Raw genomic sequence first — 60948 nt, 5'->3', positions numbered from 1 at the left:
GACGGACGGGCGGGCGGACGAACGGGCGGACGGGCGGACGGGCGGACGGACGGACGGACAGACAGACGGAAGGACAGACAGACGGGCGGATGGACGGGCGGACGATGGGCGGACGGACGGACAGACAGACAGACAGACAAACAGACAGGCAGACAGACAGACGGATGGACAGACGGACGGACAGGCAGACAGACGGACGGACAGGCAGACAGACGGGCGGACAGAGAGACGGACGGACGGACGGGCGGACGGACAGACGGACGGACCGACGGACGGACGGACAGACAGACAGACGGACGGACGGACGGACAGACAGACAGACAGACAGACAGACAGACAGACAGATGGACGGACGAACGGACGAGCTGAGAGCCCGCGAGGCTTCGCCCCAGTCATCGTCATTCACTCCGTGGGTATGCCGTGAATTTTTTTAAGCCGTACTCGTTTTCAGTGCTGTGAATCTATTCCGGGATGACATCGTTGCTTCTTTATTACAGTTCCGGTCACGGATGGCCCCATTTTTCTCACCCTCTAATGCAGCTTCGCTGTAAGAACTAAAGCATATGGTCTAATATAGCCACCTGTTTGAAGTCAAGCAAGCCCACTGTAGAGTTGTCAGCAGTCAGGACTTTATTCGTTCCGGTTAGCCAAAGTTAGCACGTATTGAGCGGAACTTCTTCGCCAGAAGGTATCCCCCTTTTATTGTAGTAGCAAAACTTTTTCATCTTCTTCTTCCTTTCGCTAGAAAGAGGGTAAAGAAAGAACGAAATAGAAAGCTCAGCGTCCAGCAATGAAATTGTCAAAATATGGTTCATGATAGACTGTGTTAAGATGACTTTACCAGGACGTGGAAACCCATGCTGGGCGGTGAGCTTACAAAAAAAAATTTTTTAGTGCTCGCGAGATCACGCATGCGTACTCTGTCATGGATGATAACCTGAAAGGCCGCAAGCGCGTTTTAGTCAAAGCACGGGCTAGCATTTTCACGGACAAATTTTAGCGTTTTACCGTTAGCGAACGCACGTACACAAACAGCTAGTCCCGAACTTTAACCAGGAAATGCAAAATATGAATAGCGGGGCGTAAAAGGTGCGGGGCAAAAACGGGGCGCCATCCTGCCCTCTGAATAGCAATATTCAGCTAAGCTGAATCAAATGCCATGCATGCTGACAATGGGGGGGAGGGAGGGCTAGAAAAATTTAGGGAACATTAGGCTTCGCCTTGAAGAGTTGCAATATCCAGTCCCTAGTGCGTACTTCAACCACTTGGTGCATACTTCTTTATTTATGATGTTGAACGAGAAACATACATTGTGGATTACTAAAATATAATCGATATAGTTAAAAGTAGCTTGTGTCAGTGAAACCAACGCCTCCTAGAAAAACTATGCCTGGAACGTGGCTCTCTCTTCAATCGAGAGCTTGCTGCCAGCCCAAAATCTTGAAGGCCATGTCTCCTACCATGTGTTGCGACTGTCCGCCGGGTGGGACCGCTTGCCTCCGTAGCGCTTTGTCACGTGACATTACCGTACCGCTCCGTCACGTGACATCACAGCTGCTCGGAGGCAACTGTGAGAGCATCGCTGTGTTCGCAGGAGACGACCACCACAGGCGTTCGCCTCCGTACTGGAGGGGGAGGGTCAACTCCAAGGGTTGGGCGGCACGTTCACGGCTCACGTTCCAGGCATAATTTTACTCGAAAGGAGGGGGGGGGGGGGGTTGTAATACATCAGAGTAATGGCAGTGATAATCACTTCGTGTTCCCAGTGGTAGACGTGATTGGTTCCGCCACCATTTCCCAGCAAGACGAATTTGTTCTTTTCGTGAAACATTGGACTTACGCTGTTCTTCTTGTATCCTTATTTGCCTGGTCGACCCGTGGCGTCTTAAACTGAACTCAACTGGTATCACCTTTTCGCCAGGTTCCGAAACAGTATACCACAGCAGCAGCACGCGTTGCTTCCCAAGAAATTTCCGGTCACTTCAAATATTGCTCTCTGACACCGAATCAGAAAACTCGTTTTCGATGTGTCAAAGTAAAGGAAGCCTCTTTTTCCTCTTTAAGATAAAAGAAAGTTGCCTAATGTAAAGGACTATCTCTTTTATTGCTAAGTGCAGCCTATAGCAGAAAATAGGTTTCGAGTATTTGGCCACTCACAGGGAGAAAGATGTCGAAAGTGGGCGGGCTACTTGTCAAGGCGTTTATTTTCCGCCAATGCTACTAGGTTGTGCCAATAATACTAGGCTTCGTTAGTTCACCGTGACGCTGAGGGAAGGCACTCAACTTGAGTCGTAGTATAATCGGGACGGCTGACTGCTCTCCCATAGTACTCGCAATCGTTACGCACTTTTTCTAAAGGCACAGGCTTCTTTTTTTATTTGAGTATCTTCGACTCTTCTTGGGACGGCTCTATGATCTCCCATATAGTAGAGTACAAAGTTCTCTAAATCATTTAACACTTTTTCTAAACACACGTTTCCTACCCCATCTTTTCGCCTTCGATGCACCCTGCGATATACCCCCCCCCCCCCCACTTTTTTATGCGTTTTCTGAAACAGAGAACTAACCTAGAATATATCATGTGGGGGTGTTCTCGGAATCCAGCATCCAACGCTCTACTTATTAATAGTACGGAGCAGTGGGAGGTTGCTATGTGAAGCTGCGCGCCCGAGGTCCAGAACCCGATCCTCAATTGGGCAGAGAGGGTAGCGGAGACCTACGCCGGGTAGGCTCCTTAGCCGCCTCCACCACCAGCCTTACCTTCTTGATATAAATAAAGTTTGTATCCTCCTAGTTCATTCTGCCTCCGTTTCAACAGTTAATTTTTTTTTACGGGACAGCTCAAAGTTCTCCCATAGAAGAGTAAAGTTACTCGAAATCGTGGATCATTTGTTCTAAACATGCAAAAAAAAACAGCCATATCTTTAAGGCATGTGCAGAACCAAACCGGAATCCGTGTAGGACATGTGTTTGTAAACAGCCAAAAGGCGTGCACCATGAAGCACACGCGGGGAGGAGAAAGAACGCTTTAGGTATAGGAACGTCTAGACTGCACGGGCGATTCTACAAATTACACCTGGCACAATCGGTCTACATGTGCACAAGCATCATTGATGAGACCAAATGTTGAAATGTGGTCTATATCTCAAACCACGTAACACTGGACTTCACTGGCGACTCCTACAAATTACACCTGGCACACTCGGCCCACATGTGCACAAGCATCATTGATGAGATCAAATGTTGAAATGTGGTCTATATCTCAAACCACGTAGGACAGGCTTTTGATGGGCACCGCCGACGCTGTACGTAACGCACGGCTCCAGCATTCCAGACAATCCTATAGGCGAAAGTGTTTATTGTCTCATACTCGCGTTCCATCCGTCCGTGAACTGGAACGGTGCCAGCTGTGACCTTTCTCCCTTTCTCAGCAATAGCGTGTTGGCACACCTACACATAGCAACCGTTGCGCCGCCACAGCTCTGGCCTCTCCTACTTACACTCTCTCATCAATCATGTCATTGCTGAGAGAGTATAAAAATACAAAAAAGGACGGGCACAGTCCATGGAATACCCACAGTGTTTCGTGAAACATCTTTTCAAATTTACAGCGTCTGAAATTTTTTAAAACGTGTGTCATACTCACTGCGTTTTCACGGGTTTGTTCATGGGCAATACCTCGACATATCTGAGCAGCATGTCAGAGCGAAAGAAATAGAAACGACTGCTTGTGAAGCGGAAGGAGGCCTTCTGCAGGTCGCCGATGTAAGTGTTGGTCTTCACGACGAACTCGTTCTTGACGGCGCCGAACAGTCGAAGCGGCCTGCATAACCGTGACGACAGAGCAGGTTAAACATGGTGTCGCCCCACCGCGGTGGTATAGTGGCTAAGGTACTCGGCTGCTGACCCGCAGGTCGCTGGATCGAATCCCAGCTGTGGCGGCTGCATTTCCGATGAAGGCAAAAATGCTGTAGGCCCGTGTGCTCATATTTGTGTGCACGTTAAAAAACCCAATTGGTCGAAATTTCCGGAGTCCTCCACTACGGCGTCTCTCATAATCATATGATGGTTCGTATCTCACGTGGTGTTACATTGGCCCCGGGATCAGTGAACCTTGCTGATGTCATGGCAACACCAGTGATTTTACGAGCCGTGATCACGTTTTCTCTACACAAGCTTCTATAGCTCGGGGAAGGCCCCGTGGGTTCTTGCAATAATTTTACTCGTCTGTAGCATTGCACTGGAGTTAAAACAGCAACCACACGAACAACAACACCAACAACGACAACAATATGCGGTGGTTTACGGGCTGAAACCAGGATTATTGTGAGGCGCGTCATAGCGAAGGCCTCGGAAAATGTTGACCATCTGGTTTTCTTTAACATGCACTGCATGGGAATGCACAATTCAGGGGCCTCTAGCATTACTACTGCACTGAAAATGTGGTCACCGCGGCCGGGATTCAATCTCGCGATTTTCGAATCAGCAGCTAGGTAAGCACTACAGCGCCGCAGAAAACAATACTTTGCTCAAGGAGAAGATGCAGCCAAATAAGGCTGTCGCCTTGTCGATAGTAATGCGAGTACTTCAGTAGCAGTTCATCACGACACAGGACAACAGCAAGACACAGCAGTTTCAGTAAGGCACAGGACATCGCTCTGTCCTCCTGTATCTTCCTTACGTATTCTTGCACTTGCCATGGTGTCTTGCCCATGAAAAATGCGGTGACGCTGCATGTTTTTATTTCACTGTAGTCGAAAGTGGCACAAATAATTGCAGGGGATAAGTGGTCTGTACGTACTCGTCATTAATCTCGATCACGGCTCTTCCTCTGGTGCCGTCCAAGATGAGAACGAAATATCCGGTGGAAAAAATCTGGTTCGTTGTCCTCCACAACACGATGTTGACGTAGAAGGGAAAGGCTGTGTCAAATCAAAAGACAGCATCATGCAAAATTCCTTTCAGTAACCTAGGCACCATGTTTTACAAATAACATTCAAAGTTGAATAACGTACACGTCATACTTGAATGGCTCGAATAACGCCTCTAAATGGGCGACGGCTGACATGTAAGCGCCAACTTTAAACTGGTCTTTATTGCGAAGAGACGAAGATATATGCACGAGGAGCTACAGTCTTCTCTATCTCTCTCTGTGGGTGTGGGTGCGTGTGTGTTTGAAACATGAACGTAAACCAGCCGGCCCAACTCTCTCCTTTGAGCTTCGGTGACACGTGCGCTAAATATTAGGAGGTGTCACGATGGAACGCATCGGAAATAAGAGAAGGGCTAACTCAGCGAAATCAGAAAAAAAAAATTCAAGTTATGTTCCGTTTGCTGCCTCAAAATGATAGTTACAGCGTAAGTTCTTCGACATTGGCGCGTTCGATTAGCTTAATAAAATGTTTTGTTGGGCGCGTTGGTCCAATGTGGAATAGATTTGAGTACAAATGCACAACACACGAGAATAGAGGACGACTGTACGAGCGCTGATGCAGTCGTCCTATCTCCTCGTGTGTTGTCCATCTGCACTAAAATCTATTGCACAATTAGCTTACGACGGCTTACCGCAGAAGGGCACCGAGTTCATGGTGTGCAGGTACATCTGGACTGAAGTGTTGTCCGTGGGTTTCCATCGGTCCGCGTGAATGCCCATTTGGGCGCAGAGGCGCCCGTTGTTGCCGCAGTCCGAGCAGCGGCCCTGGCGGAACGCCTCGAACGAGACGCACGCGAAGGCCAGCGACGTGCACTCGTGCTCCGTGATGCTGTCCAGGAAGTACTCCACGGCACGCTCGTGGTTGCAGACCACCGAACGGGCAGCTGCGCGCATGTCGTCGTTCGCGAGTCATCGATGTGAGGATATGATAACGACAAAGAGGAGGACATTGCGTGTTGTTTGGTGCAGGTAGACGTGCTCCCCTTGCAAGGTCTCGCAGAGTAGACTAGGCAAGGGCATTCAGGAAGGTGCATCGACAAACATGGGGCGCGAGGGGGGGGGAGGGGAGGAGTTGAATATTCACCACAGATCTTTCCATGACGTTACGGTACAACGGGCAAAGCTGGCTGCCAATTCTGAAGACCATTTTACATGGATATGCGAGTAATCAGTGTGCTAATCAAACTGTGTAGCTTATTGCTACTAAATAGAGAAATATCTGAAATTCTAATGGGGGATGCCGCCAACCCCCTTGCACCCCTCCTCCTTCCGGACGCCCATGAGCTCAGCCAGCACTTTGGGGAGGATAACCGCAGGGGTGATGACGTCTATTGGGTCTTATGTGTCTCATCAAACGCGAAAATTGACTTCCAGCATCGATGTCTAGAATAGCGCATGAAAAAATCTTGTCACGTCGTTATTATGTCATATATCACCACAATTTGTGACGTCACATGATGCCACGTGATGACGTCATTATATCTGAAGTTGTGGTCTAAAGTTCCGTTAAATAGAACAGAGCTCAAAACACGTGTGCAGGGAATCGTTTTTAATAGTTACGGCCTCTCATTCTATTGAGCATATCGTATTTACTCGACCGATAGAAGAGCAAGTGTAGGGGATAGTTGCTTGTGCATGGTGTATAATTACGGGGCGCTGCTGGAACACTAAGACACACAAAAGGGCAGCTTTGTACAGGTCGAAGGCGAGTGCTCATGTTGTGTATATACATGCTTTTTTATTGGAAGAATAAAAATACAAAGAATGTTGGGACCGATAGCTTTAAATGGCTAGTGACCGGTCCAATTCAATGTGCATAGAGAATGCACAGAACGGCTTTGGAGGAAAAAAACAGAAACGAAATATATAAATACAGGCAATACAAGTATATATTTTCTATTGCAATTTTTCGAACTTATTAGGTTTCACCTACCTTACTGTACCCATCACTCATTAGAAAAGAAAAGCTCTTTTTGTACGTGTTAGAGAAACGCATTGCAAGTATCTACCGTACTTGACCGAGTAGCATCAGTATAACAGAAGCTTCGAAGAAAATATTTCGACTTATGTTTTACGAGAAAAAAATTAATCATAGACGAGTTCCCAAACTAACCCAACTATACATCTATTTCCAAAGAGCTTTTTGGTGTTTAATGAGAGAAAAACTTAAGTAAGGGAATAGTATTCATCAGTAAATATACGGTAACCAATAATGGTTCTCGTCACTGCACTCAAGTAACTCACTCTTCAGTTGCCCCTAGATCACCTCACGCAAGTAGCTAAGCACTCACTTCGCACTCTTACCATGAACGGCCCCCTTGGTGAGTGTCGTCATGAACGTTGAGGTAGCCGAGCAGCCGGGCATCTTAATGCCACCGTTCGGGTAGAAGTCAAGGTGTCCCGCCGCCTGGTACATGCCCAACCCTTCGGCTTTGTCTGAAAAGAAAAGGCGTCGTGATACTCGCAAAAGAAAGTTGTGTGGTTTTAGGTGCCAGTCCTTTGGCTGATGAGACGTTATAATCCTTTCCCTATATTATATGACCCGCAATATCTATTAGCAGATCCATGGTGGCGGTGAACTGTAGGATACGTTCGACCAACATTATTTATGCCAGGGCACTGGGGCTCACATCGGCTAGCGGGTCACAGTCCCAAAAATTAGTCTCACAATGGGCCGATATAGTGAAGAAGGCCAGAATGTTAACGAAAAGGGGGAGGTCAGTAGGGAACAGATTCTAATGTCTCTATAGAGGCAAAAGACTTGCCTTAGGCACTTATCTTACTGAAATTTTACTTCTATTGACATCTCTTATACGTCTGAATTTGATACTTGATTTGTACTAATAATATAGTTCGTTTCGTTGAAGAAAGCTGCATCAAAGTAAGTAGTACTCTTTTTTTTGTCTTACATATGTCGAACACCGATGCGCCATCAGTGTGTAGCACGTCTACCAGCCGTGCGTCGGTCGGGTCCAGGCGTACCTCCCTTGGCATGTGCTGGAAGTAGGGATCGGCTGGATCGAGACCTGCAATTGTCACGCCTCGTGTCATTACCACATTGAGGTGTACTTTATCGTTGATGATCTTGCGCGTGCTACAGGAGGATAAGTAACGGCTTGGGTAATGGCGCTGTGACGTTCTTGAACGTACTGGACTCACCACAACACAGAACGTGAACGCCTGTTTAAAGTTGTTAGCTCTCACTTCGTGTGGAGGTGTTTTCACTCCGTCTAATTACGTTATGTGTAATTACCTCGTGCTTATTTCTGCTCTTGACAAATAACGACCTGTTTCTTTGATATCGGCAAACTCGCGATCACTGAAAGATAACCTTTCCCCAAGCGTAGTGAATGAGTAACGCTTAAATCCCAAAACAGCGCTTACTAACTTATTATAACACTCCTTGTGTGGTCATCCTGATTGCTTATACCCGTGTCAACGTCACTATAGATTGGAGTATTGAACTGAACTTCATTTTCTACTTTTCTTTTTTATTCGTACGAGGCATATATAAACGGGGCGCAGACAAGAGGCCACCAATTCGCTTGGCTAGGTCGGTGTCCCTTGTTGGCAATTTACAGCAAATGGTCCATGATTACCACGCCTATACATTTTTAGCGAACCTTTTCTGCCTGCTCTGCGTGGGCTTTAGAAGTACGAAAATCATAACCGGGTGAAAGATGCTTGCAAAATATGTTCGGGAATACTGGCCCACTTTAGCAAACGAACTAAACGCACAAAGCGTACAATGAAAACGTGGAATTAGAAGAAGGTTGCTTTGTGAATATGGGCCTAAATAAAAGCTATAGCATACAACACTGCTTTCCAAGAGTTATGCCTCAAGAGAGGGGCAAAAAGAGGAGGAGGGGACAATGACTCATCAACCACTTTTTATGCACTTTCGTGCATCCTTTTGTAAGTGTATATGCATAAATACTGATAAATAAGCAGAACAATTTTAAAGGAAGGGGTCAGTCACCTTCCCAACCCCCTCTTAATTACACCAATGCCTAAAAAATCATTTTGGAAACTACTTAGTATTCAGGGGAAAATCGAGAAATAAAATGTTGGCAGAAGCACAAACTTCGGTGCCTAACAATCATCGTCACACTCAGTCTCTATTCTCACTGCCGCTTCACGGAACATCGTTCACATCAGTATAGGTTTAACAAGACACATTTTTTCTTCAATATACTTTCAGCTATAGGTGGAAATTGTTTTACGCTTATTTTCCTGAATGCCACAAAACTTCTTAACACATTTAGGTAATTCGGCTCGCTGTCACCAAAAACTGCTCCCTCTATTGGTGTATTGTTCTATTGCCTTCCACTTATGTCCCAAGTCTTTCAATCGCTCACTCTCGTACTCAGTGAATTAATCAGTCAGCCAATCAACCAAAATTTGGACGCAATGGGTGACTTGATGGCCGGTGGCTGGCCGAAATTTAACTGCATCAAGAAGTAGATCCTAAAAGTGGAAACAAAAGGAAGCTTAAGATAAATAAATAATAACAAATTCATAATAACATTACCAGTTGGCAATGAGTATTTTGACTGACTGCCAGAAAAGTAAAACTTCATGCGAACGTTGCGATATGTATTCTACCTCTTACTTCAGCACCCTCAAAGCAGTGAGTCTTTTTCTTTTTTTTTTCAGTGGCGTCCTTATTCGAAGGCGTAATTTTTCCCAAGGCGCTATTCGAAGGCTAAGAAAAATACCCTCACCTGTGATTCGTCCAAGTCCTGGAAGCCTCTCGCCAGCATAGCCAGCCACGTGGGCACCGAGGCTGTGACCCAGTATGTGGAATGTGTCCCGCTTCGCACCAAATGCTTTCTGGTGTGTTTTATAACGGGGAGGGGGCGTTAGAGAGAAATAAATGGAGAGTGAAAAAAAAACAGACAAAATACACCACCATTCAACAACATGCATGCTGATAGTTATCATGTAGTACGCTCAGTTAAAGTAGATACAATTAATGAGAATATCTGTAGACAACCCTGAGACATTTAAACATATGGTAGGAGCATATATGGATGTAGGCGTTTTTGTGCCGTTGTGTATTCTTCGGACCATAACTGTGTTTAGCCCCGCATTGCTGTAGCGGATCTCAGAGGACACATAGAAACGAGCTTGAGGTTGAGATCTGCTCCGCCAGGTGCCGCAACCACCCCACCTACTTGCAATCTCTGAATGAACTGAATGAATCTCTAATAATTATCTTGAGTTTATTGGAGCCTATCTTGAGTAAAGTCGTGCTTCGATATCGCATGTACTTGAACCGGAAACATTCATTTCTGTTTTTAGGTGAATATTTATGGCTACTCGAAAAACCTGAAGCAAATACGCGACCGAGAACGCTTGGACAAGAAACAAGAATATCACTTGGTGTTTTCGCCACTCATAATACCTTCTGGGGTTTTAAATGTCAAAACCACGATATCATTGCAAGGCATGCAGTGAGTAGACACCAAATAAATTTCAGCCTCCTAGAGTTCTTTACAATGTATCCAAGTCGAAGCACACCAGTAATATTCTATCTCACCCTCACCTCCTCCCGGATATGCAGCCGCCGTGGCCGGATACTGATCCTTCGACTTCAGCAGCTTAACATTGCAACACATCAGCCTAAGCTAACATCGGGTGCTTACAAATAAAAAATACAGCCCACGGGGATGAAACGTGAGAGTTCATGAAGTTCACGCTTCGGTGTACAAAGCTCGGAAACCACTACCTCAATAGATATGCATCTATAATGACCATTCACAACACCTGTAGAGTTCTTTGCGTATGAACGAAATTGCTGAATAATGCGAGAACCTTAGATGCCTCATCTAACACAAAAATTGATCGGTGTTTCGCGTCAGCGTCCTTCGTCAACGCCTTCAACACGAGTGATGGAAAAAAAAAAGTCACGTGATGACGGCACACATCACCAAAATCTGCGACGCCGTTATGACGTAATCTCGACGTCACAGGAACCTCGTGTCCCGGAGAAAGTGGAAAACCATGTTAGCTGCAGAAAGCTTTCGAAGGGTGGCGAGGGGGGATCAACAGATTGATTGAGAGGAAGCAAATGCTTTTCGCCTTCCAGTTGTTTGAGGTGAGTGCATTTCGTTTTTATTGTTATCCCTGAAGCAAAATTGGTGTTTATAATGCTAAAATTATGAATGCTAGGACGTGAAGGCTGTACATGAACTCAAAAAGCTTAAATACGGCACTTATGATACTTGTGAGAATGCCCTTGAGTTACGAGATTGTCGTATGCATCATATGTGAATTCAAGAAGTCCCAATGTTCTTATGCATTCGCCTAAGACGACACCAAGCCTAATTGAATATTATTCTTTTTTTCCATACTCCACTGTGTGAACCCTCCACCCGAAAGCTTTCGGCAGCTAACATATTTTTGCACTGCTTCCGCGATTGGAGGCATTCGAAGCTTTCGGCCCCTCACGCGGTCTTGCCTCCGGGATCACTCCACCTTTGACCAAGCTACTAAGTCGTATGATGATGTCACACTATGACGTTGACGTCAGAGCGTGACGTCGGCGCGTGGTGACTTTTTTTCTCTTTGTCCCGCACGTGTTGACGCTGCCTGCGATCACTGGCAAGTTCCGACACTGTAATGAGGTGGCTGACATCTACCCACAGTATGGGCCTGCTAGAAAAAAAATATCAGCTCTTTGTCCTGCATTATGGTACACGTCATTCACTAACAAGCATAACTGCGAAGATACCATTAAAGGTCCTGTACTGAACACCTAGTCAGCAGCTGTCCAGAGGGCCCGTGAAAGAGCGGAGAGTCAATGCGTCCCGATTCCGACGTGGGCGACCCAGCGGCGAGCCATGGGCTTCAATGGGTCCTTCCCAGCTACTCCCTCCGGACCTCAATAAAGTCCTCTGTCTGTCTCTTTGTCTGTCTCCGCCCCCCCCCCCCCCTTTCAGACCATACTAGAGAGGACTCTGGGAAGCAGCCCTGTTAGGTTGCTCAGACCTTGAGGCCCAAAAGGGCTTGGTCAAGGGGGCTAGACTTGCGGCTTCGACGAATGTGTTCCTGGACTAGGGACTCAACCAGTACGTAGGACTGGCTTCTGCGTGAGTCCATCTCTCTCGTTTAATAAATGTTTTTCACCCCCAACGGAGATCACTTTCGCTTTCTATTAGGCATCTGATGCTTTAGCCTTGTTCACCTCCAGCTTGTTCACCAGCAGAGCGATCTCGGCGCCGACCACCCTAGTGTTGGCCGTGGCTTGCGTGTAAGGCAGGGAGTTGCCGCCTTGCCAGTCGACGATGATGACGTTACAGTCGCCCACCATGAGAAATGCTGTCGTCATTTTCTGGAAAAAAGAATTGCGCCATTGTGACCAGCCCCTGAACGTGGTACATATATAGGTGTCAAAATGGAAGGTGTAAATCTGCTTTTATACGTTGAAGCAACACAGTGCAAAAAAAAAAAAGGCAGTTCGGACGTTCTGTGGGAATTGGTTTCTTTCGAAGCCATTAGCAAGTAGCCGTCTCCGCTGGGTTTTCGGCCTTGAGCCAAGCGTTAAGACGTGGATCGACGAGTTTTAGTATAAGTGCAATGGTGTGAACATTGCGGGCCTGCCAAGCACGTCGACTTCACTGGCTTTTACGGCTTAGCTCAAGCTCTGTCGTAACGTTTGCCCTCATGCTATTTATTGCATTTGGGTTAGTATTATCACAAAGAAGTTCAGTTTACGGTGCACCTAAAGCAAAGTGTCAACTGTTTCTAAGGCCATCAGCTATAGCTCATCACAGACACCCCGGTGCGTTGCCTGAACTACTCTAATGCCAGCCGCGAAGCGCTATGTGCTGTTGCCAAGATTACACCGCGGTATGCTCGGGCAGTATGTCGGCGTGCATAAACCCAAGGGTACGCGGAGCAAGCGTCTATCACTGTTTCAGGATACACTGCTGAGCATTCGTGTTAAGCTTGCTGATCACTGCACAGTCAAATCTGTACGAAAGGGAACACGCTAGCGCGTGACAGATAGGCTCGCACCGCACGTATAACGTAGCGCAGAGGCGAAAAAAGAAATTAAAAGGATAGAGTTGTAACGTTGCTTCCATGCTGCCTTCACTACAGTCATGAATTCCCTTCGTATTTTACGCCTTATTTATGTATCCACTTACAGCTGTGATGGCACGATCACCCGACCGGTTACGAAAGAAACAATCTTGTGCGGTCGTCTACAGCAACAACATAGAGTGACGAAAAGAAAGATCAAAACTACAACAACATGTGTAGGCCATAAAAGGAATGGTACCAATCAGGCCCCTAGCCAGGAATTTTTTTATCGGGGAGGCGGTGGGGGCATCCGTTGAAGGTTTTTAAAAAACTCTTATTTCTATTACTTTTTTTTTGTAAAACACCCTTCTCCAATCAAATTTCCAAGGGGTGCCTATAGGGCCTCCCCCTCTTCCTGGCTGCGGGCCTGGTACCAATCTCTCCTACTTATCTTTACATTTCGCCACTGTGCCGGGCCGCATTTGTGGTACGAGGCTATCAACAGCGCGCTCGCGTGCTGTCCTTCATCGTAGTGCGTGCGATCCTCGCGCTCACCCTCAACCAAGCTCCGAAGAAGACCGTGTCCACCCAGCCATGCACCAGGACCTTGGTCGGCCTGCTCGCCTTGAAGGTTGCCAACCTGGCGACTTCTTCCTGCGTGGAGGACCATTTGAGGAGCTCGCCTCGCTTGGCGTTCTCCCGGGAGTAGAGAACGAAGCGCGTGTCGATGTGTTCCCGCTCTTCTGGGAAGAAGTTGAAAGGCCGGTAGATCTCGTGGAAGAAGGTTGCGCCCAACCTGAAGCACCCGAGCTCCTTGAAACATTTCTCTTCGGGCATTCCGGGGCCTGAAAACAAAACAGCGAAATGGTTTCCTTAAAGAGCCTCTGATTGATTGATTGATTGATTGATTGATTGATTGATTGATTGATAATTGGGGTTTCACGTCCCAAAACTACCTTATGATTATGAGAGATGCCGTAGTGGAGGGCTCCGGAAATTTCAACGAACTGGGGTTCTTTAACGTGCACCCAAATCTGAGTACACGGGCCTATACAACATTTTCACCTCCATCGGAAATGCAGCCGCCGCAGCCGGGATTTGATCCCGCGACGTGCGGGTCAGCAGCCGAGTACCTTAGCCACTAGACCACCGCGGCGGGGCTTAAAGAGCCCCCAAACAAGCTCCGAAAATACGAGGAACGAGCGTGTTATTCTGTCCCAGCATTTCCCGCCTTATCGGCATCATTAGTGATGCCGGCAGTCTGCTCATGTGACGTCTTGGGGAAATAAGGTCTCGATTGGTTTATGCGCTACGGATTATCACTTGCGCATTGTCTCGTGCCCTGCTTTGCCGGGTGGTCACGCGCCTGTTATGTCTCGTCCAGCACGATTATCAATGCGCGATCAAGTTGAAATCAAGACGGAATTTCATCTTGAATGTTTGCAACTGCGCAAGCGGACACAACAGCGGCCAGCCAAAAAGAACGAAATCATGATACGCCAAACACTTAGTGCTTACGTGTTTTACAAAGTGACAAGTGTCGATGCATCGCACTGATGGTGCTTGTATACAGGCTGCGTGCAGACGTAACTCATGAAGGTGCCTCCAGCGGCAACAAGCGAAGGTTTGGAAGGTTGAACATTCCAAACCTCCCGTCTTTCGCTTCACTGCCATTACTTGGATTAACAGTTGCCTGTCACGTAGGCTCGCACGCGTGCTGGATTGATAGGTCCGCCTATTGCATAGGCATGCGCAGACAAATCCTCATGCCTCCTTTTTATTTTTTTTCCGCCGTTGTGCCCCATTGCAGTTCTTAGTCCGCGTTTGCGGTATTAATTGACTTCCATCTTGTGTCTATGTTTGCACGTTCTGTCCTTTAGAGTAATTGCTTACTGACTGGCTCAGTTCCCTGATATTCTAAGACTTTTAATTATTAATTAATAGTAATTGTGGAGGTTTTAAGAATCTAGAACCACCATTTCTTTGCGTCTGTTCTCGGATTCTGCAAAAGTATTGCTCTTGTATTCGTACTACTTTTTTATTTTCGTTTTTTTTCTGTATTTGGTAAACTGTTCTCTCCCTTTATATAACACCCCTGCGGGGCCCTTAAGGGTCAAATAAATGATATGTTTGGGACGTTAAACCCCACAAATAAATTAATCAATCAAATAAATGGTATGATATGATCATGAGAGACGCCGAGGTGGAGGGCTCCGGAAATTCCGACCACCTGGGTTCCTTTATAACGTCCACCTAAATCTAAAACACGCGGGCCTTAAGCAGTCCCACCTCGAACAAAAATGCAGCCGCCACGGTCGGGATTCCAATTCTGGGACTTTTATAGTCACCGAACGAAAATCACGACTGCCTTCTACAGGAATTTAATATTTGTATCTACACGAAGTTCCAGCGAACTCACGCCTGTTATTCCAAAAATCATACGTACTACGCCTGTCCAGTTGGCCCAATGATAGTATAAACCATGTACAGCGCTTCAAGATATACTTTTTTCGTTCGCCAAGCTGAGAAATTAACACGTATTCTCTAATTAGCTTCTTAATGAGTAACTCCAGCAAAAAATCTTCAATGCACAAGTTGTAGCACTTGTTTTGAAACGTCAGAATAATTTATTTGTTCTAATAGGCTTCAATATTCATCAAAGCTAGGTAGCTACTAATATTGCTTAATAAACATTTTAGTATAAAAAATCTAGCGAAGAATATTCAATTAAAGTTCTAACGCTTTCCAGCAAAGTACGATTATCTCATTTTTGCGAGGATCACTTTCCTGCTTAATTTTTTTTCTACATTTTTTTGGAGTTGCACGAAATCAAGAAGTACGCTTACAAGCTAGCTCAAACACCCTGTAAAGCAGGCAATACTCACTGGACTTGTTGACGGCCGACGCTGTCGCAGTCAAAATCAGCCCCACCATCAAAGCTTCAAAGGTATCCTTCATGGCACGAGCAGGCATCGTGACTCACTATACTCTTAAGACAGCTCGAAGTACGGATAAACTTCCCACATCCGCCAAACCTTGGTTGTATTGTAACGCGATAAACGATTCACGCTGATCTTATCGTAATCATCGTAACGACTAATCGTGAATACTGTCGCGAAATTTTGTTTTGTATTTGTTTACGTTACCTTAGAATGTGTTCCAGGAAAAAAAAACGAGCATATAATAACGAAAGAGAAGGAAATACTGCGTGTAAATCGGGCGTCCAGATGGCGACTTAATTTTAGCAGCATCGATTGTCATGCAGCTTGTCCATCGTTCATAAAGGTGTCCCGCTAAACAAAACAAAAAAAAAACATTAAGTAGGCTGGCTTGGAGCACAGATAGGAGCTAAAAATGGCCAAGCGTCAGCTTTGACAGCGTTTATTGTAGGGTTTCCTTCGTGCGTGTTTATTTCGTCCTGTTCTTTTTCTTTTTTCTTTTGTTCTTTAAGATGAGACTTCACGGTTGTTTAAAATTCATTGCCGTGATGCGGCGTCTATAGTAGATATTTGTCAAAAGAGATTCGGTTTTCGTGTTTCACGATTGACGTATGTTCCATTTAGAATAAATATCGGGATGGCGCCAGCCCCAGGTTATAAAAAAGAAAGTTTAAGAAGAGGTATGGAAAATGTTCAGCTAATCGGGATACCACGAAAGAAACTGTGAGCTCTGAACTAAAGCTTAATTAACCGCTCTCGTGAACCAGGCCATCCCGAATATTGATTTTTTCTATTTATATGTGGGGTTTAGCGTCCCAAAACCACCATATGATTATGAGAGACGCCGTATAGTGGAGGGCTCCGGAAATTTCGACTACCCGAGGTTCTTTAACGTGCACCCGAATCTGAGCACACGGGCCTACATTTCCTCCTCCATCGGAAATGCAGCCGCCGCAGCCGGGCGATTATTGTTTTCTTTCACGCCTCTATTTCGGTGAAAGTTGCTCATCTTCGGTGAAAGATTCTCTACGAGGGCGAAAGTCTTAAAATGCCCCCTCAAACGAGTGGCATCGGGTACTCCACACATGCAAGCTGACGTACCTGCAAGTTCAGCATGGCACGCGGAATAACTTATTGTTTTGATACCAGAATTCGAAGTCAAGGTATGCCAGGTGCACTGAAGCAGTCTCCAATGCTTCTAAGAGAGAGAGAGAGAGAGAGAGAGATAAAGATGCAAGGAAATGCAGGGAGGTTAACCAGACGCGCATCCGGTTTGCTATCCCTCACTGGGGAAGGGATAAAGGGGAGAAAAGAGGTTGCAGAGAGATAAGAAGGTATACACACAATCACGAGCACACTCGGGGGAGCATACACAGTCTACAAGCGGTCGCTCAGGTTTGTTGACTTTAAGTAAAGTATACGAGTGCTTTAGTCACTTTCTGCGCAACTGAGGCAGATGCCCAAGGTCCCAGAATTTTCAAAGATAACTTTCGCCACTCATTGGGGATACTAAGTTGTATAGAAAGCAGGGAGTTGACGACCCCTCCTTCCCCACCTTTCTGGCATAAATCACATCTGCATCTACAGTTACGTCCAGTCTCACGTAAATTTCAATACGTTAACAACTTCATGTGTTCTGGCATACGTTATGAATGAGCGTTACGCCACAAAATGCCGCTAGTCATCAGTGATTACACGTTTTGTTGCACGCGTGTAAATGAGGATCGAGCCGTGCACAAATGGAAAACCTGTGTTTGTTTTAAGTCTAATTATTGAATTCAGTTCGTAGCTTTCAAACGCGCTATATAATGTTGTCACATAGATTTGGGTGCATGTTAAAAAACCCCAAGTGGTCGAAATTTCTGGAGCCCTCCACTATGGCGTCTCTCATAATCAAGTGGTGGTTTCGGGACGTTAAGCCCCACATATCAATCTATCAGTCAATAATGTTGTGACAGCTTTACCTTTATTACTATAACCATACCCAAGGCATCTGCTCCCAATTTGGCGACCTAAGTTTCTGGTTTTGTTAAATCTGTTATGAATTCGCTTCCAATTGGGCAAAGCGTTGTCATAACACGTGTGTGGAGTGCTCCCCTTCCGGTGGGGAGAGAGAGAGAGAGAGAACTTTATTTGCGCGCGCATAACGCGGAGCATTCCAAATGGTCGGGCCCCTATTCCAGGGCTCCGCTGGCCCTAGCCATCATCTCTACCCGTTGGACCAGCCCGCGCTGATCAACAATGGCCGAGCTGGACAGCAGCGCCTCCCATTGTTCCTCTGTGTTGTTCATGTTGTGGTGTTCTTCATTGTGATGCGTACACTCCCACGTGATGTGAAACAGAGTTGGTGTGGCCCCACACCACGGACATATATCTTTGTATGCTGTGGGGTAGAATACATGCAGCCTGTGTAAGTTAGTGTATGTGTTTGTTTGGATTCTGCGTAATGCCACCGATTCCATTGCTGTGAGTTTCTTGTGCGGTGCTGGATACACTTTTCTATTGTCCCTGTAATACTGAAGAATTGCACCATAGTTAGGGTCTAGGGGCGTTGGATCCTCTATTGCAGTGTGCAAGGAAGCTCGGTAATTTGTGAAGCTCCGGTGGGGAGGGGGGGGGGGGAGGTTTGTCGCAGTGCTTCCTCTCCCTATTAAGTGATCGTAAGCGGCAGACTTGGCACCCCCCTCCCCCCTCCTATATGACCGGAGATCTGCGTCCCCTGCCTCCCCCTTCCGTGAGCAGGAGGAGGGGAAATCATCCAGAAATACTTATGTCGACCACAGAGATAGCAGCAAATCTATAGGTACTTTCGCAATTTCGTTAGGTGTGATAAATACGATAAAAATAAAATTTGGAGGTTTTCCGTGCCACGACCGCGACATGATTATCACATACGCCGTAGTGGAGTGCACCGGAAAATTTCGACCAACTGCGGTTGACCATACAGTTAACCGAACTTTGTGAGACAATACACGTGGGGAAAGCGTGAAATAACTATTTATATAATGAATAACGCTCAAGTAATGTCAAACGTTGAGAACAACGGAAACCGAATATCAAAATCATAACGTTCACCAAAATCTCCTTAACGCTGGTTTTTAGCGTTTCCCCACCGTCGCAATACAACAGCTGAGTCTGGGATGGAAACCGTGGCTTTCGGGTTAGTAGCAGAGAAAAAGGTTAAAGTAATATTTATTCAAACCTCCTTGGTAGCAGCGCAGCACAACCATTGTATCACCGCGGCCACTGCCATGCTGCGAAAGAAAGCTGAACCTCGGGAAATTGTTCACAGATTCCACGGTAGATGGCAAGCGCTGTCTGTGTGCGCTCGTAGCGCGGAAAATACGAATTGGAAAATGTTGTTGCACGTTGTCGTCTGCAGTATACGTCGGCAGTAACCTATAAGAGAGGTGAAGATTACACTATCAGACAGTTAGACTGGCGCTAGGTTGCACTATCGAATGATCTAGGCGGCCCCTTTCGTGTAGTGCACACCGTCGAACATATTTTACGTTTGTTGCCGGGCCACTTGTTGATGAAGTTGATGTGTTTAATTTCCCTTGCTGTAATTATTGACGTTTGAGGTTAATTGAGTGTTCTCTGTATTATCAATTGTTATTTCACGCCTTCCATACTTATAAAGTCTCACAAATTGGGGTTAACTATATGTTGAAATGTAAAAGCAAATAAAAATTGGAATTTTCATTTGTTTAGAAAAATATCCAACACTATATTAGAGGAGCCCACACACACACACACTAAAAAGGTTGATGATAAAAAACGCTATATTTTGTCTTTCGTGTCGCTTGTATTTATAATTTGCGTCTTTAAGAAGCACCGTCCCCATGGCTGAAGAAAAACTGAAGTATATTGATTTTATTGGTTTATGACAATACATTATGACTGATTGATTGAACTGAAGTATATTGATCGAACTTGGCTCGCCACCAACTTCAATGCAGCACAAACGCGTTTCGAAGTTTCGAAATCGCTGTCTTTAGGCGGTGCCAAGGCAGCACAAACGCACAGACGCATTTCAAACACGCTGCACTGAAGGCGTTTACAAGTCAAGTTCAAGTCAAGGAGCGTTTATGAATAGGGAGGGGGGGTTATTATTTTTTTCTAGTGCTTGACATTGCATATTCTTGAATAACTAGGGATAACTATCTCGGTATTCTATTTAGATAATATGTATGTTCATGTCATTTGTAACACCTTTTACACTCTTATTCTTTAATTCCTCTAATATGTCTTTTCTTGTGCATAACATTTTCGTTGTCCAGTTTGATTTGCTTGCGTGTTATGTTCGTCGTGTACTGTACTAATACATATGCCACAACCTAATATTACTGACCATTTCTTTTATGTAAATCCTACCTCGGTGGCCCTCCAGAGAAATTTTCGAAACACATGTAAGGTGCATCCCTAAGTTACAGCCGCCAACCGAAGTTCTTCGAAACATGGCGAATAAAAGTTTTATCATAATCACAATCATTATTATCATCATCCAAAGAAAGCGACCATTTGGATGAAAGACTTCATTACCTTGTGTAAATTTAAGGGACTCATAAACATGCATACATTTTGAAGCAGTCTGTAACATTCTTTTAATAAATTTCATTAACAGCAGCCATGAGACGTAAATTAACACTGTACAAAATTTCTTGCAGTATTACTGAAGCAATCGTGCGTCATGCAGTGCGACCGATAAAAGAGATAAAAAAAGAAATTGCGCCTACAAAATGTTCTTTTCCGTCACAAAGACACGTTACCGGGCTAGGTTGCCATGCATTACACATAGTAGCACAACACTGTAGCTACGGATCGAGAACACGCAAACACAGCGATCACTTTCAACTTAAAGCCTCATTAAGGCGACAACCTTCCAAACGGGAAATTAGACCGTCGGCGGCCACCGACCCATGGGGTCGTCGAGTGATGAAGTCACGTATGTCATCGACTCATCAATGCCATCAATAGTCGTCGAGTGATGACGTCACGTATGACGTCAGCACGACGAAACAGATCACTAACCGAAATTGTGATGTCATCGCGAAGTCACCAATTCTGGCGTGATGTCAAGTAACGTGACACCAAACGAAGCTGTCGTAGCGCCCTCCTTTGGGCCGCGAACAAAACCGGGGAGCGAGCGACCTGAAGAAAAAAAAAATCACGCAATCCTTCGCTGAGGGAACCATTTGCAGATGCGACGCAGCGGGGAGATGGTGAGCGGCACCCACAGAACCTCGTCTACGTCGCCTTAGCAGGCTCACCAACATTCAGAACCTCTGCCTGACTAACGCTGCCGGTGACCGCTGCCGTGAACACTGCCGATGACCAACGCTGCTGGTGACCACGACTATAGCACTGCTAAACAGCCCGTCGATAAACGCACACGGCAGGGTCATCTAACGTGATCCCGTGCTAACCAAATCAGGCGCGCTCTGTCTCACGGAAACGTGGAACGCCGCAAGACAGACGATCAGCGCCCAAGAAGTGATCGTGTGTACTGAGGATGCGTCTCATTGCCTTGGCCGCCGACTCGGGAGAGAGAGAGAGAGAGAGAGAAGCGTAGGAAAGGGGAGAGGGGTAGGGTACGCGCATGCGCAGTAGAAGGTGGATGCCGCGGGAATGAGGGAAGGAGGGACACAGCCCCTAGCATAAGATGCATCGCATCTAAAATGAAGACGACGCTTGGCAGTGACGCGTGAAGCCACGGTTCTTAGTTCTTGCTCCCTTATACATCTACGGAGAAGAAAAGGTGGTTTTCGCTTTCACACACAAGGGACATTCTTATATTTTTGTGATCGCAAAAAAAAAAAAAAAAGTTAGAAGTTAGCGTTGTCTATGCGATTTTCTTCTCATTTCCGGTCGTGCTGCGTTGCTCCGTGTATTGAGCCATTTTCTTTGTCTTGCTTCGCCAAACCGTTACGTGTCCAGCTCGGCAATTTCGTCCCTAATGTTGCTCTTGGCACGCTTTTCGTATAATCTCCGGAAGGGCTCCGTTGAGAAGATGTTAGGAATCTGCAGAAAAGACCGAAGAACCTGCGAAATACCGACGTGAAAAAGACCATGCCATGTAAAATCCCGTAGTATACGCCATGCATATCATGTTTATTATTTTGCGACTAGTCTTTCATTTTCGTCGCACACTAATGCCACGCTATGCCAACTTTGGTTATGTCCAGTTATTGAGGTGTTCGTGAGAGGTCCGAGACCATGCATAGTAAATCATGACGTACATAGACATGTATATCAGGAGTGTCGTTTTACGACCTGTCATTTATGTACGTTATACACTTATGTCATGCCATAACCAATGTTAGTATACATCAGGTTGACAAAATAGCCATGAGAGCACGAAATCATTGACGGATAGATAGATAGATAGATAGATAGATAGATAGATAGATAGATAGATAGATAGATAGATAGATAGATAGATAGATAGATAGATAGATAGATAGATAGATAGATAGATAGATAGATAGATAGATAGATAGATAGACAGACAGACAGACAGACAGACAGACAGACAGACAGACAGACAGACGGACAGACAGACAGACAGACAGACAGACAGACAGACAGACAGACAGACAGACAGAGACAGACGGTTGGCATTCAAAAACATTTGGTGCAATTAGTCCAAGCTCAAGGTTACTAAATTTATATTCAGCTTTGTATCCATACTAACGGTGTGCCAAGAACAACATTAAAGAACGAGTTGAATACAATTGGAATCTAGTACCAGCAGCAAATAGAACAGAATACCAAAGAAATTTCGAATAAGGGACAGCCATTTTGAGCATAGCCAGACCAACTTAAAACTAGTGTCCTAACTGTTATGCTAAATTGTAGATTGTAAGTGAACCTGCCACGGTGGTCTAGTGGCTAAGGCACTCGTCTGCTGACCCGCAGGTCGCAAGTTCGAATCCCGGCCACATTATCAATGGAGGCGAAAATGATCGAGGCCCGTGTGCTTATGTTTAGTTGCACTCTAAAGAACCCCAGGTGGTCGAAATCACCGGAGCCCTCTACTGCGGCGTCTCATATTTATATGGCGATTTTGGACGTAATTCCAACAATTATTATTAATAATATTCTTGTTGTTGTTATTATTAGATGCGAAGCAGCTCTTTGACTAGCCTGTGTATCGCTGTCCCTCCGTCCGCGCCGCTCCTCTAGCCGCAGCTGTTGGAGCGGTGCCAAGTAGCTCCCGCCCTACTAGCAGAACGTGGTCTCTCTCCCTCACCTGCCACGCGCTCACCGCGTGTCAGCTCTCTTTCGTTTCACCCTCTCCACCGCTCGCGACACTCGAGCTACAGTGAACTAGAGTACTTCTAGTTCACTATACTCGAGCCCACTCCTCATGAAGACATCATCTCACCAGCGCCAACACAACTCAGCTCCATATCAGTCTTCCCTTGGGACCGATCCGTGAGGCCAAGGAGATCCGCGTCCTTGGCCTCTTCATACACCACCAACGCAAGGCCGACACCACAATAGCCAAACTTCGCACGGTGGGAGACCAGGTGGGCCGTATGGTCCGCCGGGTCTCCAACAAGCGGGGCGGATTACGAAGCAGGGATGCAATGCGGCTTGCCCATGCTTTCGTAACGAGTAGAATACTCTACTCGACTCCCTACTTGCACCTACGCAAACACGAGGATGATCAACTCGAGGTCATCCACCGTAAAGTTATCAAGCGGGCTCTCGACCTCCCTATCACCACGTCCAACCAGAGACTTCTGGCCCTAGGCGTGGTGAATACCTACCGGGAACTTCGAGAAGCCCACCTCGTTAACCAATACACGCGCCTTGCACAGACCCATTCCGGTCGCCGCCTCTTGGACCGAATACACATCAAACACGATTACTATATTGAGGAAAGGGTGAGAGTGCCAGAACCTTGGAGACGCGCCCTCCGGGTCCGACCCCTTCCCCGCAACATGTCCAAAGAAAACCACAGTGGTCGCCGCCAGGCGCGCGCGGAAGCGTTGCAGCGACACTTTGGTCAAGAGGAACACGTGTGCTACGTGGACGTTGCCGGCCCGCACCATGGGGGGTGGTATACTGCCGCAGTCATACACAACGCAAACACCGTAAACGGGCTCACTTTCAAAGCCTACAGCGCAACACACGCGGAGGAGGTTGCCATCGCTCTGGCTCTCACCTATCCCTCTTCTAAACATATCATCACCGACTCACGAGGGGCCTGTCGGAACTATCAGCTAGGGTGGGCTTCACCGCTTGCTCAGCGCATACTGGAACCTAGCTGCCGATACGTTAATCCAACTCCGCGAAATCTGGTTTGGGCACCCGGTCACCAAGGACTCAGGGGTAACGAACAGGCCGATCAGGCCGCCCGCGCACTCTCTTCCCGGGCTATCTCCCTGTCTTTGGAAGCCTACTCGCAATCAGACAATTCGGCCCTTTCATTCAAAGATACTATTAATTACTACAAGGAGGAGCACCGGCGCTATCCAGACCCTTGTAAGGGACTGCATCGCGCTGACGAGCGCCTCCTTTTAAAACTGTTTACCAATACTGTACTGTGCCCGGCGGTGCTAAAACATTTCAATTCATCCTTTGATGGCACGTGCCAGTTCTGTGGTGAGGTGGCTGACACCTTTCACATCGTCTGGGCGTGCCAGTCTAATCCATCTATCCCCCCCAACCCCAATCCCACGAGAGAGGACTGGGAGGCGGCCCTGCTCGGCTGTCAAGCCCTGAAGGCCCAAGAGGCTCTGGTTCAACGTGCGCGGGCGGCGTTGCTTGCCAATGGAGCCCCGGAATAGGGGTTCCACCTAGTGCTGTGAGGGTAGGAGGCCAATAAGGCCCCAACCCAATCACCTCTCTGTAACCATTTAATGGTTATTAAATGTTTTCACCACCACCACCCACCAGCGCCACCTCTCCCCGTCTGTCGGCGCGAAGAAGCCGCGAACCGGCGGGTGCGCGTGCTGCGCCCACTTAGAGAAGTGTGGCAGCTTGGGCTAGTTGGTATGGCATGACGATAGTTATAGCGCGAGAACTCTTTCGTCTTTCGTGTCCTTCTTGTCTCTGTGTCGTCTTTTTGTTCTTGCGCTATAACTATCCCCACCTAGAGAATTTCGCGGTACCGACAATGGGAACAGCGCGCCGCTGCTTACCGCGCGATCGCGCCGACAGGCGGGACGCCGACGCAGCATGCTTCCCGCTAGTGTGCGCGTACCTTTCCCGGCTGTCGCCGGCGTTGCGAAGTTAGCGAAACCGATCGCGTTCGCGAATAGTGACGTCAACATAGTCGAGGCGCGAGCCAGGGAAGCCGAACGCAAGCGTTGGCAGTGGAACACGAGCGACACCGACGAGGTGCGAGTCAACACCGATCGCATTCGAGGATATAGACGGTGCGCGGGTTAACACCTGACGCGATCCGAAGAAGCCGGGCGCAACCGTCAGATTAACGCGTCCCGTGTCTTTGCGTTTCAAACAAACGTTTACTCGAGCAAACGCTACACCGAGTTTCGCTTCAGACCGTTCTTCTACCACCCGCATCAACGCCCGTTTTAACCGGGTCAAGGCCGTGCGAACTGCTGCTACTTCACTTCCCATCAGGATTCCCTTCGGGGAAAGGGTCCCCGAAGGGATCAACCCTTCGTGTTTTAATTTAGATACTTTTTAGGGACAAGGAGTATTCGGCACCTACTTGTGCGCCAACGTGTCTTTACATCACGTCTATAAAGAAAGGGGGGGGGGAGGTAAAGGAGAGGCCCTACTTTGATTATGAAAGCGCAACATCTGGTTGCCTCTTCAACTGAAGTCCCGCTCACGAGGTCGACAATATTCTCCACTGGCAGAGTCAACAACCGTTCGGTACATGACGTTAGTCTAGAGTCCACGCTCATTGTTGCACATATTTTCATTGACGCAGTACCACGGCAATGAAGACGCTAGCCTTGTTCGAAAAACAAGCATTGTCGCCTGTCTAGGTTGCTTATTGTCGAAATTATTGCGTGTCACAAAATATTTCAACTCAATGGGGGAAATATACTGTGCCCTGTAAAATCGAACCATTAGCGACATACGACGTACGCAACATTCAAATTACCTTTGAGCGAAGGCTTTTGTAGATGGCGTCGGGAACAAAACTGTATTCCAGGCGCACTTTTTCCGTGTAGTCTTTGTATTCTGCAAAAAAAAGCAAGAGAGAGATTGAAAAAGAAGTCACTTTTTGCAACATCTAATCATTCTTATCACCTCGAAACGATAGAGTCATTACACATACTGTCGATGTTATTTTGTCCATAAGCATATATATGTTCAACTACGCAGCTACTAGTGGCAGACAGCAGACAGTTCGTACTCCTCTTTACATACTGCACTGTGAGAACAATGTGTCCACTTCCACCTGCCGTTACGGTGGACAGGAATATGAGAAGTGCTCACTGAAATGAACCCTTTAACAGTAGACCGTACTCCACGTATGTACAGACACATTTGCAAACACATACATATACAGGACAACCCACAACCCTCTACGTTGCCCCCCATCCCCCATCGAAAATTCTCGTTTGCCCTCGTACACATGGCCGCAATGAATACGCTCTGTCGGAGCTCTACAAATCTTTTTTTTTACGCTTTGCGTAAATGTCCACTAAAACAAATAGCTATTTATGTCAGAGCGAATGCTCTATGCTTGAGAACATTAAACTCAGCAGCTCGTTAATTTTTTAGGGAGTAAGTGTAGGAACCGGCTTGCGCGATCAGCGGTACATTCTGGAACGTAAGTACGGTGTCGTAATATGGACTCGGTGCAATTACCCAGAAGTACTCAAACCACCCTCTAGAAAACAAAAATTCGAACTTTACCGCCTAATAAGACAGTAAAAAAAAAAAGCAAATTGCGCATTTCATTCTTAGTCATGGTCCGCAAAAGCCCAATGCTCCGTCGCGCCCCGACTGACGAGCACTTAAGGCGGGCGAAAGCGATGTTAGAAGGCCGTTCTTGGAGGCGGGTGGTTTGAATTGCACAAACGATATGCGCACCGCTAAAACGTGTTTATTTTTTTAACCTAAGCATTTCCTTGACAAGAAACGAGTACTACAAGACTTCCAAAACGCTATTGCAACAACTAACGTCGAGTTGACATTTTCTTTCAGGGTCTCTTTGGCAACCTATGCGAAAGTGAGTCTGAGTTGACAAGCCTTCTCAAAGGGGTACTGACACAAAGTTTGGAGGCCGAGATAGCCTGCCGGGTCGGTTCTCGTGAATAATTGTATATCATCTGCAAGATATCAACAGCGAATATTGCTTGGAAGGTATTTTAAATTCGTTTTGAAGTTTGCGTGAGCGACCGACTCCATAGCGCTATAGACACCATCGGAGGGGATCCCGAGGTGACCCCCTACTTCCCTCACGTCACCACCCAACGGTGAACAAAACAAGTTATGATGACGTCAAAGCCGCCATTTTTCCTTTGCCGCGTTAGTTCCCGCAGTCTATATTTCTCGGCGGCTGTTTGCGAGTGCGTGGCCGTGGCGCACGCTTAGAAAGTTTTGCGTTTGGCGACATTCCAGTGCCGTTTTCTATTCGAAAGTAATTCTTTATGCGGACCGTGCGGAAGTGCGTCACAGTTTTGTGTGCTGAAGAGCTGTACACGCTAGGTGGCGACAGTTGCACCCAGTTTTGGAAACTCCCTAAGCCGGAAACTGAAACTGATTGATAATGAGGGGCCTGTAATTAATTATATGTCGCGTGCTGCAGCAAACGATGTGTCGTGTCGTGACTATAACAGGCACCCAGCAACGCATTGCAGCAGGAAAACGCGAGGCCAATGTTTTTGTGCCAGTATCCCTTGAAGAGTATACTCTTCAAGGGGTACTCTTCAAGAGTATACTCTTCAAGGGGTACTCTTCAAGGGGTACGTGATGAAGTGCAAGGAACTTCACTTCATCACGTGCACCTATAGGTGCACGTGATTGAGTGCAAGTTCGTATATCAGTGCACGGAGTCAGACGCAGCAGCGGACTCACCGGTCGGGCTGCTGCCCAGCACGCGCATATCGAAGTCGAGGAAGAAATGCTTGTCCTCCCGGCCGTACATGCCCTCCTGCTTGTGTTCGTCCGTGCTGTGCAGCTTCGTGAGCTGGATCAACTCCGTCACCGAAAGGTACAGCTCGGAGTCCTGCGCACGCGAGCGCAGCAAGGTTTGGAAGTTTGTTCGTGCCTTGTCTGCTACGCAACCATAAACACAAAGCAGAAGGAGGGCGCCATGATGAAAGAGACTTGGAATTGCTTCGTGGATGTTATCAGACCCTTACCATTCTTGATATAATCAACAACGGCCATGGCAATGGTACTTTAACCACAAGGCACTTACCATTCCGGATTCAGCGTGCGACATCGTCAACATGTTCGTGCGGCCAAGGACGACGAGGATGTGCATATTTTTTATTCGACTGTTCCAAGCGCATCACACATAGGCAGAAACTTGAACTCGCAACTCGCTGAAATCTGAACGAACGCTCTCGTTGGCGTAGATGGTAATGTCCCCTGGCCGTCGCGGCTAAATCGTCTAAAGGCGATGTAAGCACTTCAGCGTTTTTTTTTTCTTCTTTCTTGTGTCTTTTTTTTTTGAGACACTAATATTTGCAATGAATAAAGAGCGAACTGCATTAAAAGTGTGTTCTGCAATCGCACATGGCACCTATTCAAATGAAAATGTCTAAACTTTGCAATTTTCTGACTGTGTATACGTATATGTCTATTTTTGTATTTTTATTTTTTAATCTTAATAACGAAGTGAAAAATGATAGCCATCGTCAAGCAATGGAGACAAGAACTCTTTCATTATTTTGTTATTCAATAAAAAAATGGCACACATCCTTTTTTAGTTTGGACAATAATTTGTGTGACCACGACGTCTGTATTATGATTTTTAAAAGCATGCTATAGCCATCGCAGCACGTACATAGCAGATAGAAACCAAAAGCGCACAAAATAAGCGTATCGAGAATAGGCTTGAGATAAACCAATACTGCCTTACAGCAATTCGTTTGTCTCAATCCTCTTCTAGGTCATCACTTTGCACGCTTTCTATCATGTCCTACCACCTTACCGAACACCGGTAAATTCTTCTATCTGTCACAATCGGTGGCAATCAGGTTACAGGTAGCAAGGTTAATGAAGCAACTCACTGTGGGAATCCTAGCTTCTTCCGCGAACCGCCGGAAGGCTTCGATGCATCGTTCCTCGTTGTCCTGGGACTTGGGATCATACTCGAGGCTGTATCAAAGAGGGGGAAGAGGGAGGAGACACGCGATGTTAAAATCGATGACATCCAGGGTAGTTGCTTGTTGGGAGGGTTCATTCCCTTCTCCGTTCGAAAAGAGGCTCCAAAATTGCGGAAATGAGAAAAAGAGGTGTGAGCTAGGCTACTGCTATCGAGCAACTGAATTTTATTATCGCAAACACCCTCCTCCTAGTCCGTACAGCACGGGCCCAAAAATACCCTAACCAAAACTCTGTACTCGTCTTATCTATGCACATCACGGTCGGTCAAAAACACATAAGAAGCGCTTGCGAACTTTTTTCAAGTTTTTAAATGTAATATTCTTCAAATTTCTCTTTCATGCGGCGTCTTAGCTTTCCCGACAACGGATGCATTCTTAGACAAGAAAGTGCTACCACCCTGTTTGCAATGTAGCGACAAGTTACCATCAGTGCAAGATGATAAGATATTCGCACATTCCTGCAACCGGATATTAACGCACCGCACAGTCTGATGTATTCCTTATCACAAGTAAGCTAAATACTGTACACGACACGTGTTTCATATGCTGTACGCCATTGCACATTTGGTATCGCATGATACCTATAGCGCGTCCGTGCTGGGAGACCCTCTTAAACAATCCTGTAATTCTGCAGCCTGCAGAACATACCAATCTTATATCCTTTTTGGCAGCCATCCTTTTCAGTCAGTGTGAAATACCACGCCATAAACAAAACATTCTTTTTTGTTTAGTTCGGAAGACCGCAATTACTTCAGTGTTTCAATGTCAAGCGCTTAAGCAAAGATGCACTCACAGTGGTGACCGCAGGCATAGGGCAGCCTTCCGCTAACAACTTATCTGCTGGCTGGTAATACTGTCTTGCTTTGATAGGTGCAGCTTTCTCGCACGACATTTCACAAAATCATAAATAACTCTTTAATCAAGGTTGGAATGGGAGAATCAGCAGGGTAATATTGTCTTAGTTTTTGCATTGTAGATCTAGCAACTGCGACCATTAGTGTATAAAGTACGGTGCACTATCGCGGTTTCTGCGAAAGACGCATCGGCAGCGTCCAGGGGCACCAGTGGCTAGGACAAAGGGACAACGCAGCGAAGGACGCCGAAGGTTTGTGTGCTAGGCATCTTTTAGTCCACGGAAACGATCCTTCCGAACATAGGCATATGCAGCTTCGCTCCGAGGCAACAGCTATCTCAGAGCGACATGAGACAGCACTTAAGGTGCTGCTGTCTCAAGTACCACGGGTGTATCATGTACCATATGTACCATGTATCATGTACCATAGGTCTGCCAGTACCTATGTTACATGAGGCATGGTACACTTATGGCACATCAGACAGCATTATCGTGTAGCATGTTTCATGTACCATAGCCAGCAACTATGGTGGTTGAATTCACATGTATGGTCTGACGATGATGCACTTCACTCACTACTGGAAAAAGAGCGCCAGTGCGACGGCCCTTGGGTTGCTCAGGTGGTCGGCGTACTCGGCCCACAGTTCGGCCATGTGGTTCAGGTGGTCGAGGTTGTGGTGATGCCGCGAAGGCTCGCCGTAACGCTGCCGTATCAGGCGCCACCAGGAGTCGCGCGTGTTCTCGCTACAGCCACTGCCCCCCTCACCCGCATCGCCAGTCGTCACTCTCACCCACAGTTCGCGAGCACGACACTTATCATCGCTTTCGGTGGCCATCACCGGTAGGTCATTCGGTCATCGCGCAGGGCGGCCGCCAACTTCGCTCTCAGAGATTCTGCAGAAATTGAATGAATGGATGTCAGTCAGGCGCAGCTTTGCTTTCATGCCATACACAACGCACTAATGCTTTTGCTCGGGCAGCAAAGTCCTTCTCTCTTTCTTTTTTTACTAGCCGTAAGTCTACATTCTGCAATCAATTGATTGCAAAACATACCATGGCATTAGGTCACTATGGTCGGCAATATTTGAGCCATTAAATGTTTCCCGATGAACAAATCATTTGTATTCACGTCTTAGTCTTTCTCGAGCCGGTGCACCTACGATAATATAGCTCAACATTTAGGCAGAAATGCCTGCGGGGCCGGATAAATAAATTATAATCTATTATCGCAGTATTAGGCCATTTAAGCATTTCTTCCGATTATCTTAAACCTAATTGAAACCCCTGATAGGTATATAATGTAGGGTAATGAAGATATTTACAACAGAGAACAGCCCCACGACACCACAGAAGATGGACGCATAAACAGCGACAAGGCAGATAAGACACAACGCGTCAACGACCGCAGCAAACACCCTCGAATCGCTGATAATGGGACACACCTGGGGTTTTCTTCCACGAAAACCCGTCATGAACAACCTTACCGTAGAAACGTATACGGAAGCATTATACGCTTTCAAATGAAAGGTGTGAAGTTAATTGATTTGTGGGGTTTAACTTCCCAAAACCACCATATGATTATGAGAGACGCCGTAGTGGAGGGCTCCGGAAATTTCGACCACCTGGGGTTCTTTAACGTGCACCCAAATCTGAGCACACGGGCCTACAACATTTCCGCCTCCATCGGAAATGCAGCCGCCGCAGCCGGGATTTGAGCCCGCGACCTGCGGGTCAGCAGCCGAGTACCTTAGCCACTAGACCACCGCGGCGGGGCAAGGTGTGAAGTTAACCGTTTACTTTGTTCATTTTTATCTCTGGTCAGATTTCAATCCTTAGTCCAATTGTGCTCAAGATGTCGATTACTTTTTTTTTCTCTTTTGAAGAAGCGCCCTATTTTGATTTGAAAATCTGAATCGCGTTTTTACGTTGTCACTCAACTTGCAATAACTAGTTCGATTGTCGTCAATGGATTCAGCTGCCTAAAGAAAACACAAATTACATTAGCCAGACATGGCAATTCACGCAAGCTGCAGCTTGAGCAATTTTACTTTTTTTTCCTAAAACACTGCATTCCCTGAGAACCAAAGCATTACACTTTAATATCTCGTATCGCACTATAGGACACAGCTTGCATTATGACAATGTATTTCTTTAACCAAGGTGAAATTTTACAGATTTCGCCGAACATGCCGCGCTATTTCGCCGGGTCAACAAGGGCGTTCCAGTTACTTCCGTGCTTTAATGCACAAAATGATGGTTCGATAAAAAAACAAATATCAATTGAAAAATGGCGCATTCTTGCCGAATGTATTAAGGCGCGTATCTCCAAACCCGCAACGTCATCGAAGTCTGGCTTGCGTTGCCTACTCTCAGTGCATTTCTTGAAGTGCACGTATCGGAATGCCGCTATCCTTAGCTTCCGAAATGTGCCTGCTTATAGTCATTGTACGTCATTCATCGTGTGTTATCGTTGCCTCCATCGTAGACAATCTGCCTCCTTGGTATGATAGATTACCCGAGATAAAGAGACTCGCAACCAAAACAATCGCGCAAGATGTTTGACTCCATTTCAATCCTGCTCACTGGAAAGCGCAAAGTTAATATTATAGCGAAGGTAACCCGGCTTGCTTTCTAACGATAGTTATAGCGCGAGAACAAAACGACGACACAGAGACAAGAAGGACACGAAAGACACGTCACGGTCGTCGTATTGTTCTCGCGCTATAACTATCGTCATGCCATACCAACTAGCCCAACCTGCCACACTTCTAAGGTGCTTTCTAACCGTTCAAACGGTCCCTAATGCCTCAAGCAGAACCAAATCGTGCTGTCATATGCTTTGCCTTTATCGCTTCTCGATTAAACAAAGCCAACAGCGACTTGTATTGAAGAACTGTGTCTAAGAGTGTGATTGTTCTTCGGCATGCCTTTGTGTAGCTATATGCTTGTTCACGACGGAAACTTTTATGCGAGAGAAGACATTAGCGACAACTTCCCCTCGTACACATTTAGTTTTCATTAAAAATGCGCCATGTATGGTAAGCACACAAAGAGCGAAGACCGAAACATCATACAGGGCAGGGAACACAATGGCAAAGTACTTCGAAATTGTCAGTCAATATTTCCCACGCACAGAAATGTTTCTTTCTTTTCTTCTTTCTTACACGCAATACAACACCAAGGACAAAGAAAAAAAAATCTCCGAATCGAAATATGACTCAAGCGCAAACAAAGTATAGAAGTAAGTATAGTAGAAAAGTAAGTATATATATATATATATATATCTTCAACAACAAGCCCGCCTCGGAACATACCTCCTGCTTCTCACAAAGCTGCGAACGCACCGCTAAGGCCACAGCCATACCGATTCCACAACGAGCCGCATATTGCTCCCGTTCGCTACCGCGTAATGGGTCGCACAACCCATATTCCCGGCATCGTTTTACATACCTCGAACGAAACAAGCGACGCATAGATCGATGAAACTGACACATCGCCACTCGGCGACTTGTTCCATATCTATTCCGATGCGCGCTCAGTGTCGTCTCGACTCGATCGCCCTGTTTGCGCTCGCGTCACCGGATCTCTGGGGCTTTCCCGCTACGCGCCTCCTCGCTCCACAGGCTGTGGAGGTTTGCATAGGCGAGCAAACAAGCCCCGTCCACCACCTGGCCACCTCGTCTGCTCCATCAGTGAAATAAAAAGTAGAGTACGGACAATTCCGTTATCACATTACGATCGATGCGAATACAATGCGGACGCTGTAACAGCGGACTGCGAACCTAGGCCAATATTGTATTACACGAAAAAAAAAAAGCCGTTTATAACAATTTAGCCAGAAGGCACCCTTCTTAGTACGAGTACTACGGTAACCGCAGCTACATCTAGCTGTCACTTTCCCGTAACTGGCAGCCACAGACATGGCACATCGTTTGGCTATGATTAGCCTGTGCTAGGGAGGGTTAGTAATGGGCGATTAAATGCAGTAGTCGAACCAATGTGCCTGCAATGCTCGCGACATCGGCCCATATTTTTCGTGAATATGAGATATCGTCCAATCTCCGCACAGTAAACGAGTGCAAGAGACCTGGGAAGGAATTTTCCCGAGAAAATAACAATAAATCGTGCAGGAATACTCGCGTGAAAGCGTATGATCTGCTTCAACAGGGCGGTAGAGGCTGCAAAGTTACTGCCCGTAATCCAAGCTGTCAACGCGCGCTTTGAGTCACAATGGTTCTTGTATTTTTCTCTTACCTTTCCGCTAGATCCGTTTATCTAATCGGTGCTCGAATACTGCTTACGAGTTCTTCGCGTCCCTGCGAAGGGCGGTCCCAGATAACGGTGCTGTTGGATTCCCACTCACTCGGGGCTGGCTCGCTTGCACAGTGGCGCCGTGTAGTCCTCGTTGGGTACGCTCGATGCTTGCCTTGGGGCTCTATCACTGGCCGACTCGCCGGCAGCGTCGAGTTGTTCGCCATCTCGCGGCCCCAACGGGCAACCGCTGGTCAGGACTTCGATCGGGAATCGAGGAGCGTGGAGGAGGGAGTTGTGAGGAGTAGCTTCACGCAAGTCGCGGTTGCCAGACGCGTTGGCTCCCGTTAGGATATTTCCGCTGGCGGCGTGGCTGTTGCGCGGGTGTTTTGAAAGCGAGCTGTATTTTGTCAACCGTCACAACTTTCTCTGAGAGCTTCAGGAGCGTCATGCTACGCATGGCTCGCATAAATTTATTGCCTTCGACTAACATAGATGGTCCTCCTATCGAAATGTCGGCCACCCTGGTTGACGCACTTCCTCTGTTCATCCTGCTTATCCATCTATGTGATTCCATCTGTCGGCCCCCATCTCGATTTTGTTTTGAAGGAAAGAACGAACCCTTTTGAGCTTCATGACCCAATTTGAAATTGTAAGCCTAAAAGAATAAGGTGGTGAAGCACATCCACTGAACATTTGCTGATTTTTTTGTTTCTTGAGAAAACAGCTTCAAGCCACACGGAGCCAGAAGTACGGAGCCAGAAAACAGCTTCAAACACACACGGAGCCAGAAGTACGGATATCAGACAAATCCGTGTACTACTCATAATTCCCATGCTTATTGAGGCGCCATGCACTGCAGCTCCCTTAGACACTAGCGCCAGAGTTCCCTCTAGTGTATATTTAGAAAACAATAATTTGGCGGTCCGCGGAGCCCCGCACATTCAGCGCGTTTTTGTCATCATTGGCGAGATGGCGCGACGAGCACGCGTCGGGCTTGCTTGTCGTCGCCTCTCGCGTTTCGGAGAGCACCGCCTCCGCGGAGCGTGGTCGCCCCTGCGCGCGCGCTTATCAGACTCGTGTTTCCAGAGAGCGCGAAGGTCACTTCGCTCGCTTCCGCGGTCACATTCACGAAAGAAACACGCTGCTCACACACGAAGAAGCAAGCATTGCGACAGTTGTTCGCGCTCGTCCTGTGTATATATGTGCGTGCATTTCATGCGCCTTTCTTTCTAAGTTCGCTTGCTAAAGAACAGTGTGAGACCGTGCTGAGTAGTCTCGAGCTGACTATTCATTCTTCTCTTTCTTAATCCTCTTCTTTTTCTATCTCTTTCCTTTCTATTATTCCCCATTTCCCCCACCCCAAGTTTAGGGTAGCTAACCGAGCAGAGCTTGGTTAATCTTGCTGCCTTTCTTCTCTATTTATATATCTCTCTTTTTCTGTTTATACAGCGCACTTTAAGTGTCGAACACTTGTTAGTCCGCACTCGACCTGTGTATGCTCATCTCGTGCCGGCTTTCTTCTTGAGGTGCATGCTACAAGTTTGGAGCTGCCACCGCTTGCCGTTCATCACGTGCAATACAATGCTGTAGCATTCATTCCTTCTCCCTCGTGGCGAAACGATGCACAACAAACGCTCAACTACCTCTGTGAAGACATGTCTCACTTTCGCGTTTTGCCAATTCTTAGAAAGAGGCATCAGCCACATTGTTACGTGACTTGCGTGCTGTCGTCTGTGCCACTGACAGCGACTTTCCGCTTTTGATAAGGCATTTAAGGCTTTCGAAATAAGGCATTTTGATTCCCTGTGCTTCATTGAACGTGCACGGAAATAGAAAAGTACACGGGCTTCTAGCATTTTGCGTCCGGTTCATCCAAATGAAACTGCCGTGGCCAGGATCGAAACCACGTCTCTCGGGTCAGCAGCCAAACACCGTAAAGCCACCGATTCACCGCGGCGGCTAGTAGGAAGATTGGATCAAGAAAAAATAAAAAAGACGCTGCAGCTGCAACATTGTGGCTGTCTGTAATGGCCATGACTGAAAAATTCAGTTGTAGAACGGTACATGCTCGGTCAGACGTTTCGCTTCCGCTTTTCTGTTGCTTAAGACGTCAATAAACGTTCTTATTTCCTGTCCGTTGCCGAGTCCCTCGCACCATTACGCAAGCCGGAAGTCCGCGCAGGTCCCCGTAATACGTCGCTGAACCGTCGCGTTTGAAAATCGATTCTCAAAAGAGCACTCGAGAGTTGCTGTTTTTTTTTTCTGGCCTAATTGATTTGCTTTGTCGTCGAAAGGTTCAACGGTGAAAGGTACTCCTGGAGGGATATACTGTTCACAGCAGTCCAGCAGGCCTCCTTCTTTGGAGATGGCCGTGAGGTCATGCGATGCCACTTAGTGGTTTCAAGGGGTCATGCCCTTTAGTGGTATTACGCTAATAGATAGATAGATAGATAGATAGATAGATAGATAGATAGATAGATAGATAGATAGATAGATAGATAGATAGATAGATAGATAGATAGATAGATAGATAGATAGATAGATAGATAGATAGATAGATAGATAGATAGATAGATAGATAGATAGATGAAATCTGTGTGAAAGCTACACAAACGTTCGTAGACGCCATACCTTTCTGTTTTTGTCCTTTGTGTGCGCTTGTTGTTCCGAATTCTCCGACTGATTTTTACTACGGGTGTGATAGACAAGACCAGAGACCGTTGTGGCAACTCGTTTGACCTCTGTTCTCTGCGTTGGGCCGACCGGTGGCAGGTCTTTCTTATCATCGTGAATCGGGCTGCTTTTGAAAAGCGTGACAGGTAAGTGGATTGCCGGCGCGTTCATTCATTCGCGAATCCCCGATCACGTGACGTTCCTGCGAACCCTCGCGTTGACAGCATCACACGGGTTGTTCGACTTCACATACGTCCCTGCTGTGACGTGCTCGTACAGCGTTCCGGGACGCACTATACGATGTCAAGCTCTGGCACCGTTCGAGAAGCTGCACCGATGATGCCGCGAAAAGAGAGTTTTGTTTTCTTTTTGTGCCGGCGTTAATCAAATTCAGACACGGGAGGCGCACGCTCGTCAACTGGCTTTTTTTTTTTTTTCCTGTGCTGACCCTTGTGACCCGGGTGTTCGGTTTTACAGCAGCTATGTGCCGCGGTTGTGGCGGTTAAGCGTTCAACGTTCGCAACTGGACTTAATGTGGAAAATAAAAAAAGAAGAAGAAGAATAGAGTTGTGCACGTCGCATGGATTCAGCTCATTATATATGCAGCGTCTACTTAGGAACCAATAGCAAATGACACCTGCAGCATTTTGAAAACGGCACACATAACGGCAGAGACAAGAGGAGATTGAAGGATACACCACCGTGTTTTCCCGATGCATGCTCAAGGGCTATTCCCAACTGGCCCAACTGACAATTCTTCCACAAATAGCATTACGCTGATGTGCGATAGTGAAGTGACAAGGCAATGACAGAGTCTAAAGTTGGATGCCAAATCAAGAAGTCCGCAAAAGTATCACCCAAGTGACTGAAGTGCGACAGACGATTGCCTTCGCCAGTACAGGAATAGCCACGCCACGCGCGTGGCAATTAATGCTCCCAGATGGCGGTTTTACCGGCTCTCCTGCTCATTACTTCACTTTAGCATGCGGGACCATTGGTGCAAGCTTGCGTGCATCCACCTTTGAGGTGGAAATGACACGTACCTTCGAATTAACTGACCAGAGGCGTGGCTTGCTTTGCTACCATGTGCTATAGGCAAGCGGACAGAGAAATGAGATATAGACAGCGACAGAAAGAGAGAGATAGAGAAAGGAAGGAAAAGAATGGCAAATGGAAGAACAGACATGGTTGATGACAACTCCTGGTTAAGACGCATGTCCCTAGCACAGCTGCTCCGAGCGCTGCTTCACAAACCCAGCTCAAAAACCAGCATATATGGTGGGCGGCGTCAAAGCGGGGGTTATATCTTGCATAAATCTTAAATCCTGGCTAAAGAGGTATTTGTACTAACAAAACTATTTTTTTCGCCTAGGAAATGTTCACCCAGGAACAACTTCAAACCAAAAAATATGACATAAAAAGTAGGCGACCCTAAAGTTTCATCTTTAGGAGTTGAACGCGACAGCAACATCCTGTTCCTAGTGCGCATTTCTAACACTTAGTGCATGAAAACCTTTTCCAATTTGTTATGCGCCCTCTATACGTGGCAAGAGAATAGGCTCAGTAGCGAGTGCGCATTTTGTAGTGGGGTGCCAGTTTTAAACCGCGGAGCCATTATGATGATCACATATTCTGACGCCCGTTGGCAATTGACACTTGTATTACGCATTATTACTGCAATATTTCATGTTGCATTGTGAAGCATATATACAGGGCGCATGTGTTTGTGAAGCATGAAAGCTATTTTTACTGCATTTCCAAGCAGAGGAAGTTCTTTTCACTGTGTTCACGAGCAGAGGCATGGCCGTGTGGTAAAACATCCGCTTGCCACGCAAACGACTCGAGTTCTTTCCCCACTCGGAACCGAAAAACCCTGGTTCGGTAACCACTTTACTCCAGGATTTCTTATCATTTGATCTGCATCGTTCTAGGTTGTTCAGTCACACATAAGATGGGGATTTTTTCGCTTACAACCAACGACGCTGGCACCACCGCCAACACCAGAATTGCTGCGAAACGAGCTCTTTACCACTGTCTCATTATTATGTGTCGCCAATAAGTAAAACAAGATCAATATAACTTGCACCCTGGGTGCCCTTTCGGCAATACACCAATTCAATTTTGATGATTGATATGTGGGGTTTAACGTCCCAAAACCACCATTTTGATTATGAGAGACGCCGTAGTGGAGGGCTCCGGAAATTTCGACCACCTGGGGTTCTTTAACGTGCACCCAAATCTGAGCACACGGGCCTACAACATTTCCGCCTCCATCGGAAATGCAGCCGCCGCAGCCGGGAATCGAACCCGCGACCTGCGGGTCAGCAGCCGAGTACCTTAGCCACTAGACCACCGCGGCGGGGCCCAATTCGATTTTCACACACCTTATGTTTAAACTGAAAAAGAAAACAATAGGGAGTAATAGAATAGCGTTTGCAAGCGCTGCGGGCGTTGCGGGCGCCATATGAGTTTTAGAATAGCGTTTGCCCTGCTGCGATCCGCAACGCACGATCGCAGCGACACCGTAGCCTCGAAACCAGCGCCTGCGGGCCGCCATCACCGCCCGTAGCCTCGACACCAGCGCTTGGGGCCCCATGCATGCGGGCCGCCATCACCGCACGCTATTTCGGATTTTTTGCGTGCGGTCCGCGAACGCCGACTCGCGTTACGACGCACGCGCAGTGGCAGTGACCGCACCGCAAGGGCTCGCGGTGAGCTATTCTTAAACTCCTTATTATCAGTTGAGGTTGCACATCGTGCGTCATGCTGTACACAACGGCAATAGCAGGGACTGGTAGGTCACTGAAATGTAACGTACACTCAACCAGCTGCCAAATGGAAGTGGGATATAGGCACACCACGTTCTACATGATTTCGATCGTTATGATGATTCCGCAAACATTTCTTTTTTTTTCTTTTTGACAGGCACGCCGCATTTTCTCTCGCAACTAACTTCTACTGCGGTGAGTGATCGCAGGGGAACGTAGCCGAAGCAATAAAAAAATAAATTAAAGAAAGATGAATGCACTCACAAAATTAATTGTCGCTAGGTACCACGTGATCGAGCAGTTCACCTCGAAGGCGTAGCTTCAACAGGGTATGCTTATCAAAGCAAGGAGAAAGGCCCCACCCTATGCTCAGCGGCGCACTCGTTATACAGATGTGTGCAGATGCAAAGCTCCCAACGATCACATTTTTTAAGGTGAAGCCATTCACGCGTATGCCCTGCTCACCTGCCCTGGTGACAGTAGCAGTAGCAGGCGCCGCCGCCGCAGCAGCAGCAGCAGCAGTAGTAGTAGTAGTAGTAGTAGTAGTAGTAGTAGTAGTAGTAGTAGTAGTAGTAGTAGTAGTAGTAGTAGTAGTAGAGTTGGTTCTGGTGGTAGCAGGCGTCACACGGGTCACGTGACCATCGCAGGGATTAAATAAGGAAATACACTAAAATCATGAAGACGGTGGCAATGCCAAACGATGATGCACGTGATCTCTTTTGTTTATCAGATGCGATCACGCACTTACAACTTCACGTTTCGACGGTTTTTACGGCGGAGAACTGATCGTATCATTGTGTGGGCGTGTGTGTATGTGGGTGCGTGTGGGGAGATGGAAGGGAGTAGGGACGTTTAATGTGATAGCGCTAAATACGTTGTTTCGCTTATATTCATCTGTCGCCGTCGTTGGTTGTGAACGAAAAATCGGCGTTGTTCGTCAGCGAAAATTAGAGACAGATGAAAATGAAATAAATAATAAAAACTCTGCGGTTCGAGCGATAATCAAGCTCGTGCCTTCCGCGTGGCAAACATGTTCTACCATAGAGCCACGTCACTGCTTGCGTGTTCATGGTTAGAAAAAATAAATTTTGATAGAATATTATGGTCCATCCATCCAAACGGAAGAACCCTGATGGGATACGAAGCATGCATCGGTGCACACTCGACCACGAGAGCAAAACTCAGTGTAGCGTTTACTCGAGTAAACGTTTATTTGAAACGCGGACAGGGAAGGCAGGTTCGGTTTCGTGAAAGTTTCATCGCAGATAAATGAAGTTTTCCACTCGACTTGCGGTCGAGCGTTGTGGGTAGTACCACCGGGGGAGGATGAAACGAGAGAGAATTTTGCTGCGAGTGGGCGGAGTGGCCGGCTGCTGCTACGGGTGAGGAAAAGAGTGACGTCAATGCGCAGCTGCGGCTTGCCCTACTTGGCACCACTCCAACACCTGCGGCGAGGGATTTGATGCGGACGTACGGGACAGCGTTACACAGGATGTTCAAAGAGCTGCTTCGCATCTAAAAGCTACAAGAATGTCATGTATTGCTGTTGGAGGAGTCTCATTAAAACATCCAATATTGCATGGCCGAATCGTTAAGTCACACCAGCCGTCGAAACATGCGAACTGTGCAACAAATAAATGGCATTAAAGCAGCTCACATAGTGAGCAGGGGAGCAGCCGCAAATGACACGGCCGCAATGCGTACGCATTGCGTACGCAATGCGTACGGGTTAGGCAAATAGCAAAGGGAATAATTTCCCTTTAGCAAAATAGCAAAAGGGAAAAGCAAAGGGAAAATAGCAAAGGGAATAATAGCCGCAATGCGTATGGGTTAGGCAAATAGCAAAGGGAATAATTATTGCGTAGTGGGCACTTCGCAGTTGTAGAAAATGTGGTATTCTTGCAAAGTAAACGATACTGCATTTTACCTACTACTTACCACAAATATTTAGTCTCATTATAAATAAATCAGCATTTACTTCCGTAAGGGCAATGTGAAAATTACCTGTAAACTTAGTATACTGTAGTCTTTGCATGGTAGAAGGCATGCGCTTCGGTCCTGTATAGCTCCCACAGTGCTGTCGAGGAATGTTGTCACCGAGTTTGTTGTTTTCTCGTTAATAGGGTACTCGACGTAGCGATAGTAACGTCGTTAGGGTACTCGACGTGGGAGCGGAAATTTGAACTGCACAAGGAGTAAAAATTAAAGATCACAGAAATTGGACGCATCGCCCACTTTGATTGCCCGAGACAGGGTTCGTCATAAACGCTCTCTTGCTGTCAGTGCACTGACAGCAAGAGAGCAGTCGACAGCAAGAGAGCTGTCGACTGCACTGACAAAAAAAAAACCAAAAAAACAAGAGAAGGCGGCACCTGCAGAACGCGAGAGGCTGTGGCCGAGACACGGTATCATTAAGTGACTTTCGGGACGCGGCCTGATGCATCAACCTGCCAGCCGCTCGGCGCGAGTTCGAATGGAGCAAGTGGACGGGGAGCTTTTAGTGAAAGCTTTAAGGAGATAATGATGGCCGGAAGGGTTAAATTGTGAGAGGGAAAATGTGTAAGGGAGTGCGGTTAAGATTGCACGTGATGATCCTAGCGGACTAGGCCGGGACGTTAAGGAGAAGGAGTTGAAGAATCACGAAACACAAACGCTGGAACGATAAAAACAACAACAAAGAAGGTATACAAGTCGAAAAAAAAAAACAGACGTAGCTAATCGGATCGGAAAGAGCGTACTTCCCTCCCGCCAATTCGATCCCCTTTCCTGCGTTCCCACCCGTGGCACGTAAACCGATTGTCTTACGGGACGGCCCCCAATTTCATTTCCGCGTGGCGCGATTTTTTTTTTTTATTACGCGCGGCTCGGCCCATCCTAAAGGTGCTCGCGCTTGGCTGCACAGCTTACGACGTTGACGAGCACGGCGTAAGAAACATCGGTGGTACCCTGCGCGCACGGAGTAGGCGCGTTCTGCCGAATGCGCGGCTCTGCTTGGACCGGGCGACGGAAAGTGGTAGCTTTGGTTGTTGTTGCCTCCATAACCGGTTCGAATAAACCTATTCAATGTTCAATAGTAATACCTGAGGTTTTACGTCTCAAACCACGATATGATTATGAGAGACACCGCAGTGGAGGGCTTCTTTCTATTCACGTTTGTAAAAGGGGCAGGTGCCGTCGTCATACGGTATGTGGGGGGGGGAGAGAGGGGGGGAGAGGGGGGGGAGTGCTTCGAGCGTCGTCGGGACACGTAGGCTCCGTGCCCAGCCTATAGTATGTCAACAGCACCTACCCCTGTTAACAAATATGGAATAGGCCGATCCTCCAGAGAATCGATCGCACCGTCGTTTCGGAAGATTGCCCCTTTAACAAAGAACTTTGAACACTCAGGACACTGGCGTGTTCTGTGGCCGCGTACTATGGCTTTCATGTACAATTTTATTGCTTGCCGATTACACTATAAATAACTTCAATATTACGTACGAAAATGTGCGCACGCTCTCGAATGCTTCTACTTTAAATAGGATTTGCTAAGTGTGTCCGCAGTAATATTGCGCACTTCGTATTATTATTATTTTCAATTTATAGCATGCGTGTTTTCTTCGTTTACATTGTTTTGAAATGCATTTGGGGTTTAGTTGCTGTCTTGTCGCCACAGTGAACTTGGCAATGGGGGTCTTGTCAAGTAGTCTAATGCAGCTATTTTCTTTTCTCCACCACATACTGCGTAAATGCATATAGCAAATTAAGTAAAAAAAATGCAACAGGCCACTGAAATAAAATCAAACTGGGTGAAGATGATGATGATGATGTTTGATGTTTTATGGCGCAAGGGCCATTTCACGGCCAAAGAGCGCCAGTTCATCTTACTAAAAACATGGACAATGATTGTGATAAGCGGCTGTATAGGGGCCATAAAATTCCTCGCGGTAAGGCGGGTAAAAACATACAAGTAATAAAATCATGACCATGTCGTGAAAGGTGTGTGCGGTGTGAATAGATGACAAAAGTTGGTGATAATAAAAGACGATGGTGGATATGTATGGCATTAGCACAAGTGCCTCACTCGTTCATACCCTTGCGTCCAAGGGCCGTGAGGCAAGTGCTTTCTTGTGTAATCGCCGCAGCAAAAACCTCTCTGGAGAGGTCGTGCTACGGGATGCCCGGGTATATGATGTGAAAACTATGAATTTCTTTAAAAAACGCTAACAATGATTTGTGACTAAAAAGCGGTTCCCTACCGACGAACATTGCAGGGTGCAAAGGTATATGTTGTCGGTAGGGTAATGGAAAGTGTTGTTTTCTTACAGTGTCCAATTGTTTGCACTCAATTAAAATGTGAAGGACTGTCAATACTTCACCACATCTGTCACACAATGGTGGATCGCCACCGGACAAAAGGTGTGTGTGTGTCGTGTATGTGTGTCCTATCCTGAGTCTTGTTAGTATTACCTCTGTATGACGCGATTTCGATACAGGCAGCCAATGACCAAGGTGTGGCTTAATAACGTGTAGTTTGTTTTGTGTGTGTGTATCCCACTTGCTCTGCCAGTATACTCTGAGGTTTCGTTTGAGAGACGGCTTAAGATCAACGGCCGGGATTGATATGGATGTAATGGCGGTGCTCTCATGGACGGATGCAGCGAGCTGATCCGCCCTCACGTTGCCTTGAATCTCACGGTGCCCTGGCACCCAGCACACTACAACATGTTGTTTGAGTGTGTATAGTGTGCATAAAATGAAGTAAAGTGAGACAAGGACTGGGTTTTTGTGTTTTTTAAGAGTGTGCAGAGCCGTTACTACACTGAGGGAGTCTGTATAAATTACTGCTTTTTGTATTTGTAATTGCTTGATGTGTTTAGCCGCCACAAGTATCGCGTAGGCTTCCGCTGTGAAGATACTTGTGCCTGGATGTAGAGGGCCAGCATCCGAAAAGGATGGGCCGACAGCAGCGTAGGACACAGAGGAGTTAGACTTGGAGGCATCTGTAAAGAACTCAGGACGTGTGTATTTGTGTTGAAGTTCCAGGAAGTATGTTCGGATATGGGCAATAGGCGCATGTTTTGTAACTTCAAGAAAGGACACATCACAGTCTATAGTCTGCCATTGCCACGGTGGCAGATATGCTACAGGAGCCATTAAACTATGTTCAAGTGAGACTCCAGTTTCCTCAGCTAGCCTTTTCAGGCAAACTGAGAAGGGCTGCCTCATCGAAGGCCTGTTTTGAAACAGAATGGAGCTCGACAAATCAATAATAGTGGAGTATGAGGGGTGCTTCTTATCTGCTTTCACCTTAAGGAAATAAACAAAGGACATGTAAGTTCTCTGCAGATGAAGCGACCACTCATTCGACTCAACATAAAGGCTTTCTACGGGGCTGGTGCGAAAAGCACCTGTAGAAAGGCGGATGCCCAAATGGTGCACGGGGTCAACCATCTTCAAGGCACTTTGAGTGGCAGACTGATAGACAACGGCCCCATAATCTAAGCGGGTACGAATAAGGCTTCTATAGAGGTTCATGAGGCATTGCCTATCACTACCCCACGTAGTACGTGACAACACTTTTATAACATTCATGGCTTTTAAACATTTTCTTTTTAAATACTTGATATGCGGTACGAAGGTCAACTTGTTGTCCAAGATTAAGCCTAAAAATTTATGCTCGGCTTTGACGGACAGACGTTGCCCGTTCAGCCGAATGTCAGGTTCCGAGTGCATGCCTCTCTTTCGAGAGAACAAGACACACGTGCTTTTTTGTGGGTTAAGTCGAAATCCGTTTTCGTCTGCCCATTTGGAGACCTTATTTAAACCCATCTGAACCTGCCGCTCACACATGGCTAAGTTGCATGACTTGAAGCCAAGCTGAACGTCGTCGACATATGTACAATAGAACATCATGCGGGGAATGGACAAGTGCAAAGAATTCATTTTGATGATAAAAAGTGTGCAACTAAGCACACCACCTTGTGGCACGCCTGTTTCCTGGACAAATGTTTGGGAGAGCACACTGCCTAGACGGACACGGAATGTCCGGTTTGACAGGTAACTTTCGATTATATGAAACATTCTTCCGCGCACACCAAGGTGGGACAGGTCTCTTAGAATTCCGAAACGCCATGTTGTATCATACGCCTTTTCGATATCGAGGAACACAGAGAGAAAATATTGTCTATGGACGAAGGCGTCTCTTATCTGTGCCTCGATACGAACAAGGTGGTCTGTGGTGGATCTACTTTCTCGAAACCCGCACTGAAATGGGTCGAGCAAATTGTTTGTTTCAAGAATATGTAGAAGTCGGCAGTTTATCATTTTTTCGAAGACTTTGCACAAGCAGCTTGTAAGTGCTATAGGCCTATAACTCGAGGGTAAAGAAGGGTCCTTGCCCTCTTTCAAAATGGGAATAACAATAGCCTCTTTCCAGGAGGTAGGAATAGTGCCAGAAGACCAAATAGCATTGTACAAACAAAGTAAGGTTTTACGGGTTTCGTTTGGTAGGTTTTTTAACATTTCATACATCACACGGTCAGAACCTGGGGCAGAAGTACTGCAGGAGTTTAGAGACATTTGCAGCTCAGCTAGACTGAAAGCTTGGTTATATGCCTCGGATCTAGTGCATTTGTGTTCGAGTTTCTGCTTTTCTATTCTTGTTCTGTATTTTTGGAAAGTGTCAGTATAGTGGGACGAGCTGGATACCCGTTCAAAGTGTGCCCCGAGGAAGTTTGCCTGATCTTCCAAGGTATCACCTTGAGTGTTTACGAGTGGAAGTGTGTGTACTTGTTTCCCTGCTATCCTACCGACCATGTTCCAGACTTTTGCCTCCTGTGTGTATGAATTAATCCCTGACAAAAACTTCTGCCAGCTTTCTCTTCTGGCCTGCCGACGCGTTCTCCTTCCTTGGGACTTTATTTTCTTGAACGTGTCAAGATTTTCCGCTGTCGGCGAGTTGCGCAGCAATCTCCATGCCCTGTTCTGTTCCTTTCGCGCATTACGACACTCCGTGTTCCACCATGGGACGTGTCGTTTGCCGGGCATTCCAGATGTTTGCGGTATGCACCTGGCTGCTGCGTCAGTTAGAAAAGCTGTGAAGTACTTCACAGCTTCATCTATGTTTAACCTACATATGTCTGTCCAACTCAAACGTGTAGTGTTGTGGAACTGTTCCCAGTCTGCTTTGTTTATCAGCCATTTGGGAACATGTAGAGGACATTCATATGTTGTTTGTGAACTCAACACTACAGGAAAATGGTCACTTCCATATGGATTGTTTATGATTTTCCATTTCAATAGGGGTAGAAGTGAAGGTGATACGATGCTGAGGTCTATAGACGAGTAAGTTTTGTTGGCAACGTTATAGTAGGTTGGCTCTTTCCTATTCAACAAACAGGCGCCGGAAGAGAAGAGAAATTGTTCAATGAGACGACCTCGTGCATCACAGCGAGAATCGCCCCACAGTCCACTATGTGCATTTAGGTCCCCAAGAAGCAAATAAGGTTCCGGTAGTTCGTCTATTAGGGACTGAAATTCACGTTTTTCAAGACGTTGGTGGGGAGGTACATACAAAGAGCAGATGGTGACGAGTTTGTTTAAGAGTACCGCTCGAACAGCCACCGCCTCAAGGGATGTCTGGAGTGGTAAATGTGTACACGCTACTCCTTGGTTAATAATAATGGCTACGCCACCGGAAGACGCCACAGCATCATCTCGGTCCTTTCGGTATATGACGTAAGCACGTAAAAAATTTGTATTGGAGGATTTAAGATGTGTTTCCTGTACACACAGCACTTGAGGTGAGTGTTTGTATAAAAGCTCTTGGACGTCGTCGAGGTTTTTAAGCAGGCCTCTGACGTTCCAATGTATAATTTGTGTTTCCATATTGGAAGTAAAGTAGTGCTGTGTGTACGTTAAGGGAGTGACTTGTTTAAACTGAAAGGTCGAGCTCAAGTAGCAGGGCTATTATCAGGCCCTGTTATGAGCTTTTTAGTTTTCTTGGCGCGCTCCAGAGAGCCGCGCCGCTCTTTTGGCACCAGAGGTGCCGCCGTATCCATTGCCTCCTCGGAGGCACTGGATGCCCGCTCATGCGAGCTGGTTTTTCGAAGCTTGGGCCTCGCCTGGCGAGGTGAGGCCTTGAGACCCGAGGACCCTGGAGTCCCTGGTCTCTGTTCAATAGTAGGCGGAGTAGACTCAACTACTGCCGCCTTGGGGGCAGGCGCCACAGCCAATGGCTCGCTCTGCGCAGGCCGAAGGAGTGGCGAGGGCTGGTGCGACACTGCCCCCTGGCGCGCCGCATCAGCATATGTAGGGCCATAAAATGGCGAGACTCTTTTTCTTGCTTCTTTAAATGTAATGTTTTCTTTTATCTTTAAAGTGATGATTTCTTTTTCTTTTTTCCAGAAAGAACAAGAACGTGAGTACGCGGCATGATTACCGCCACAGTTTACACAGTGTGCAGGTGCTTCGCAGTTGTCGGACGCATGGCCCACGACTCCACACATAGCACAAGTTTTCTGGCCACGACAGCTTTGCGAGCCGTGGCCATATCTCTGACAATGGAAGCAACGGCGGGGGTTGGGAATATATGGCCTCACAGATGTTTTTGTGTACCCAGTCTGAATTGTTTCCGGCAAATCGCTCGAAGCAAAGGTCAGTACTAAGTGTTTTGTTGGTATTTCCTTTTGATCTCTTCTTATCTTAATGCGCTGTACGTTTGTCACGTTCTCGCTCTTCCATCCTTCAAGAAGTTCAGCTTCGGTCAGGTCAAGCAAATCTGCGTCCGAAACGACCCCGCGAGATGAGTTCATAGACCTGTGTGGCGTAATACTGATGGGTGTGTCTCCAAACGTTGTGAGGGTGTTCAGTTTATCAAATTGGTCTTTGTCACGTACTTCGAGGAGTAGATCTCCACTGGCCATTTTGGTAACCTTGTACCCGGCACCGAGAGTTTCGGTTAAGGACCTAGCCACTACGAAGGGGGATACTGTTCTGGCTTGCTTGTTAGTTTTTTCGCAGTGTATAACGTGGAAATGAGGAAAGGTTTGTCTTGGCCGGAGGAAAAAATTGATATCTTCGGTGCGTACCCGCTTTGAGGAGGCACGATCACTTAATAGGGGAAATGCTTTATGCATGCCAGTTTAATTTTCTTCAGAAGCGTTGGCGGCCACCCACCACGGAGCCCAACAAGGGGACGCTACAAGTTTGTGGATGCTAAAACCTGCAGACGCCAGCCGTACAACGCAACTATAACCCAATGCGCCTAGACCAAGGTAGGCTATTTGCACAGGGTTAACCCTCGCCGCCAGGAAGTTTGGAAGTAAACAGAAGAGAGTAGAAGACAGGACAGATAAACAGTAAGAGATAAAGACGAAGATGTAGGGAGAGAGAGATAGGAAAAGGCGACTGCCGATTTCCCCTGGGTGGGTCAGCCCAGGGGTGCCGTCTACGTGAAGCCGGGGCCAAAGGGGTGTGTTGCCTCTGCCGGGGGGCCTTAACGGTCCAATCACCCAGCGTCGGCTCAACCCCCAGGATCCCCTTTTCCCCGGACACGGCAAAGCCACGCACGGCTAGGCGTGGGAGGGAGTAGAAACTCCCCCGTTAGCTCGGGTCCGTGGTGTCGCTACACACCAAACGCCTACTTGCGCAGGCGCCCCTGCGGGGAAACTGGGTGAAGATGTATCAACCTTATCCCATAGGCTCCCGCCGGCGTTGAAAACCATGGACCTTAAGAGTGCTTTCAAATCCGCAACAGCAAAAGAACATAGATCATTGAGGTAAAGTATTCAGAACGTTTTGATACAATTAGGAACACTTCCAATGATTTATCAAATCGCCGCTCACTAAAATACAAAACGAAGGATGCCCGCGCCGCGGTGGTCTAGTGATTATGGCACTCGACTGCTAACCTGAAGGTCGTGGGATCGAATCCCAGCTGCGGCAGCTGTATTTTCAATGAATGCGAAAATGATTGAGACCCACGTGCTTAGATTTAGATGCACGTTAAAGAGCCCCAGGTAGTTGAAGGAATTTGCGGAGGCCTCCAAGGCGTCTCTCATAATCATATCATCGTTTTGGGACCGTTAAACCCCAGACAATATCATTATTAAAACGAAGGGTCGCAAGACGCCGCTTTATTCCGTTGATAACAGAGAGAAACTCTATGGTATCAGCATTTGTAACGCACGCCGTTGGAAATCACGATAAACGTCACCGCCACAATGATAGGCACCATCTATACTGGCCGCAGGATTGGAAACGCTTAGCGAAGAGGATGTTTTGCGAAACACGTTGTGGCTGTGCGTTAGACTCATGCAAACTTTCATAGGACGTGTGTGCATGCTGTGAGCAAGTTCATGGTCCACCGCATTATGGAAGCCCAGGTTGGATGCGACGTTCCTACAGGTGAGCGGCATAGATATGCCGTCGGTAATGCGCAGTATGAAAAGCCAAGATAAACTTGGGCGAAGCTCGTTTATCTTGGCTTTCCTTATTGTGCTTTTCCAACTGTGCTTGCATTACAATGCCTTTTCATACTTGGTTTTTTATATAGCGTAAAGGACTGCATGTTTGTGTGTGTGTGTGTGTTTTGGTATATGCCATATATCATTTTTCACACTCTTTTCTCTACCTCTTTCAATCTCTCCCTTTCTTTTCCCGCGTGTAGCAAACTGGCTTTCCTGGACTAGCTTCTGCCTTTCCCTGATTCTCCACCAATTCTACCCTCTGAAGGCGTTATTTCAATGTCGTGTGTTCATTAATAGACGAGAAAATCAAGGCCATTGTTTTATTCTAAAAATTCGCGTTGAAATCGCCGCATGGGACGTGAATTTCAAACAAATTTTTTTTTAATTTGTCGAGATCGGCCAGTTTTCTGAAAGTAAACTTCGTCTGAGGCCTACGATCTTCACAGAGAACCTTGTGCTTCGTTTTTATCGATTAGGTCCCGCGTGTTACCTATAGGAGACGATGATTAAGAAAGGTAAACGCGAACTAAAAACGATGACACAAAGAAGGCACGCACGCACGCACGCACGCACGCGCACACACACACACACACACAGCGCACCTAGTAGACACCATGAAAACTTTTGACAGGCCTAAGTGACCACCTTTAACTTTTGTGTAGTGCCACCGCTGCATACGCGCCAGCCGATTGACTGACAATCCTCTTTTTTTTCTTTTTTTCTCTCTCTCTTTCTCTTCTCTTTCCTTTCTCTCCCTCATCTTTATGCCCCCTTCCTATTCCCCCAGCGTAGGGTAGCAAACCGGGCATGTGCCTGGTTAACCTCCCTGCCTTCCCTCTTGTTGTTTACCCTCCTCCCCTTTGACGTAGCAAACCGGATGTGCGTCTGGTTAACCTCCCTGCCTTTCCTTGCATCTTTATATCTCTCTCTCTTTGACGTCAGAGCGTTTGAAGCGGAAACTTGAAGTTGCCCCCCCCCCCCCCCCCCGTCATGCGCGTTTCCTTTCCATGCGTTTTTTCACTTATCAAGCGTCTCCTGTCGGTAAGAGCGGCGTTTTCGGAATCGTGAAATTGCAATTTACTACTGCGCGAAAATTCGTTGCTCTCTTTAGTGTACTTTTTCATATAAATGAAGTAACAAAAATCTCAAATATATACGAAAGAGCTTGCCAGTTCTTTCCCAAGACATCACCAAGACACGTACTGGCGGGAGCATTAGCGGACTATTCGACGCCTACAGCACTTTTCCAGTTCGCACGTATACGTCTCTATACCAAGCTGAACTACAGATGTCTCGCCGGCTTGAGCGAACTAGGAGAAGAGGCATCTTTAAGATAGGTTGTCGTTACTTGTGTGGCACCGAAGGCTCTGAGAAAGACAGAAAAGAAAGCAGCTGCGCGTCGCTTGCTCTTGCAAATTGGATAGCACGGCGTGCGGCCATTGTGTCGCTCTTTTTAACGACGACCAAAAAGAGCCGGCGGCTAAGGCGCCCCGCCATTGTCTGGCCGAGCACACTACTGTGACTTGAAACAAGAGAAGGCGATGAGAGCAAGAGTTAACAAAGTGAAGAAAGGAGGGTGCCAGAGAAAGAGAGAGAGAGATAGCAGCAGAGGCAAACGTGGTCTGGTTCCTGCTCATTCGTATTCTTGTTTATGTGTTTGTACATGTCTGCCTCCTTTCTGGCCCTTTCTTTTTTTTTTCTCAACTACCGTTCGCGAAATTGTAGGTCGCCCATCCCTGCCGGTCTGGTCGCCTTCTTCTTCTTCGTCTTGACCATCCGTATCATCTCTTCCGGACGCGGCGCGCCGCGCATGTGTTCCGCAGTGTGGTCCGCCGGGCTGTTCCTCCGCAGTCGTAGCTGTCGGCAAGAGGTGAGGGAAGTACGGAAAAACAAAACGGTTGGACGGCACTGAAGAGAAGGTACGAAGCGAAGAGATAGAAAGAAAGAAATGATGAAAGTCCACATGAATAAAAGAAAGAAAGAAAGAAAGAAAGAAAGAAAGAAAGAAAGAAAGAAAGAAAGAAAGAAAGAAAGAAAGAAAGAAAGAAAGAAAGAAAGAAAGAAAGAAAGAAAGAAAGAAAGAAAGAAAGAAAGAAAGAAAGATGTGTCACTGTAAGCTGACCTCTCTTGATATGAACAAGGCAAGGCTTCTGGAAAATGGAGATTGTGGAGGGTTATGGTTCGTCGGCGGGCGACCAGTCGTTACGGTTGCGACCGAGGGGCCTTATTTTGCATGAAGCGCAGCGACGTTTCGGCACTGCTCTCAATATACTGGACCCGGCCTGTATGCGAGGCATCACTGCCGTAACGAGCCCACAGTGCGTGGCTGTCCTGTCCTACTCTCCGGGGAAAAGCGAATGTGAGGGCCTCTCGGGTTTATGCGACAGCGGAAAGGCGCCAATTGACCTTCTTCACGACTGGAACAGCGCCCTTAGCGGCGAGAGCCAAAAGCAAATTTCGTGGCTTGCCGGTCAACGCGATAGCGTAGTAGCGTCTGCGTTTATTCGCACCCATTGCCTCTGAGATGGCGCGCCGACAGGTTTCGGAGGCCACGAGCCACCAACAATGTTTCAGAGTGGCGCCGTTTAAGCGCTTCCAGTGCGCATGCGCAGATGGGGCCCGTGAAAAAGGTCCATTGGTTTTCTTGTCAACTGCATGGTCTGCGCTTAACGAACCAGCCTACGTGGACCGAAGGCCTTGAGAGAGAATACTGTGGTTGCAGCTGTTGTACTGCTGTAAAGGCTTAAGGTTTAAACAGATGCTGCCGACAGGCTTAAAAGTACACTAAAGGAAAATAATAACTTGGTTTAGATGGATAAATTGTATTCTGAGAGCTGTAATGTCCCAGTTTTCACCATCATTCATTGTTATTATTATTATCATTGTTATGTTCATTGTTATTAGCGGAGGAACATAGTTCTGATTTTCGCGCCGGTACCTCCACGTGTGACGTCAAAACCAGTATACGCGTCCGAAATCTATGACGTCACGTTGTTTGGCGCGGGAATCTCAAGGTGGCGTCTCCACGCTCATTCTCTTTTCGTGCGTTTTAACGCTTACCAATCATCGCCTTGAAGTAAGAGTAAGGGCCAAACCACATAAGCGCGAAAATGCACGCGACAGCGACGAGCGACGCTATGAGCGACGAAACAGGGCGTTCGCGCGACGTGTCGCGTGCTCGTTTTCGCGCGATCGCTCGGTTCTCCAGATTTGGAAACCGTCGCTCATCGCCCGGAAGTGCTGGGCTCAAGCAGCCAATAGAAAAAAACCGGAAAAGGATATACATCAGTGACGTACTGTCGGTTGTTTTCACGTGCTTTTCAGCGCTCTGTCACAACTCGCCAAGGATCCACTGCACGTGACCCTGCCCAAGTCACGTGGGCGCAACAAAAAATAACGCAATGTTTATTACGCATGTGCATATAAAAAAGTGCTGCAAGGCAATAATAAACACTTTCCGTTCCATTACACAACAATATATCTTATTTTTAAATTGGAAACCGCTCGCTACGTGGTTTTTTTGGTGCGAGTAGACGGCCTCATGCCAGCAACAGTGGAATTCGCTCGCCGAAGCCGTCGCGTGAATGAGGTTTGCCTGCGCTAGCGACTGATCGCGCGAAGACGATCTACGTCGCGTCGCTCGTCGCTGTCGCGTGCATTTTCGCGCTCATGTGGTTTGGGCTCAATGTTTTAGGGACTGTGAAATTGTACTTTACTAACACGAGAAAGAAAAAAAAACATTCGTTTCTTTAGTGTCTTCTTAAGCATTGATCAAGACTTCGGCCTACTTCGGCAAGTTTTCGACGACGATGCGTTCCACGGCCCCACAGAAAGGCAACAGCAAGGCTGTGCCATTTCGGACGCAAATGCGGCTGTGTCCTCGGAAGCATTGCAATCTGTCAGATCGTTTAAGGCAGGCGACTCTATAGCAAAGCTATTTGTTTACGACTAGCACTCGTGAGCACTGTATGGCTGATGCTGGATAGTGCTCGCTAATGTCATATTCATAATGACTATTCGCTGGCATAACGTCGGCGTTGTTTTCATTAGATCTCACTTCACTTCACCCAATAATTAAGTTGGACAAAATTGTCACACAAGTCAGCGGTCATATAAAAACTGCGTTGCAAGAGGAGCCGATCACTGCAATTACACTGAAATAATTTGGTGCACATATTTTTCTCTATTACTTCAAACATCTGTGTACTACCCCCCCCTTATCTACTAAGGATTGTTAGGATTGTTTGGTTTAACGAATGTAATTTTGTTTAGCCACTGAGCGAAGAAAAGCATTCCCATAAAGCGCCATGCTTAAGAAGAAAACTAATAAAGGAACAACAAAGACCCTGCTTAGAGACCCCTGACCTAACCAGCTCTTGACGCGTTGGAACAAACAAAAAGGAACAACGTAACCCTCACGAGTGACAAAGTGTATTTCCTTTTTCTTCTTTGTATATTATTTTTTCTGACAGACAGTGTCGCAGCGTATAGTGTGGTACACTGACGTCAACTCGTCGTTACGTTTTACGCCGCGAAAAAGACGGAAACGCGCGGCCACCTCTGGTCGCAAAGCAGGTCACCGTTCATTGCCTTTTGTCCCCGCGTACTTTCTCGCCTCGAGCACCTTGTCTCTCACGTGTCCACCTCTCCGCGGTTCCTTTTTACTTTTGAGTCTATGATTTACTCGGGCCGCGCTTTACTTCGCGGAACGCGATATTTCCCGCGAACAAGCCTAGCTACACACTACAGCACACGTCGTCTTCTTTTTTTCTTGTTGTCCCAGAGCATGGTCTCAGCTCAGCTTGACCGGTGGGCGGCGGTCCCCTTTGTCGGACAGCGGCCACCGGGAGTCCGTAGGAGCTGCCCCCCTTCTGCCGATCTCAAAAACCATACAAGGGCTGTCCATACAATGTATGCCTCGGCGCCTCGTACATCTGGTGTCATATATTTCAAACCCAACGCTTCGGGAGACAAAGAAGCTCTGGCAGGTCCCATGTGTCTTGTGACAATCGGTAGGCCGTGAGCACGGAAGCCTGCCCGGTGGCTGAAGAACAATGCAAAGCGAAAACCAACAAACGAATGTTTTGGGAGATAGGGTGAAGAACTGTGTGTAGTCCATCTGGGCATTTCAACTGGCAAGTACGTTAAAAGTGTGGCAGCTTGGGCTAGTTAGTATGACATATGACGATAGTAATAGCGCGAGAACAGAACGACGACAAGGAGACGCTCGTGTCCTTCTTGTCTCTTTGTCATCGTCTGTTCTCGCGCTATTACTATCGTAATGGCAAGTAAGCACGTGTTTAACGCAGTTATGGTCAAATAACCACCGCCCCTTAAGTGCATTTTTCCATCAGTTATGGTAGCCCCGGAATACTGGTCAGTTGAAATTTGCAGTGCGTTATTAATACAAACACAAAAATACTGTACAGTGTGTTATTGTTTTTTGATTGATTGATATGTGGGATTTAACGTCCCAGAACCACCATATGATTATGAGAGACACCATAGCGGAGGACTTCGGAAATTTCGACCACCTGGGGGTTCTGTAACGTGCACCCAAATCTGAGCACAATGGCATACAGCGTTTTCGCCTACATCAAAACTGCAGCCGCCGCAGCCGGGATTCGATCCCGCGACCTGCGCGTCAGCAGCCGCGTACCCTAACCACTATAGACCACCACGGTGGAGCTATTGTCTTTTGGGTGTGTCCTAACAGCACGCTGCATATTTTAACTACGTCAAACAAATAAGCCCCTATCCCGGGTCTTTTTTTCCAGAATACTCGTCGAATTGTGAAAAAAAAAAAAACGCAAGATGGCTTGCATGTGCTCGCTTTGAAATGTGCTTGCGTATGGGAATACACTTACTTAGCGAGTATTCAGTCGACAGCGTTGATGTTCCATTTTGCGCCCCACCGCGGTGGTCTAGTGGATAAGGTACTCGGCTGCTAACCCGCAGGTCGCGGGTTCTAATCCCGGCCGTGGCGTCTGCATTTCCGACGGAGGCGGAAATGTTGTAGGCCCGTGTGCTCAGATTCGGGCGCACGTTAAAAAACACCAGGAGGTCAAAATTTCCGGAGCCCTCCACCACGGCGTCTCTCATAATCATATGGTGGTTTTGGGACGTTGAACCCCCCACAATATCAATCAATCATACCAATGTTTCATTCTGCGCTTTCGCTGACATGTGGTCAAACATCTCCGATGCACCGCAACGCATTCGTGGGAGCGCCGTAAACGGCGGTGATGCACGTGAATAAACTTGTTTCGCAGTTGTTCAGTCCTCATCGTTCTTGCGTCACTCTCCGCTTTCGCGATCACGCTGTCACGCGAACAGCTAAGCCAACTCATCGAGAAGAGACTATTGCAACTCCCATTCGCCGGCGTGGATGTAGTGACGTCATTTCACGCCCCATTGGCAGCTGAGCTCGCGCGAACCTGTCGATGGATAAATACCTTACGCACGCCAACGTTGAACACCTTCAGACGAACTTTTTTTTCTATATGAATAACAGAGTATAAGCTATTCGGCGAGGCAGTGAAAAACACGCAATCAGTTTGTGGCGTGCCAAACGTGAACAAGTACACTCGAACGTCGTGTCGATGGGCCCATCGCCGCCGTACGTGTATACCATGCTGTCGGAATTTAATGCATGCATTACGAGATAGCTGTTTTTACCAAGTTGAAATAACATGTCGATACTATTATCTAGTACAGGTGTCACACTATATCAATTTTTATCGCAATTTTTAGTACCAGAATAGCTTTGATAAATAACACGTGCTGCTGCACGGTCCCTTTAAATCTCCATAAGTGATCTGCGCATAGAACATGGGCTGCCAAATCGCGATTTGACTGGCGTCCACGCCAAACTCGATCCGAATCAGTTTGGACCACGTAGCAGTGCTGATTGCTGACTTCTATCAAGGAATGCGATGCGGATAGACCCTGATTGCGATCAAAAGTGTCCGCGCACAGGACTTCCCCCCAAGAGAAATCCTGCACACCGATACTTTTGATCAAGGGGGGGGGGGGGGGGTGCGACTCCTGTCAGCGACGTCTGTCTATTAGGTCAATTTTTGCGCAGATTGCGCGTCCCCGCCTTCTTAGGTGACGTTCCCCGCCCCCCCCCCCCCCAAACCCCTGCTCCCTTTCCTGTGAACCCGCTTGTGTACGTAACACCGTTATAACAACACGCTCTACCCGCTGAGAGCAGCTTACAGATAACATTCAATCAATCGACCTACTGCTACCAACATTCAGTCACTCATGAAAAAATCAAGGATTGGCAGCACATAATAAAATCTCACTTGCAGCCCGAAATTAAAGTATACTAACTGCATACTGTATCCAAAGACTCAATGCGTGGAACGACTCGCTGATGCGGAGCGATTGCCGGCCAGGGGTGCCACGCTAACCCCACCTGTGGCAACGTCACGACCACCAAGGACGTAACTTCAGTCAATTTACTGCATTTCTTGTTACTTGAACGATTAGAAACGTCTAGAGAAGGCGGACAGTACGTAACTGCGAAACAAGGACTGGATTACACATACACAGTATGGTGGAGATCCAACAATTTTATTTGCCTAGACGGTCTTCTTAGCCTAGGAAGCCCGGACACAGTATGGTGGAGATCCAACAATTTTATTTGCCTAGACGGTCTTCTTAGCCTAGGATGCCCGGACACAGTATGGTGGAGATCCAACAATTTTATTTGCCTAGACGGTCTTCTTAGCCTAGGAAGCCCAGGACAGTGACCATGTCCTGAGCTCGTTGCACCATTTTCTGTCGTGGGGGTTTTCCCTACCCGGATACTTGTGATTCTTGGTGCGCATAACACAAAGTGAAAAAGTGAGGGTGTTGGGTTGGGCCGTCAGTTTGGCCAATTATAGGTAAGATCTCTTGGTTGAGATCTTGTGAGTCGTGCTTCTTTAGCTTTGTATGCTGCTCAGGTTTTCTTTTTTTTTAAAGACGATAGTCTTTCTTCGGGGACCTTCGACGGAAAAATTTTGGTCTGTCTGTCTGTCTGTCTGTCTGTCTGTCTGTCTGTCTGTCTGTCTGTCTGTCTGTCTGTCTGTCTGTCTGTCTGTCTGTCTGTCTGTCTGTCTGTCTGTACATTTGTCTGTTTGTCCGCCCTAACGATACCTCAAACGGCACTAAACGGCCAACCCCAACCGCAGCACCAACCCATATTGTTCAAGGTTTAGCGTTCATAGTTGTGCGATTGTCAATTAAAAAAGCAAATATTGCGCATATCTGAGGCGCCATAACAACATGTCTATGTTTTGTATGTCTGCCTTTATACTAGAAGAGGCACACACAAGTAACTCTAAGGACTGTAGCGTTTAACGCGCTGCGCTGACAGTGCAACGCGATGCTCAAGAAGGTGTTTCCAACGCTTTGCTACGACGGCACGGTGGGGGCACTGTCCGTCGCTTTGCATTCTACACCTTATCACCTCCGTGACTGGCGCACATCTTTCTCCGCGGTCGCGCACACCTTCGTTTTCGAAGATAACTGCCAGATGGCGCTCATGCCTAACGTGCCTAGATGCGCTTGTTCGCCTCCGCTACACGCTCGAGGCACTCTAACGCAGCGCCTTCAGAATACCATTCACCGATTTTCTTGCGCAGAACATCAAATAAACGTTTTGTTCATTCTCTCCAGACGCAAGACTAACGCCTTTCGACGACATTTACAGTGAAACATGTAGATCCTGGCCAATTTTTTTCCTTATAATATCCTGGATGAATTGCTCTCTTGCTCGATATGACTAGAGGGCGTTCTATGTATGCTCCTAACATTTCGCACCCACCTTCGGCTATGCGTATGGACCCACTCCTAACATGGGCAGATATTCTAGAACATCACAGACTCGAAATACAGAAACTTCCACTCCAGGGGCCATAGCTCAGTAAAGAATCTCAGGTAGCGTGGCGTCGCCTGCAGACCTTGTCTTACCCGAATCCATACATCTAAGATATATCCCAACACATACGCACCACAGTGCAGGTTCTGCGTCACTAAAACAGTCGCCCTGTTCCACATGGTATGGGAATGCCCACACAATCCACCTCTACAACCAAGAGCACAGCACAACACTGTAGCTCGGATCCGAAGACCCGAGAGGCCCTCGTGAGACTAGCGAGGACAGCGGCCCGTACCAATGGGATCCCGGACTAAGGATCCCACTCACCGACATTCCTTGCTCGGTCGCAAATAAATGTTTTATTCTCTCTCTGTCTCACTCTGCGCATTCTCGCTTAGTGGATTTTTCTAAGTATGAGAGTGTGACGCAATAGCGATGTCAGCGCTGCTCTGTGCTCTGAATCTTTTCTTCTGTTGTATTTTAGGCAAAGGAAAAAAATACGGGTTGCTGAAGCGTGCTGTGTGTGATATAGGTTACCATTCACACGGTGCTCTTAGTTTGCAGCTCTTGTATGCCTCTACTTCTTTTGAGAGTAGCTTGTGGTGGTGTAGGTGGTGGTGATTGAGAGATGATCATTCCGGTGTCTCGCGTTGCGAGAATGCTTGATGATGATTGATATGTGGGGTTTATCGTCCCAAAACCAGCATATGATTATGAGAGACGCCGTATAGTGGAGGGCTCCGGAAATTTCGACCACCTGGGGTTCTGTAACGTGCACCCAAATCTGAGCACACGGGCCTATACAGCGTTTCCGCCTCCATTTGCGGGATGGCTGTATATTCCTTAGACACCTCATCATCTGCCCATTTTATCACTATCTCCGGAGCAGCGTGGTATGAATAACTAGATAACGCACACATAGGAATCGAGAGAACCATGGCCTATATGTACAGTACCGTCCACGGCTAAAGGGAACGCTAGAATGGCATTATTTCATACTGATGGGCCCTTGACGTCAAGCGGATGCGGTAACATATTGCTCGTGCACGCCAGAAGTCTGCCGAAAGGTGTCTGAACGGTCAACCACCAGTAGTCTGACGCAAACCTACGCTAAGCTTTCGCAAGAGAGCAAGATCCGGTGTACCCTGCATGAGAGTGTTCCATTAACAGGCCCGTTACGTGCAGCAAGTTATCTCACCATGACAATTTTAGGGGCGAAGCTCCTTATGGCGTGGCTTGTGCGTCCATCGTATTACGTAACCACCAGTGGCACATACCCGAAATAGCGGTCCTTACAATGTCTGCTGGATGGGGGTACTTGTATATGATGAATACATGATGAAAATATGTGAGATGGCTGTGCTTGGAGTTTTCACTAGACATATGGACGGACGAACATACTGACACACGCACGGACGGACAGACAGAGGGATGGCCGCAAAAAGAGATGGACGGACAGACAGACGAATGAACAAACGGACGGATGCACCAAGGATCACACAGATAGGCGGACGCAAGAACAAATGGACAGACAGACTGACGAACGCTGCGCCCCACCAATCATCATTCACTGCGTGGATATGCTGTGATTTTTTTAAATAAATTAGCCACTTGTTTTAGCCTTGTAAACGAGAAGCATCTGATGAGATTCGTGCAGGACATTTAGCTTTAGTGCCCGGCGACTGGGTTAACACTTCCTCCCGGTCTAGCAGGCGCAGCCGATGGCCTTTTCTCTTTGTGACCGGGATTAAAGGTTCCGACGCGCCGTTACCGTGAGACAGGCCACAGCGATGGCCCGACGGCGGCCACATCCATCGTTTCGGGTGCCACTGCTGCACGCCGAGGCGTCATGGAAAGTCAGTCGTGGAAGAAGGGCCACTGCTGCAGGGTTAATGAGAAT

The 60948-nt window shown here is 47.1% G+C and overlaps 1 protein-coding gene across 1 annotated transcript; it reads right to left on the bottom strand.

Annotated features, from left to right (window-relative positions):
* Window positions 1-607: 607 nt before the first annotated feature.
* Window positions 608-27972, bottom strand: LOC119180923 (pancreatic triacylglycerol lipase). Its single transcript, XM_075875070.1, has 11 exons — window positions 27919-27972; window positions 25994-26073; window positions 13517-13806; window positions 12123-12269; window positions 9658-9766; window positions 7843-7959; window positions 7238-7369; window positions 5566-5817; window positions 4802-4922; window positions 3647-3823; window positions 608-741 (listed from the first exon to the last, which is right to left on the bottom strand). Exons 3-11 carry the CDS (start codon window positions 13796-13798, stop codon window positions 654-656), a joined length of 1425 nt encoding a protein of 474 aa, XP_075731185.1. The 5' UTR covers window positions 13799-13806; window positions 25994-26073; window positions 27919-27972; the 3' UTR covers window positions 608-653.
* Between the last annotated feature and the right edge of the window lie 32976 nt (window positions 27973-60948).

This window comes from Rhipicephalus microplus, chromosome 10 (genome assembly GCF_043290135.1).
Source record: "Rhipicephalus microplus isolate Deutch F79 chromosome 10, USDA_Rmic, whole genome shotgun sequence".
Taxonomy (NCBI): domain Eukaryota; kingdom Metazoa; phylum Arthropoda; class Arachnida; order Ixodida; family Ixodidae; genus Rhipicephalus; species Rhipicephalus microplus.
The sequence above is the reverse complement of the archived record's forward strand: the minus strand, read 5'-3'. Positions and strand labels throughout refer to the sequence as shown.

Bases quoted from the DNA above. Each gene is read 5' to 3' on its own strand.
- LOC119180923 (XM_075875070.1), bottom strand. From the start codon at position 13,798: ATGCCCGAAGAGAAATGTTTCAAGGAGCTCGGGTGCTTCAGGTTGGGC. The intron at 9,767-12,122 runs GTGAACAAGGCT...AAAACACACCAG, and splicing joins TGCTGGTGAACAAGCTGGAG to AAAGCATTTGGTGCGAAGCG. The intron at 7,960-9,657 runs GTGAGGGTATTT...TGACAATTGCAG, and splicing joins AGGACTTGGACGAATCACAG to GTCTCGATCCAGCCGATCCC.